The following is a 72,089-nucleotide window of genomic DNA, read 5'->3' on the forward strand; positions in this document are numbered from 1 at the left end:
GAGCAGCTCCTGTGGCAGGTTGAATTTCCTCAGCTGACGCAGGAAGTACAGTCTCTGTTGGGCTTTCTTCACAATAGAGTCTATGTGAGTGTCCCACTTCAGATCCTGAGAGATGGTGGTGCCCAGGAACCTGAATGACTCTACTGCAGTCACAGTGCTGTCCATGATGGTGAGTGAAGGGAGTGCAGGGGGGTTTCTCCTGAAGTCCACGATCATCTCCACTGTTTTGAGCGTGTTCAGCTCCAGGTTGTTATAACTGCACCAAAGAGCCAGCTGCTCCACCTCCTGTCTGTACGCAGACTCGTCACCGTTCCGGATGAGTCCGATAACAGTAGTGTCGTCCGCAAACTTCAGGAGCTTGACAGAGGTGTCTTTAGAGGTGCAGTCATTTGTGTACAGGGAGAAGAGCAGTGGTGAGAGAACACATCCCTGTGGAGCACCGGTGCTGATGGTGCGGCTGTCGGACGTGATTTTGCCCATTCTGACTAGCTGTTGTCTGTCTGTCAGAAAGCTGGTGATCCATTGACAGATGGAGCTAGGGACAGAGAGCTGGGTCAGTTTGGTCTGGAGCAGTGATGGGACGATGGTGTTGAAGGCAGAACTAAAGTCCACGAACAGAATCCTTGCATAGGTCCCTGGTTTGTCCAGATGTTGTAGGGTGTAATGCAGTCCCATATTGACCACATCATCCACAGACCGGTTTGCTCTGTAGGCAAACTGCAGGGGGTCCAGAGAGGGTCCAGTGATGTCCTTCAGATATGCTAACACCAGTCTTTCGAATGACTTCATGGCCACAGATGTTAAGGCAACAGGTCTGTAGTCATTGAGTCCTGTGATCTTTGGTTTCTTCGGGATTGGGATGATGGTGGAGCGTTTAAAGCAGAAAGGGACTTTGCACTGCTCCAGTGATCTGTTGAAGATCAGTGAGAAGATAGAGGCCAGCTGGTCAGCGCAGGTTTTCAGACAGGCTGGTGAAACACCGTCTGGGCCTGGTGCTTTCCTTCTCTTCTGTTTCCTGAAGATCTGACGCACATTATCCTCACTGATCTGAAGTGCAGGGGGGGAGGGGAGGGGGATGGCTGGAGGTGTTGATGGCTGTGTAGAGAGATGGTCAGGGCGGGTATGGGGTGTCTGATCAGGGGTCTCAAATCTACAGTAAAAGACATTCAGCTCGTTCGCAAGATGCTTGTTGCTGTCGATGCTGGGGGATGGTGTCTTGTAGTTGGTAATGTCTTTCAGGCCTTTCCACACTGATGCAGGGTCGTTGGAGGAAAACTGGTTTTCCAGCTTTTTGGCATAGCTCTTCTTAGCCACTTCAATCTCCTTTGTCAATGTGTTCCTGGCCTGATTATACAAGATCCTATCCCCACTCCTGTAGGCATCTTCTTTGACCTGACGAAGCTGTCTGAGTTTTGGTGTGAACCATGGTTTATCATTGTTGAATGATAAGTAAGTCCTGGTAGGGATGCATAAATCCTCACAGAAACTGATGTATGATGTTACAGTCTCTGTGAGCTCGTCCAGATCGCTGGCAGCAGCTTCAAAAACACTCCAGTCAGTGCATTCAAAACAGGCTTGTAAGACCTGCTCTGTGTCGTTGGTCCATCTCTTTACAGTCCTTATTACTGGCTTAGCAGTTTTAAGTTTTTGCCTGTAAGTTGGTAGAAGATGAACCAGGCAGTGATCGGAAAGTCCTAGAGCTGCTCTGGCGACGGAGCGATATGCATCCTTTGTTGTGGTGTAGCAATGGTCCAAAATATTATTGTCTCTGGTGGGGCATGTAATGTGCTGTTTGAATTTAGGCAGTTCACGTGTGAGTTTTGCCTGATTAAAGTCTCCGAGAATGATAAGAACAGAGTCCGGGTGTTGTTGTTCTGTTTCTGTGATCAGATCAGCCAGCTGTTGCAGCGCCGTACTCACGTGTGCTTGCGGTGGAATGTAAACACTGATGAGAACGAGCGAGGAAAACTCCCGCGGCGAGTAGAACGGCTTACAGTTAATGAAAAGCACTTCCACATCAGGACAGCACATCTTCCTTAACACAGTTACATCAGTACACCACCTTCTGTTGATGTAAAAGCATGTCCCACCACCGCGCGTTTTCCCCGTTGACTCCATATCGCGATCCGCTCTGAACAGCTGAAAGTCCGGTAGATGTAACGCGCTGTCCGGAATGGCTTCGTTCAGCCAGGTTTCCGTGAAACACAGAGCAGCAGAGTTGGTAAAGTCCTTGTTTTTGCGTGAGAGCAGAAGTAGTTCGTCCATTTTGTTAGGGAGAGAGCGGACATTCGCCAGATGGATGCTAGGCAGCGCCGTTCTGAATCCACGCTGCCTGAGCTTAACGAGTGTGCCGGCTCGCTTCCCACGCCTGCGCGTCTTATACTGTTTCCACAGTGCAGCGGCGCAACCGACGACAATGTTCCGCAAAACGCCAGAAGAATCAAAAACTGGTTGGTGATCAGTTGGTGTGCACTGCCGAATGTTCAGCAGTTCGTCCCTGGTATAACTGATAGCGAATGACAAACATAAAACAGGACAAACTAACAAAAACAGTGTAACAACTGGAGAGCTCAACACCGAGGCAGCCATCCGCGGCGCCATCTTGGATAGTAGCCTTAGTGAGCATAAGAGACTAATTTCAAAAGACTTAATTATTTCAGACCTTTGGTAGTGTATACAGTATATGTTTGTGTATGTTTATGTATTACAAAGAAACATCAACAAAGGCAAGATTTTCAGTAGCAATGCAGCGCTGACACAAATGGGTAAGTGGCCATTCCACAACCGCCCTGGAATGCTTTCACACTGGCTTTCAGCCAGCAGACATCATTATTGATGAGTCCTAGACATGTGCTGTCATATTTACTTTTCTACAAACCAGAAATAAATGGTTTTCTCTGGAAATGTTGTCTTATAACAGGTTTGCATTGACAAAATACCTGCAGAATTGACCACATTTTGGTATGTGCCCAAATATGGCTGAGAGAACAGAAAATTTTTTACCTGTTATATAGTAATCAAGTCATTTGAGTTAGCTGATATATCACAGAACAGAAGGTCCCTGATTGTTGGACACTGAATCATTGAACGAAACAGTGGCCATGGTCGTAAAATGGTGTCTGGGCTGGTTTAGTGAAAGAGACAATTTCTATCATCCCTGTAGCAAGCAGTTAAAGATCAGGCAAGGCTGCCCAATCATTGCTCCAGATTGCCTATCAATTTTACTCAGTGTTAACTTTCCGTGTGGAGGTGTGGGGTTATTTTTACCAGTAGCCTGTAGTGAAAGACATACACGCACTAAAAGGATTACATTTAACTTGATTTTGCCATATGTGCAGTCAAACCTAAATGAAGCACTGGTTTAATCCTCCACATCCATGCACATAACATTTCAACCAATAAAAAGGCTTATGTTGAGCTTTAACCAGATGCTGTTTCCTGCACTTGGATAGTGAACAAGCTCTATATTGGACTTGCTTCTTTAAAAACACGGGAAGCAGAAAATGCAACCATTTATGATACTTGCTTAACATTTTCACTAGCATGACCTCATTTTGCATGGATGTTCCATTCAGCACGAGTGCTACCGTCAGAACCCATTTCTCAGTCCAATTTTTTTTCCCCCTGTAGACAAGAGGTTTGTGCGGTTGAGATGCTCAGGATGGTGTTTGAGGAAAAGTTAAAGTGGCATCTGATTGCAGTCCGTAAAGTACCTGTTAAATAGTGAATACTAATGAGGCAGCACTAAGTGTACCGAAGCAAGGACTCCTCTATATAAATGATGTTACAAGTTTGTGATGAATACTTTTGCAAAACAGGAGAGAAAACCAGAGCCATCCATTACTAATGCATCTACTGTGTGCTACACAAAGAGAATTTCTAACACCAGTCATGCAGCAAACCTTATGTCTAAAAACTTCTCTCTCAGTTAGTACAACAGCAGAAGTTCGCCACCTTTGCTCATTTTCATGTAGAGAAACAACCGGCAAGGAGGAAAAGTGCATGTACCTAATGACTATTTCACAATATAGATTCAAATAAATTCCTGTAAATATAGGATACAACAGGATACACAGAACTGGTTTATTAAAAAAGGTTAGTCTACTTTCAAAGCTTTGAATTCTTCTTTTTTTTCTTTCTTTTTTTATGACACCAGAGCAAACTGGAATAACAGAAACACAAAACTATTTTTTGAAATGGCATGACAGCTGTAATGACCCTCTGAAAGATTCTGTCCTGATGCCTTTAGCAACCAGTGTTTGGGGACGTGCAGTTTCCTTTCTGATGAATGCAGGGTCAGAGCACAAGAGTCTTTGCTTAGTTTAAAAAAAAAGCAAAAAAACAGTAAACCTCCACCTAGACTGTGATCACCCCAGTAGAAGAACCAAGATGTAACCATTGAAGGAAATCACAGCAGCATCCTCTGCTGAAATAATCAATCTTCCTCAACCACGACACAATCCTAACTGCCCCACTTACTCCCGTAAATGTCCTTCTCGGCTTTATAACCCTTCTATCTAGAGCACCAAATGCTGTCAATGTGTAGAACAGTCTTAGACATGGTCTGGCAGGTTGTACTGTGTCTTCCAACTGTTGTATTTTCTTTCTTATAGGATATTAAAATAACAAAAAAAAAAAAAAAACTTTTTAGGTTGCACTGGCATCACTTTAGACTACTGACACTTACTTCTGTGGATACAGCTTTGCACAAGACAATGACATTTTTGGGCTGAAAATATGCACCATGATTCATTTATTCTATGAATAAAAGCTTTTATGTTGTCTACGTATATGATTGGAGTCTTCAGTTCATATGTTGAATATGTACTGTCCATTTCTTTGTGTGTGAAACCTAAAATTACAGAATGCACATTTAAATTTAGAAACATCTCAATACTGCAAACATTGTGGCCATTACAGTATCTCGCTTTTGAAGTTCCTCATTTGTAAGTCACTTTGGATAAAAGTGTCTACAAAAAGAATGAAAATGCAGAATATTTGGTCATATAAGAGATCTAAATATTTTGATACCGGTGAATGTACTTTTTCCAAAAGTTGATATTTATTGTCTCTTTTTCCATTCAATATTTTGCTTCATAATATTAAAATAGTCTATAATGTAAATGATTTATAAATAATCAAGATTACAATTACACCTGCCACATTTAACTTATAGTGAAATGTTTCGATTACAGACTCCCATTCAGGTCTATCTATTGTATAACATTTCTTTTAATGTAAATGTAGCATAAAAAAAATAAAAAAAAAAATAAAAACAAACAAACAAAAACACCTTTGTGTGGCCCTGGCCTGTCCTTCATTGTCTCTCAGGCTACGTTCACACTGCAGGGCTTAATGCTCAATTCCGATTTTTTGAAAAAATTCGATTTTTTTGCAAGGCCGTTCACATTTCCAATTAAATGCGACCTTTTGTGATCTCCTGTGTGAACGTGAAATGACCCAGAAGTGACCCGCAAAAGATCGGATATGTATCGGATTTGGGACCACATACCCAAGTGGCCTGGGTCGCATTTGAAAAGATCGGATCTGTGTCGTTCAGACTGTCATGAAAAGATCAGATACAGGTCGCATAGGGGCAAAAAAATCGGAATTGGGTCGTTTCAGCCTGCAGTGTGAACGTAGCCTCAGAGGCGGATCTACCGGGGATCCAACTGCCACCCTAAGAAAAAGCTTTGCCACCACATCTGCCATCCCACAATTATCCCAGTATAAAATAAAAATGTAAGCAGTGCTTCCTGTACAAAAGAGGCGCTACCAAGCATACCACAAAATAATGGCAAAAACACGTCTTTCTAATTGTCCCATAGTGGTTTGCAAATGAACCGGTCCTTTGTGAGTCAAAATTGATTGTTTGTGAATCTGAAAATTACCTTTTCTTGGCTAACTCAGAGGTCCTCTGAGAAATCTAATCCAATCTGGATAGGATATGTCCACTTTGCTATTTGCTGTCCGACGAAAAAATTAAATTAATAAGATTACGAAAACTAACAGCAGAGTTAGGTTAGAATCTAATATTAATTAACAAGATTGAAAAAAAAAAATTAACTGGCTTGTCTTAAAGCCAAAATGTAAAATAGTTTGATGTCGTTAGGTCAGAATATGTTCTGGGTGTTTGCTTAAGTGTTGCTGGGTGCTTGCTAGTCTCTTGCTATGCAGTTGTTGAGGTGTTACTACAGTATATGGTTGCTAGGGGCCATTTCTCAATATGCATTCTTAAGCGATCTTGTTCTCGTACTACGTCATCATCAACCGTCGGAGTTCAAGTTAGCATGGAAACGAGTTAGCATTTTAGCACTTCTGGTTTAATTGTCCTGAAGTCAACAGGTTTTTTAATTGGGATTTTGGTTAAATGGCTTAAATAAGTTCTGTGGTGTACACAAGCTCAAGACACTTTCATGTTTTATTCTACAATCCCACTCGTGATTTTTTTAAGCTGTTACATGTCTTGAAAAAGGCAGTTGCTAACAGAGGCTGTCGAGAAGATTAAATGTCATCACGAAGAACAGGTATGCTCTGTCAGCTTTTATAGCCTTGTTATGCTTAATTGTGCTCTTATAAACTATTCTAACTCAAGCATTCTGGGAAAATGTTTTTAGGTAAAAACTGAAAGAGTTGTTAGACACTGAAGCCGTGGGACCATGGTGTAGTTTGTTTATAGCCTACCTTTAGCTTTTTACTTCGGGCAACTGCATTTAGGCTTCAAAATTCATAAATGTTGTGTATAGTCTGAGAAAATTATTTTGATGGACAAAATGTGTAAGTATAATAAACTTTTGTTGATCAAAGTGCTTGTTTTTTGCAATAATCCAAAAGCCTATGGAAAAATTGTATTGGGTTTTTGTCGAGGGAACCAGTGTGATGCTAACTGTCAGTTGGCCTACAAAGTGACGTCATACATGCACCACTCTATTCCAATACTCAAGAACGCAAGTACAGAGGACGCATTAAAGTACCCAGATGTGTTCTTGATATTGAGGATCCATCGAATGCAGACTTGAGGGAATCGAACCATTAGAACTCCCAGAAGACGATGCGGGTGGGCAGACAACGTACGGAAGCCTGTAAGCTTTAAACTTACAAAAAAACCTTTAAAATTCTCAGTTCAGAGATTTCTGCTGCAAGCTCGCAAATACTTGTGAAAGTAAACATTTGTCCGTTTGTTTTGCTTAATTGTAATAAAATGATAACCTGAAGAAAGCCTGCAGTATTTTTGCAGGCATATTAAAAATAATCTTAACAATGACAAAGCATAGGTAAGACATATAGGCTACTCATTTTCATAAATAAAAATATTTAAAATTAACAATATAAAATAAATATTTTAATAGGTTGTGACATTTGTTCGTGACGTTATGTTGGATGTCCCTATGCTGGGATGATCAGTTGAGCAACAAGATTGCAGCACATCTCAATTCTCACAAGGATGCGTTCTGTGTCCTCTCATCCTTCCGAGTTCGTTCTTTCAAGGTCGCCTGGCAAGACCGGTCTCCACGAGAATGCAAGTAAGTTCTTTGCATTCTTGGAGTTGAGAAACAGCCAGGGTGTTCTGGATGATCTTCCATTACATCCATAGGTATTTCCACCTCTGTTAATAACAGACACTTAAACAGCATTTGCTAAATTGATCCAGTCTCAGTGCTTTGATATTTTGGTAAGCTATTTATTTCTAATGTTAGCAAATTTAAAAGTTTGCAAAATGTAAAATTTGCTCTTAAACTTGTGATTTATATCATCCAAGTAGCCTATGTAATATTACAACGCATTCTCATCCCAAGGCGTCATATACTGACGCTTTTGACATTTCGTCTACATCCGACGCACATGGCACCCTTTAGCGTCAATATGAGACGCAGATTATGGGTAGGTTTAGGTCTGGGGTAGGGTTAGGGTTAGACCGCTAGGAGGCGCCTTCTGGACCATATTTATCTGCGTCTCATATTGACGCTAAAGGGTGACATGTGCGTCGGATGTAGACGAAATGTCAAAAGCGTCAGTATATGACGCCTTGGGATGAGAACGGGCTGAATATTAATACAACAATTTGTCTTCTAGTACACTGGCCAGAAATATACAGAATTAAAGAGTTATTATTTTACAATAAATTACTGTAGTCAGAAATTTACTGTGAAATCAGTGCCTAACTCTGTTCCTTTCATGTACACAAACACGTACACACATCTTTCTTAGATGTTTGGACAGAGCAAGAACACCCAATATCTAAGTCATCTGTATTTAGACAGGCTAATTTCACAGCAGATTTGAGGTGGATAGTAGATTAGCATGGAAAAGCAGAGAGGTTAAAGTGACCCAAATGCCTGTTCTTGGGCAACCAGCTCTAGCGTTCATGAAATGGATGAGAGACTGGCTGTAAACCCATTTTCATGGCCAAATTTAACAGCCTTCCCGAGTCTCATAAACATACACACACACACACACACAAACCGTCAAACGTATATCTTTATTTTCTATAAAGTTTCACTTAAGATGAAACTGCTTCTGCATGAAATTGAACATCAAGACACATCATTTCATATACCAAACAAGAACCAAGAATTTGTCTATATGAGACTATATGTGACTATCAAAGCCAATGATATTTTATTGGTTTCACCAAATATCCTTTAGATCATAAACAAAAAGCGAAGCTATTTCATAGATCCATTTGCGATGCTACACTGTCACGAAATTGCTATATGCCCATTTTATAAGAGAAGAGCTACCTTGAAGGCAATCATAGAGAAAACCACCCAAAAAGTCTGTTCAATTATTCAGCTGTTACCTTATAATCTCACCTTGAAGATATTGTGTGGGTGGATGAACCTTTTTTTGTGATGCTATCATAATTTTCAAATAAAATACATAGTTGTACTTTAGTTGCTCTGAATACAAAGCCTGAACTCATATAGGAATTTACATATCTAACATTAAAAATGTGGACATAAGCCCAAAATGTACAGTATCTACAATGTAGATTTACTTTTGTATGATTTAAGACCATTAAAAATATGAACGCTTTTATTATATTCTAAATATATTGGTATTCTATTTTTAGTATTACATGTGACCCGTGCTGGCAAAATGAGATAGAATGAGCTTTTTTTTCTCTCTTTTTTTTAAACAAGTTCTCTATTAACAAAACCTTCAAAACGATATGATTTGTTGGAATCAGACAACAAAAATGAATGAGCTAAAAATGTTTGAAGTCGATGAAGTTAGATTTAGGTTCCACAACAAAATCACCTAGCAACCATCCCTTAAAATCCCTGGTAATAACACCAAATTTGGTAACTCTTTATTTTACAGTGTCCTTGTTACACGTTACATGTAGTTTCTATAGTAATTACTATAAATTATGCATAATTACACGCAACTAACCCTAAACCAAACCTAATCCTAACCCTATAGTAAGTACATGTAGTTAATTAATATTACTCAGTACTTAAATGTATAAATACACTGTAACAAAGACACCTTAAAATAAAATGTAACCAACTATTATAAAGAATATTGTATAATAATAACTGATTTGTCTGCTTAGCAAGTCAGTTTGAGAAGCGTGTCACTGGTTAAGGGCTATCCATGTAGCAACAAAATATCAATAACAGCATTAAATAACAAATTGCCCATCTCATGTTAACAAGTTTATAAAAAAAAGACTAAATTCTGGGAAATAATTTTCATGATTTTTCCTGCATTTATGTGTGGCAAGATTAATAGTGATCAACAGTGAGCAAAGTTCATTTTATTACAGTCATCACAGTTTCATATTGTGTCCATGCCCAACCATTGTTCAAGATTTGCTTACATTAATGTCCATAATCATCCTGTTGAGGTGGTGGCTCATTATCACAGAAGTAGTCATTAATAAGTGTAGCAAAATGTTCCATGTCAGTTGCTCTGAAAAGATTCACAGACCTTATAGTGCATTTAAAGCATTAGCCACCGACTGAGCACTCTCACTATCTTCCATATCCATTAATTAAAAGTTTACTTTTCGTGTCTTCAGAGGATGAACGCTTCCATGACACCACAATGCACCGCATGGTGTGTTTTGATTAATCACCGAAGGCGTTATTACGACTGGTTAGCAACGAGCTGGTTTTGTTTACATCAGCATGGGTTTGAAAATCACATTTCATTTGTTCAGACTCATGCCATCGAGAATTCGCTATAAATATTCACAAAGACCTGTGCAACCCCAAACTTTATGCTGAGATGACGCACCAGTCGTCGAGAAGCCAGCAGAGAAAAACTGAAAGGAAAGATTTAAGAAAGTACACCTCACAGAAAAGGTACAATTAAATTATTTTAGATGTTTGTTTGCTATTTGGAGCATCGGGATTACTAGATGAGGGCTTAATGAACAAATTATTTGTGAAAACCTCAAATTCGACAAAAAATGACATTTCACTTGTTTTGCTTGTAGCTCATAATTAGCCTGTGCACATTCCTACTCATTTTGACAGCATGGGTATTATATTATATTATATTATATTATATTATATTATATTATATTATATTATATTATATTATATTAATGAGTTGGTGTAGTAAGCAACACACACGAACAAGAAATACAAAAGTCTTTAAAGGGGACATAATATGAAAATCTGACTTGTTTAAGTGCTATAATCGGGTCCCCGGTGCATCTACCAACCCAGAAAACGTGAAAAGTGACAACCCAGTAACTTTGTTTTGGTAAGACTTTCTCTGCAAGCATGTCAAAAAATAGGTCGATCAGATTTCGCTCCCCTTCTGACGTAGGAAGGGGATCTTATTATAATATTACCGTCCCTTAATATGCACGTTTCCACCCACAGCGCTGCCATTTGTTTTTGCAAGCGACAACAGTGTAACCAGTTCTAACGCAATGGAAAAGGGCGATTCTAAGGGCCCACGCACTTTTGGGGCCCCCAGAGATCGATTTTATTAATGGAATGGGTGCGGTAAGGGGCCCAACCTCATATTCTTTCATAGGGCCCAAAATTGCAAGCGGCTCCCCCAGAGTATCCGAAGCTCGTGTAAAGGATTGGCCATCTTTTGAACTGAGGCGGGGAGCAGCAGCTCATTTGCATTTAAAGGGACACATACAAAAGTTGTTGCTCACACCCAAAAAGGGGCAAATTTGACAATCTATAACAAATGATCTGGGTGTTATTTTGAGCTGAAATTTCAAAGACACATTCTGGGGACACCATAGATTTATATTACATCTTGTGAAAAGGGGCATAATATGTCACATTTAATTATAAATGCAGGAGATCATTAGAAGAACACAGGAGTAAATAACACATTACACATTAGACAACTGAACATGGACAGTGTTTCCCCTACCATTATATAAGGGGGGCGCCCCGCCCTCCTAACGGCTCGCCCCGCCCCCCTTGAAGGTCAAGTAAATTTGATTTGATTTTCTTTATAGCGCTAGATTACAATTTGTTCCCTTTCAAGGCGGTCACTTCGACATTATGTCACTGACGTATATGGGAACTCCCTTCCTCCTCATTTTCACTGAAATCTTATTGGCTAACGCCAGCTGGAGACAGCTGGCCAATTGACGCGAAACATGCAAATGCTGACCGGTCCGCGGGCAGTATAAATAGCATGGGCGCGACAATTACGTCAGAATCTCTTTCTTTACGCTAGAAGTCTTATCTGAAGTCATCGTGGAAGTTGCAATAGAGGTTACTCACCATGTTTCCTCCCCGCATCCGATGGCTGCTAACTTACATGCCAGATATGTGCGGGTCCTATCGACTCGCTCTACCCTAACAAGGGTCAACCGAGGCCGCACTCACGACGACGGGCATGTGCCGGACAGTGCGCGCCCTCAGGGGAATAACCCGGGCATCAGCGGGGATGAGGCCCACTGCCGCCAGCAGGCCGCTGGTGGGCCCTCTCCCGCCCTAAGACGAGTTGACGCTGCCCGTCGCCACTCCGGTCCTCTTCGCGGGCTAGCTAGAAGGACTCGACGCGATAGGCTCTGTTGATAAGGATACTTTAGCCCGGTATCTCAGCCAGGCTGCTTCAAGAAAGACTCCCGCCTTCCTCGGCGTCCTTTGGTAGTCGTGCGCAAGACGCGCGTCTAGAGAGACGAGGCAAAGGCCATGGCTCCGTGTCTAAAAGGAAAAGTACCATGCTATGAGTCTCTAGCATAGAGGTCTCTAGCCGCCCCGCTCTGACAATGGAAAGTGCCGCAATCCGGTGAGTGGTGTTTACCCCCCTTTCTAGTCAGTCTTGACTACGGGGTTGCGCAGTTGTTACCGCTTAAGCTGTCGACGCTGGGCCTACGTAACATTACATTTGATGTGCACAGCTTATGTTGTCAGGCTGCCCTGTATCCTTCAGTGCAACTGGCCATGCTGATTTAACTACGTATTCACAGTTGTTGTCGCTACGCCACTGACGCTGTGTTTATGTACACACTGCACTCTAATATGTGCTATGATTTGTCCCGTTGTATATTGCCCTGTATCCTTCAGTGCAACTGGCCATGCTGATTAACTACGTATTCACAGTTGTTGTCGCTACGCCACTGACGCTGTGTTTATGTACACACTGCACTCTAATATGTGCTATGATTTGTGCCTTTGTATATTGCCCTGTATCCTTCAGTGCAACTGGCCAGGCTGATTTAACTACGTATTCACAGTTGTTGTCGCTACGCCACTGACGCTGTGTTTATGTACACACTGCACACTATATGTGCTATGATCTGTGCCGTTATATATTGCCCTGTATCCTTCAGTGCATATGGCTATTCTGATTACAACATATTCACAGTTGTTGTGCAACACAAATGATGCTGTGTTTACGTACACACCGCACTCTAAATGTGTTCATGATTTTTGTCGCTATAAATTGCCCTGTATCCTTCAGTGCAATGGCTATTCTGATTACTACACCGTACGTATTCGCAGTTGTTGCGCGATGCAACTGACGCTGTGTTTACGTACACACTACACACTGCGATGCCACTGACGCTGTGTTTATGTACACCGATATGTGTGTGTTATGCTTATGCCAAGATATTGCCCTGTATCCTTCAGTGCAACTGGCTATTCTGATTACTACGTAGTCACAGTTGTTGTGTGATGCAACTGACTCTGTGTTACGTACACACTACACACTGTTATGTGTTAGGATTTATGCCACTATATATTGCCCTGTATTTTTCAGTGCAAATGGCCATTCTGATTACTACACAGTACGTATTCACAGTTGTTGCGCGATGCATCTGACGCTATGTTTATGTACACACTACACACTGATATGTGTTATGAATTTTGCCGTTGTATATTGCCCTGTATCCTTCAGTGCAATGGCTATTCTGATTACTACGCAGTGCGTATTCACAGTTGTTGCGCGATGCAACTGACGCTGTGTTTATGTACACACTACACACTGATATGTGTTAGGAATTTTGCCGTTGTATATTGCCCTGTATCCTTCAGTGCAATGGCTATTCTGATTACTACGCAGTGCGTATTCACAGTTGTTGCGCGATGCAACTGACGCTGTGTTTATGTACACACTACACACTGATATGTGTTATAATTTTGCCGTTGTATATTGCCCTGTATCCTTCAGTGCAATGGCTATTCTGATTACTACACAGTACGTATTCGCAGTTGTTGCGCGATGCAACTGACGCTGTGTTTACGTACACACTACACACTGATATGTGTTATGAATTTTGCCGTTGTTTCACGAGTTCACATCTACATATAATTAGTACAATAAGTTTATGCGTATTTGGCGTGCTGTCCGGGGGGAGGGCTCCGAGCTCGGAGTTAGGCCCGAACCCAGAGTACTCCCCCCAGTTGGTAAGTGTAGATGGAACTGGAAGTGAGGAGATGGGGTGGAGGAGGGATGCTGACAAACTTTCAATGAACAGAGATAGGTCTGCTGTGAATTTATACTCTGTCATTGAGTTGATTACTGATTAATCTCCAGCTGTGCATAATTTGGTTAATTATCTGAACCTGCTCCTCCCGAACTTTGTTAATAAAACATCATATATTGCCCTGTATCCTTCAGTGCAATGGCTATTCTGATTACTACGCAGTGCGTATTCACAGTTGTTGCGCGATGCAACTGACGCTGTGTTTATGTACACACTACACACTGATATGTGTTATGAATTTTGCCGTTGTATATTGCCTTGTATCCTTCAGTGCAAATGGCTATTCTGACTACTACGTATTCAGTTGTTGCGCGATGCAACTGACGCTGTGTTATGTACACACCGCACTCTGTTATGTGTAATGATTTATGCCATTATATATTGCCCTGTATCATTCAGTGCAATGGCTATTCTGATTACTACGCAGTGCGTATTCAGTTGTTGCGCGATGCAACTGACGCTGTTTACGTACACACTACGCACTGATATGTGTTATGATTTTTGCCGTTATGTATTGCCCTGTATCCTTCAGTGCAAATGGCTATTCTGATTACTACGTATTCACAGTTGTTGTGCGATGCAACTGACGCTGTGTACACACTACGCACTGATATGTTACGACACTGATATGTGTCTATGATTTATGCCGTTATATATTGCCCTGTATCCTCAGTGCAACCGGCTATTCTGATTAACTACGTATTCACAGTCGATGTCGCTATGCCTCTGACGCTGTGTTTTTGTACACATTAATGTAACTATGCTATCACATTGCCCTGTATCCTTCAGTGCAACTAGCTATCATATCTAACTGTGCATTGTCACAGTCGTCGCTACGGCGACTTGCGCTGCATCTGTGTACACACTGAAGCGTTACGCTGTTATGTTGCCCTCAACGTAACTGACCATTATGTTTGAACTGCGCATATTCATGCAGTTTCGGTCGCTTCGACGACTAGCGCTGCATTGTACACACAGACGTTTTAAATGTGCACACTGATGTGTTATGCTGTTATGTTGCCCTCTATCCTTCAGTGCAACAACCAGCTGTCCTATCTAACGGTGCATATTCACAGTTCTGTCGCTACGGCGACTACACTGCACTTATGTGTACAAGGATGTGTTTTTGCTATTTTGTTGCCCTGTTCCTTCAGTGCAAAACTAGCTATCCTAATCTAACCATGCATATTCACAGTTTCTGGATGTATGTACGTGCACGGATGTGTTATGCTGTAATGCTGCCCTGTTTCCTTCAGTGCAGCTAGCCATCCTGATCTAACTGTGCATCTCAGCTATGGTGACTTACGCTGCGTTTATGTACATACATGGATTCGCTATTCTTATGCGCTTGTGTTATGCTGTCATGTTGCCCTGTATCTAGTGCAACTAGCTATCCCAGTCGAACTGTGCATATTCACAGTCTCTGTCGATACGGCGACCTGCGCTGCATTTATTTGCACATGGATGTGTTCATGCTGCGGTGTTGCCCCGTATCCTTCAGTGCCTATACTGAGCTACTGCGTATAGTTGGCACTACAGCGAGCGATGCTGTTACGTACATGTGCTACGCTGTTATGTTGCCCCGTTTCCTTCAGTGCAACTGGCTATTCTGTACTAACTCGTATACTCACAGTTCTAGCTACGGCTACGACTGTGTTTGTGTACTTCTGAGGTGCTATGCTATAATGGGGCTATTATCTAACTGCGTATATTCACAGTTGTTGTCGCTACGGCCACTGGCACTGTGTTTATGTACATTCAGCTACTGTATGTGTTAATTTGCACTTCTGTAAATCGGCTATAGAACATCGGACTATGTTCTACAAGGGAGTGTCAGTTTCCTCGTGACCCCCTTACTGGCCTATCATCCCCGGTTCACGGACCTGAGAGAGTTATGGGGCTCCCCCATGACAATCCCCCTCAGGAAGGTCCTGCTTCTACAGACGATTGGCCCCCAGCCCCAGGCTGTGGAACCTTCTTGTGTGTCCGCTGCTGGGTCCTGAGTTGAGCAAGACACTTCACACTAATAAGTGCTGAGAGCTCTCTTTGAGATGCCCTTTCCACCTGCTCTCGCCCCAGCAAGCACTTGGAGACCTACGCTCATTCTACGTGAATGATGTTGCATTGTCTCGGACCTAGTTACTGCAGCGTCACTCTCCGTCCGATACCAAGCTGCGTTCCGAAGTCGCTTACACTGTTCAGAGCACAGATTGATCCCTGCCCGCCTTATCTGCTGAGCCGTCAGCCTCGCATGATGCCGATGCTCAGAGTGCTGTTGGCCCTGTAAGGGCTTTGCGGATGTACGTGGATCACTAGGCAGCAGTCTGACTAGCTGTTTGTGTGCTTGGTGGATGGTACTAGGGACGTGCTGTTTTATAGCTGAGACTTCTCACTGAATTCGACGCTTTTCAATGTGGTTTAATGCCTACGGGATTAGGTATGCTGGCTGTCTTCTCAGAACACGTTTGCCAGGGTTTCAAGTTTTATGCACTGCCTATAGTGTCGTGGGTTCGGTGAGTTTTATTTATGTACTGCATGAACTGTTACCACCAGCTGCGCAGTAGGCCTAGTCTGCATTATGCAGAGTTACCATTGCTGCTAACTCTGTGTTATGACTATAATGTTACATAGCGGTTTCCGCATTACGCAGTAGTTTTCAATGTGCTGTTAACTCTGTGTATGGCTATAGGTTATGCAGCTGTCACCGCTATTGCCGTCGACACTGTGTTAACTCTTGTGCTTGAGTGTTTATGGTGTTGTGCTGCCCTCCAGTGCAGCCTTCGCTTCATTGCATTGGATATGCAACTTGGTAAGGTTGGAACAGACGTTTCTTGGTCAAGTTTCGCCTATCGGTTCGAGTGCTTCTAGCGGCGCTGCCGGCTTAGAACTGTTGTCTCTCATGGGAGTGTAGCTTGACCCCGTTCAGGGCTTATCTTCACTGCGCTCACGGCGGGATTCTATACAGTTCCCATATACGTCAGTGACGTAATGTCGAAGTGACCGCCTTGAAAGGGAACGTCTCCGGTTACTATCGTAACCTCGGTTCCCTGAGAGGCGGGAACGAGACATTACGTCAGCCGCCGTGCTCGCCGTTTGATCAGCTGTGCTAGCGTTCAGTCTTGATTCTGACGTAATTGTCGCGCCCATGCTATTTATACTGCCCGCGGACCGGTCAGCATTTGCATGTTTCGCGTCAATTGGCCAGCTGTCTCCAGCTGGCGTTAGCCAATAAGATTTCAGTGAAAATGAGGAGGAAGGGAGTTCCCATATACGTCAGTGACGTAATGTCTCGTTCCCGCCTCTCAGGGAACGAGGTTACGATAGTAACCGGAGACGTTATTTTATTAAACAAACTAAATAGCCCTTAAGTAATATGTTATTTATCTTATTTAATTTCCACGATGGCATGTCTTTTCTGTCTGTGTTTGCGCGTTTACAATTATCCCAATGAGTGCGCACGCGCACACACTCACACACAAACAAACACTTGCGTCACATACAGATGAGCACTAGCGGACAGAGCGCGCGGCGGGAAATATGTCGCGTCAACCAGATGAAAACCAGACAAAAATATTTGCGTTTTTTAAACACTCACATGGAACTGAAGATGGCAACACTCGCTCTACTGCGAGTAGCAGCCGGAGTAGCTCTGTCCGTTTACACGTTCTTTCAACTCTGACCCATATCCGATTCATGTGTTTACACTTGCCATACTATCTGAAACATCGCGCATGCTTAAAGGGTTAAATTCTCTTTCACAGATGGGCGGACGCGAAATATGATTGATGCTAGCTCTGCGATATATGCGAAATTCGCCAAACATCACCATGATTTTGAGGCGAAGGAGGACGAAAAGTGCTCAAAAGTAAAGATATTTAATACGCTATGCAGGCCGCTCTGTGTTGTATGGGAATGTCCTGCGCACGTGATGACGTTCAGAACAGCGCGCGTTCACAGCAGTGCTGCGTCTGACAGGATTATTCTCTCCAATAAATGCATCATAGAAAAAAAAAAAACTTCTCACAAAAAAAGCCCATTTAAAATTTGTTTATCATATAAATGTATTAACTAACATTAACAAACAATGAATGAGCAATATATTTGTTAGTATTTATAAATCTTTTTTTAGTTGTTAGTTAAAAAATAAAACTATTTAAGCTCTGGTCCATTAATATTAACAGATACTTCTATACATTTAACAAAGGTTATTTGCAAAAGTCAATTTTAAAAAGAAAAAAAAATCAAATAAATTGTTCAGTTAATATATTCACTGCTGCCATTAAAAGAAACAAATGAACACCATGACTCCTTTAAGTGTTTGTGTCTGTGTCACCCCCCGCAAGTTGAACTTGCAAGACCTACAATCAAATCTGAGATTTCTTAACGGCAATCGGGTGAAAGAGACAAATTTAGCCGTCTAGCCCCATAGACTCCCATTCATTTTGCACTCATGGGCAATCGCCCCCAGTGGAACTCTGGTGGAACTACAACCAAAATTCGGTACAAAAGGACTTAATAGGGAGTGGGCAGGCTCTCCGTAGACGGGCTCTGCCGAAACTAAACAGATCAGGGAAACAGGAAGTAAGGGAAAATAAGCATGTCAAAATAAGAGTCCAGAACTAAACATAAGGTGACAATTCTATTCTATTCTATTCTATTCTATTCTATTCTATTATTGTCACAGTATCCACAGGCTCTCTAGTTACACACACACAGTGCTCACTCTCTCCCGAGTTCTGTTCAATAAACAACTGTTTGGATTGGTTTATATCTGTCTTTGAGTGAGGTTTACCCTGAAAATGATATAATATAATACTTCATAATAAGAGTCCATAACTTCACCCATAATACAAATATAACCACTTGTTAATAAGCAACAATGTATGCCGCAGAGTCTATGCAAATGTGGGTAAATGTATGTGTTACAACCACCAACAGCAATGAATACTAATGAGATCATGTTGGAATACACCTTTCTTCTGAGTCAGTGGATAATATTTTTTTCACCAATATTACATTGTGCAGCACCCTACGCAGCATTTTGATCCAATGTTTCAGTTCACCAGATCAGAGAGAAGATGGTGTAATGTCGCTTGCATTTAAGTCTTAACATTTGTAGCTCAAGACCACAGCAATCCTTCAAAACAGAAAGCGTTGTTTCTTTCACTTCAGTTTTAGATAGACGACGCAAGCGAGACAGAGCTGTTATATGAAACATAATAATACAAGCCTATTCAGTTTTGACCGTAATGGACACAATGAATGCAGAGACAGGAGAAGACATTGCATAAACATGATTAAAAATCCAGCAAATTCTTAAAAAAAATAAATAAATAAAAAACACACGAGAAAAGGAGAAAGAAAATAGAGAACAAGATTAATCAAGATGGGGGGGGGGGGGGGGGGGGGGGCATAAAAGGGGATATATGAAATGCTGTCCAACATTGCACAGAAATATCATTCTGAGAAAGGTCATTAGGCAGCAACTTGGGCAAATTGAAAGCGCAAAGATTGCCGTGTCGTAAATAAAGGCTTGTCATTTCACCTGCCACCGTGCATGCAGAAAATTCCACCCTGACATTATCTGTGTCACTTGGTCATTACTCTTAATACCAATGGCTGCTCTGCAATACAAACACAATCCCATGACACAAAAAAACCAATACCCACGTTTCCTGAAGGCCCTCGCCACAACTGTCAAAAATGATATGATATATTAAGATTCGTTCCTGAGACTGCAAAATGGCCCCCTCCCCCAACGCCCTTAGAGAAAATCCAAATCAATGTAACCTTTTCAGTGTTGAATAATGAAGCTGAGGTAAAAGCCACCAAAACACTGACTGGATGTCACCAAGCAAACAGCGATAATTACATGATTAATGCCACATGCCGAATAGCAATGGCAGGAAAGAGATGGAAGCAGCCACCTCAACAAGATATTAAATATTAAATAATTTACATGATAATGGCATATATAATCCAATTGTATCTATACAAACCATCTATGTTGGACCAGCTGTTCTACAAATCACAAAAACTGTGGAGTATAAATAAGAATTCGGTTTTGTTTTACAAAAAGATATATATTTTTCATCAGATGTATATTAAAATAGCCCATTAAATAGCAAGCGCAATTTCCTCTTCTAATGTGTTTCCTATTTTTTCCTTTTAAAAATAGCCAAACGGCTTTAGTTATGCCACAGGCATTGATTTGTTGCTTTCTATTCAGTTGAGGTGTTATTAGTGGGGGAACATTCTCAATGTAGAGCACATTTGATTGGGTATAATGAGCAAATGCAGAAAAAGTCATCAACATTTCATACTCAAAATATTAGGGGTGTAACGATACACAAAACTGACGGTTCGGTACGTCCCACGGTTTTGACGTCTCGGTTCGGTTCGGTTCGGTTCATTTAGGTGGAGTGGGGGGTTTAGAAAACTAAAATTGCTTGTTTTTTTGTTAAACAGTGCTTTAATGAACAAATTGTGTCCTTGTCTTTAAATTAATTCAATTACAAGTAAACGTTTCGCAAGGATAAAAAAAATCATCTGCTAATGCTGTAAACTATATAGGAGCCCTTACTTGCACATTACTATAACATTAAAGCGTAACAACAGAGCCTAGACTTTTAGCCTAAATTCAGTTGCTATTTATTTTTAGATATAATAATAATCAACACTCAAGTAACAAATTGTATGAAAACATGTAAACTGCACATAAGGCAGTTTTTACATTAACATTTTTACTCTAATTTATTATTGAAATATAATAATTTACACAGTTGCTGTCATTTTCATGACAGATATTTTAAACATACATTAAATAATCAAGATGTCATTAACAGGTTAAGTAAAATATAATATATAGGCTAATATAGTGCATTTATTTAGTGAAAGAGTTCATTTCCTTAGCAAACCAACAAGCTGTGGACACTGAATGACTTGCCTGAGGTAAATAAAGCTATGTGAAAAACTAAGCGTTTTATTGACGTATTTCCGCTGTTGAAACACTGACTGAGCGATTACACGAGTTATGATGCCTTTCAGTAAGTATACTGTATCTTTCAACATACCTTCAGGTGTCCATTCATGTTTATTCTGTAACTGAGGAAGAGAATCGCGTTTACTCGCGCTCCGCGCTGCCGCTTTAAATGAGGAGTCACGCCACATCAAAGAGCGCCAAAACGACATTTAATGTTTGAATTTCGTGATCAAATAGACAGAATTTGAAAGATTACACCTGGCTTATTATCGAATGTAACAAAACACTGAGCTTATTGCGATTAAATGTGGTTAATGGTGGTTAGGCAACGCTGTATTCGTTGTGTACACATAAGACATGAGGTGAGGTCCAATGAGCCGGGACAGCAGGGGGCGGGGCGGGCGTGTTCGGTACGCCATGAGAGTATCGCGATTCGTATCGTGGGTGGTGTATCGCGGTTTTTCGGTTCGGTTCGAATATCGTTACACCCCTACAAAATATTATGTTATTATGTTAATATTATGTTATGAATTAAACGGCAAATTATAAAAGTTTTAAGACGGGATTTAAAAGCTGAAAGTGATTGGGCCTGTCTAACATATAGGGTACGTAACATATAGATATGATATGACGTATAAACTTAAAGGGATGGTTTGGAGTAATTTACACCATGACCTCGAGCCAAACACCCCCCCAGAAGCTTTTTTTCCCTTGGTCGAAAATTATTAAAGTTAGAGCTTATTTAGAGATATCAGCCGAATGGCTAAGTGAAGGCGGTAATGGATCCAAGGTTGTATCTCGTAAATTACCCCACTAATAATGCCCGGAATGGTACCAACCCGAACTCTCTCGTGGCATGAAGTTTGAAAACCCCTGCATTAGCATATAAATGTCTTCAAAACTAGCAGATACAGTATGAATTAAATGCCACAAAACTCCAATTTTGATTCCATGGGGTATTTAATATGACAAGTATACATAAAATAAAATACAACACAGTAAAATAATAATAACAATTAAAATGTTTCTGATGTTCACCTTAATACATTAGCAACCTCTAGCCTTATTTCATGAAGAAGGATTTTTTACATCAAGTTTGCATCAGATTCATATCATATTGTGCACAGGGACAGAATTTCAATCAAAATTTTATTATACAATTGATGTAAGACAGAGGTGCCTTTGGTTTTGCAGTCTGAGGTCTGAGGCAAGGCTGTATGAAAGCAGATGGTCAAGGCTGTTCTTCTGTAATTAAGCTCTCAGGCCTTTCAGGAGGAGAGGAGCATTCGAAATTAAATCTCTTGGTTAATAATGCAGCAAACACATAAAACATGGTCCTATAATCACTGTCTGCTTCATCTATCTCCCTCAGAGTCCTGTATTGATTTGGCTGACACGCTTCATGCTGAAAGGACACCAATAAGGAAAAGAACCGATGAAGGAGCAGGCCTCCGCTTTCAAAATATCCCGCCCTCAATGCAGGGCAAAGTCAAGTAATTTCCATGTCTGGAAAGCCAAACAGGTAAGACACAGGCAAGATAACAGCTTCCTTTCCAGTAGCAAGCTCTTTGTGGGTCAGGGAGTGTTACAGTAAAAAAAAAAAAAAAAACCTCGGCAGTGAGTAATTGGCTGCCTAATGAATTGTATTGGCAGACCTTGTTCTGTGGAGGGTTGAGTGTGTCACAGGGCGTTTGGCTCACACTCAAGGGCGGCACTTTATTGGCTTCCTCTCCGCTTCTGCGGCCAGTCATTCACCTTTACAGCTGCTGCAGTGCAATCATATGAACCTATGGAAACTATACGGATGGAATCATTAAAGAACCCCGATACTTGTATGTTTTCTAGGAAAGTATAATGAGGGTACCGGGATACTGACCACAAACTCAACCTTCAAATTTAAATGAAAGTTTTACATTCAAAATATGCCAGAAGTCATGGAAATTTAAATTGACTTGTTTATATTTCTCTTTTTTCATTAGAAGACTAAGTAGGCAGGACTGAAGCAAATTGCATGTGAAACCTTCCGTTGACCGTTGATGCACGTTATAGTTACAGCATAATTAACTGGTCACATAAACCTAATTTAAAAAGTGACAGCATCTGCCACTTTCTTTACAGGAAATGTATCTACCATCTGACATTACATTACACTATTATTTGTTATAATAACAAATATTATTTATTTAATATTTCAGGCAAATTTTAATTAGTGATTAACCATAGAGCACAATTTTACATTGTATAACAGAAAGAACAATTATAACATTTTTAATGTGAAACAATCCATGAGTGTCTTACACATAACTAAGGCAAATGTATTTTGTTTAGGATGCACAAAATTAAAGATTTGACCAATACCGATAAGTCAATGACTATTTTATCGTGTTATTGGCCAATAACCAATAAATGGCCATTATTAAAGATAACACTTTTTTTATTTTTTATTTTTTTTATATATAAGATGAATTTAGGCATTACAACATTACAGTATGTACTATAGTGAAAATTCGTTAGATGATGACAATAAGGTAATCTAAATGTAAAAATAGGGGAAATGATCATGCATTTGTAACCCAATATCAGCAAAAATATATCCAATATTGATTCATATTTAAAAAATTCTAATATAATATATGGTTCTGATATATTAAGATTCCCCATATTTTGTGTAAGTACTACTATATGGGTATCAAGGCCTTTCTTTGTCACAAACTAAACTGAATTGAGAACCCCCTAAGGCTCAAAGTTGAACAGTAGAGTCATTTGTCATTTTTATCTCAGTACAATTTAATCAGGTGCCGCTGAACAAAAGTTTTTGGCATAGTGGCCATGTGAACATAGCACAGAAGGGTGATAACTATATTGTGAACGCAGGATTTTGGATCCATCTCAGAGGCAATCTAAGATTGCAAAGTATGTTATGGTCCAATTAACGATTCACATAAAATGTTTTACAATATAATTTTAGGTCTGACACTGAAAAAATATTCAGAGAATGAAGTAATTACTGCTAGATCATTTTCTGCTGTCAGAATGCTGATTGTGTCTAAGGGATAAATTATTTAAATTTGAATGTGATGGCATTTAGCATGCATTTAGTGCATTGTTGACCCAGAGCACAGTTTGACAGCTGAAGAATGATAGGACAGCTCGTCTACAGAGCGCTGAGAAACAATGTACACACAGTCATTACAGAAGGCATGAAAAACCATGCCTAATTGTCTCTCCTGGGGTGAAACCATTGGGCTTCAGATGCACAGAGGCTTGTTCTCTCCATTCTAGGGTATAAACATCATCTTGAATGCACCAGAAGACAAAAACAGCTAATTATAGCAAACATTTATGGTCAGGGAATGATTAGCATGATTAATATGAACCCAGGATGCATGTTTTCATTTTAAGCAATGCAAAATAACCCAAACAGACTGATGTGGATCAGGAGTGATGCTGACTGGCTTTTTCCCCATTTTTGTTTTCAGCGAGGTCTGGTGTTGAGTAGATTGGATCAGGTTGAGTTATGCCCTTAGCAAATAAGTTAGAATAGAATCCAGACTTCTAGAGTACAATAACAATCCATCAGGCAACCAGCAATGGTGAATGTGAAGAATGCGAAATAAAAAAAACATTACTAAAGACAAGAATGTGATATGACAATGTATTATGTAGAGGTCTAAGAGATGCATGTGCTAAATTCTATAACAGACTGGATGTGAAATGTTGCCTATTCTGTCAAAACAGAGGGCAACTGTAAGTTGTTTTGGAGGTGAAAGCATTGTTATTGTTATTTTTTTTCTGAAATGTATGCAATTAAATTCAGGTGTGCCGTTTAATGAGATATTTATGTTAGCTGTCAATTAAGGAAGTTTCACAAATTGGCCCCTTTACTACACACTAAACTTTAATTGACATTGCCTAAAGAGAGATGCCACATATCTGAAGTAAATTTGATTTCAAACACTCTAGAGCAAAGTAAAACCCTTGAACTTTGTTGTCGATTACCATGAACTTGGTAGCTCCTAAAAGTAGATGTTGTAACTACAATGTGTGGTTCTAAAAATCATATTTCTCTATTGACAGCCATTTAAAATGAGCTGTGTGTGTGTGTGTGTAGCCTACACTACATTTACATAAACATGAATTATACAAGGGTGACATGTTACTGAAATACTAAGTAAATCTGACTACAAAGCTCATTTTAAATGGCTGTCGATAGAGAAATATGTTTTCTGGAACCATGTTGAACCAACAGTTTACAACAGTTACTTAACATTACAGTTTATTTGTATTACTGCATTAATTAATGTTAACTAATGGACCTTATTGTAAAGTGTTACCACTTTATGTATGTAAAAGTTTATTTAATCAGGAATGATAATGCAAGCTTTCTCTTTGGTTGTCATAGTTATTGTACTGTGGGTTGCAACTGCTATGATAATGCAAACTGGTTTCATTAATCAATGAACGGAATCAATGAACCATTCAACAATCCAAACCTATATGACAGTGATCCAAATCATTCAGCATCCATAATCATCATAATCATAAACATCATAATTAGCACCATCTAGGTAATTTCAGTGTAGAAAATGATTCAAGGTTGTTGTTTTTTTATGTTTTATCTTTACAATGCAAATAAGGCAGGAAGTCTCCTGATACAACCTCATCTGTGTACTAAGGCAAACAACTCCTTCTGAGCAGAATAAAATATTATGTGATGACTTAGAAGGGATTTAGTCACCAAACACCCTGAACTTTTAGGAATTTATAACACATGGACACAATTAAATGCTTTTGCTACAGAAAGTCAGAAGGTTTAATTGAGTCCCGTGTGGATACGGACTCCCCGAGCATTGCTTTCTTTGGGTTAAACACACTTAAGAAAGGATCAACAAAAGCAGTGCTCAAAGAAATTGGTGTTGTTAACTTTTTTATGGTTCAAGGGAAGTTAAAAAATGTTTATGATGTTTGTATTTTTGTAAGGAAGGCAGTAATGACCACAATATAAGTCTGTTTGAAAAAAACAAAAACAAAAAAACAACACAGCATACACATCTTTTCTCTACCAGAATAGATCCATATAATGAATAGTATATGTTGGTGAATTGTGTTAAATGTGACACTACTGCACACCTCAGGAGGGTTGAAGTTTTTAATAATGAAAAAAGACTGCAGCCTCAAAAACAGCATTCACATCATGCTTATTTTACCAACAAAATTGCTTTGTAATAGTATATTTGGAGCCAATATTCCAGAGGGGGCAATTTAGCCCTTCAGGCGAATGAACTGCGGTAAAATGAGAGCCTGAAATGTGGGAGGAGACCACTGGGCTCATTTCAGAGGAGATGAAGGTATGCCTTTGCTTCTGATGTATTGATGTTGAAGTATATTGCTTTCTCAAGCTGTTCTTGGAGAGCTCTGGATGTGAAGAGTGATTTCTTCATTCTTATTTATATGTCCACAGGTCCATAAAAATACATAAAAAAGAAAGATGCACATGGTTCAAAACTAAGTTCAGACTCTCAGCATGTAGTACAAGTAATTTAACACAAAGAGCAATTTGGAAAGATTTTTTTGTTCATTTCTGTTTAATACTGAAGCATGTAATTTATTCCTGTCTCAAAGGGAAGATTCATCATCAGCTATAATGCAATAATGCTTCTTTCAAATGTAATACTGTCCTGTGGTTTATCCTCTGAAACTTATTAATAAAAGCAAGGGCAAGCTAAAAATGTATGGTTGTGTTTATGTTCCCGGGTGAATAGAGCAAAAGATGGGAATATTTTGGTTTTACTCATCTGTCAAAATCTCAGTGACAGTGACTATAAATCAAATGCAAATCTGCCTGACATTGGACTGGGCCTGAAACGTTCTTAAAATTCATAGGGAGAAAAACTGCCTCCAGAGACATCTTATATCCTCATTAAACTCTCCAACATTGATCTTTTTCATTTCCCCTTTTGAGAGCATAGCTGCTCACTAGAAAGAAAAAAAACGGTAGCACTTAATTTTACAGTCCTGTTCCCCATGTACACTTTGTACTTATTATAGTAATTGCAATAACTGGGTAATACCTAGGTTCTAACCCTGAACCTACCTCTAAACATAACTTTGTAGTTACCTTATATTACCCAGTACTTTGCACACTGTAAATACACGTAAGTGCGCATACTGCAAAATAAAATGAAACCAAAAAAACACACGTTGAATAGCTCTGCATTATACAAGTGCTTTTATTTTCTGACACGTGCTCAACTCTCTAAACTTGAAACCTAAGCCCCTTTCACACAGAGATTCCGGAAAATACACGGATAAAGTGACCCGGGATTTGACCCGGGTTCGTTTGATTTTGGTTCATTCACACTGCCAGTGATTTTCCGGAATCAGAGAGTGCGTTCACACACAACCCGTAAAAATGCCGTAAAGACACGTGACATCGATGTGACTTGTAATCTCAGCAGCGTCTTAAGTTTGCTTATGAGCTGCGATCTCTCTCTCGAGAAACCACGCTTGTGCATTGTTTTCTTTGATTCGATCATAAAATTGCGCTTTACGTACCGTTTCACAGCTGGCGAACGATCCCGCGCTTCAGCGTCATCACTACGACACGGCATTATTACGGCTTTTGTTCACACAGCGCGCGTTCCGGGACTGAACACGGCAATGTTACTAGGTCCCGACCCGGCATCGATCCCGGCATAAATCCCGGGTCGAGTTTGCGTTCACACAGAAGGCGCTCTGGCAATTTGCCGGCAATTTGCCGGGTTCAAAGCGCTGTGTGAAAGGGGCTCTAGTAAGTTCAGTTGAAAGTAGTACAGTTAATGTGTAGCTGATTTATGCAGTAAAAGAAAAAAAGAAAGGAAGCATTTAATTGATCAACAGTAACAGTTAAAGGTTTACATTCTAACAAAAAAAATCTAATTTCAAATAAATGTTGTTCTTTGTAACTTTCTAAAGATCAGGAAAAAATATTGCAGTTTCCACTTTTGCACTTTCCATAGGCAAAATGGTTTTTATACTGTACAAACTGTATATTATATCCCCTAACCCTAACCCTAACCACAGCCCTCACAGAAAGCGTTCTGTATTTTAACATTTTCAAAAAACATCACTTAGTATGATTTATAAGCCATTTTTCATATGGGGAATAAAAATGTCAAGATGGTCAAGATCAAGATGGATGCTTTCTGACATCTCTTTATCTAACTATTTTTCTTCATGTCTTTCTTCTTTCCCATTACAACCACTGTGGCATGTTGATGCATCATGGCATCATAAAGGATGCAAGCACATAGAAATGTACATTTTACACAAGCACATAGACACGGAGTACAGTTGAATAACCCTCAAATACTGCATGCAAAGTAAAATTGAATAATACATATTCAAAAGATTCTTGCACACCTAACATTTTTGTGTAATTATGTGTAAATGGTGTAAGTGTGAAAGCTAAAGGATGTCCAAGAAATTCTGAAAAATATGAGGAATTGTAAATGCAAAAAAAGTTGGCCTGGTGAGCTAAGAAACCTATGGAATCCACTGAGTAATGATTTGATAAATTCAAGATGTTGTTTAGCACAGTTCTTCATTCAGCTTGGCCCTGGGGTTTTGTGAATGTAGAGTAAATACATTTTAAGAGTTTTTTTGTTTGTTTTGTTTTTTAATCAATAGCAATTAAATGATTCAAAATCCTTCCACAAGCAGGTCTGAAACTTACCTCACTTCTTACATTGCTCACTTTCACTTGTCTCTCTCTCTCTCTCTCTCTCTCTCTTTCTCTCTCTCAGAGAGAGAGAGAGAGAGAGAGAGAGAGAGAGAGAGAGAGAGAGAGAGAGAGAGAGAGAGAGAGAGAGAGAGAGAGAGAGAGGATTGGCCTGAAAGTGTAGAAAGAGGTTGTCAATGACAGAAGCAGACTTGTTGTATCACTCATGTCACATTGGCCTCTTGTTCAACATAACATTGTACACATTCATGCACTGACCACAGAACATAGTGTACAATTAATTTATATAAAATGTAATAACATGCTAATTTTATAATTATGAATTGCACCATAAATGATAAATGGCATGATTTGTTGTATATGTACATAATGAAATTCATTATCTTGAACTCTGATGACACGTGTATTAAAATTGTACATGTATACAGTAGTATAATGTAAGTATAAGGTCCGAAAGTTTGTGGTGAAAATTGTCATAATTTGTACTATTTTATCATTTATTAATTTTTATTTAATACCAAGTATTTCTTTACAAATTATATTTACATTAATCATTTGAGTTAAAAGTTTAACAAAAAAAAAACAAAACAAAAAAAGGAACTGTACAGGTCCTTTTTTTTCTTTTTCTTTTTTTACAGTAGATCAAAAAAGCAACATGTTCTTGAATCACTCTTTGATCATATAAAATGTTTTCATTTTTAGTTTATTATTAGTTTTTAAAAAATGGCACTACAGTATGCATGTATGCGTGTATTGTTACGCACAAGAATACAAATTCCCTTCCTTACTGTTTGATGCATTTAACTAATATATCATGAATAATGCTTTATTATTATTTTGTTTATTTCCTGGAAAAGCCTTGGGGGCAATGATGTAACTGTTACATTAGGTATTTTATTTATAATATTTATAATATAACATTTGTATGATGTGTTATTCAGCCAGTAGTACTATAAGTGTTAGGTTGGAGAGCACTGCAGAGTTATATGTGTGTGTGTAGAAGCGGCATACAGAGTTAAATTTGAGGTCAAACAACTAAGGATGAGACTCTACACTCTAAATCACTCTACAGATGACTCAGAAGAAAACATGTATTAGAGCAACTTTATAACTATTATGTGTTAAGTATGTTGCCGTGAATAAAATAAAAAAAGTGATGCAGACAAGAGGAGAGGAGCTCGCCAAATGCGAAGAAGAACACATAAAACAGGCCTTTTTAAAGGTGGTGTTCCCAGTCTGGATGACTTCATTTGGGGAGGTCACTAAATTATCTTTAAATATTCGTGACGACAACAGTGACATCAGATGAAGAGCGTCTCCGGCACCAGAATAATTGCTGAAATTGCCTTGTTTTTTGTTTTTTTTGCCATTTTAACTTTTAGAGTATTTGTAGAAAACTTGTACCGCTAGAGAAATTAATTGCAATAAATAAATAAATATTTTGAGGGGGTTGTCCTCAAAATGATAAGAGTGCACATATACCTTTTATGGGGAGTATTTTAACTTAAGTGCTGCAAGCACTTTTTCTCTTGTCAGTCTTTGGCATAAAATGCAAGGCATATGGCACCACATACGGGCAGCCTTTTCAGAATTGCTGGTGCTCAAATCACATACTTTCCAAGAATTTCTTTAGTTCATTGCTGTTGTAAGTGGCAATACATATATACAGTATGTGTATGTATATATATGAAGAGTTCAGATGCAAAAGCCTCTAAGTGCCATCTGACATTTTCTTCTAGAATGATCATTTTTATAAAGCTTGTATATTTAAGTAAAGCAATATCACTTAAATGACAATTAATAGGTAATTTGCATTGCCATTTAAGTGAAATTATTGAACGTAAATATACGAGCTTGATAAAAATTATCATTCTAGAAGAAATTTTCAGATGGCACTTAAGAGGCTTTTGCATCTGAACTCTTCATATATATATATATATATATATATATATATATATATATATATATACACACACACAAACACACACACTTTTTTTTAAATGAAAAAAGGGCAAGAGACGTCTGACAATAGAACATCAGTTTTCTGAGCTGAAATATGTATTTGAGTTAAAGTGAGATTGAGACAGTGAAGGAGAGAAAGTCGGGCAGACACAATGAGTTAGGGAGGGAAGTAAGAAAGAGATGTTGCACATCAAGGCAAGAGAAGGTGAATGTGCATTGTCCTACCAGACGACAGCTAAAGGAGCTTTAATTGCACTTGTCAAAATCCAGTTCTGGATAAAAAGCAGATTGTATCGCACTGTCACTTATTCTGTGCCAATATCACCGACCGACATGTGAAGCGAGACCAAGAGAGGTTATGAAAGTTAAAGTCATTACAGAGTGCTTCTCCCTCAGAAGGAGTGAAATGATTATTGTAAAAGTTCTGAAAGCCTTGAGCAAAAAAAAAAAAAGAAAAGAAAAAAAAAAAAGAAAAGAAAATGGGGCATGGGGCAGGGAAATTATTGGATACAATCATAAATAACTGTACTAGTTCCCCATTAATAGTAATTTCATAATTTGTGCAATTCATAATTTCTCAGTGTAGCGGCTGGACCAATCAGACACACAATTATTTGTTATATTTAATGAATAATCCAACAGACCCCTTACCCAGAGAACCTGTTGCAACTTCACTACCATCGAACTACTGAACCATCAAGACTTTCTTCTGAGACTGCATATACAGGACACTCATTCAATTGCTTAGGAATTTCGCAAGTATCGTACATTTAACTAACTAGTAGGAGGTTTAGTATAAGCTGTAGAACCCTTGTTAGCAAGGTGCTTTGAATTAAGAAACGGATGGTTGTTCAGGAGGTTAACTGACTCTTATGTTTCCATAGCTTCATTCGGTTTTTGTTTCGGTTTCATTAATTCACTTTTTTACCCATGTATGCATGGTCTGTGTGTATGTGTTTGTTTAGTCTAGTTCATTTTAGTTAAATAAAAGTTTTGTGCACATTCACGAGAGTGTTGATTCTGTGGTCACTGCTTGCAAGACAAATTGCCTTTAACAATGTGATCACAGCTACATGTTCTGTAGTACTGTGCTCAGTAAGAAAGAATTCATTTTCTGTGGCCACGAAAATAGAAACGTTATAATGAGTGTTCGCTGGACGAACATGTTCATTGATTTTAATATTAATTCTGCTACATCAAGGTAATCCCATTATCTGATCCAAATATTTATAATTAATTATTCATATTATAGTTGAAAACACACCATTCCAAATGCATTATTCATCAGTTAGGGGGAAAAAATATTTCAGATGACTTATTTTGGATGAGCTTTACACTAGCTGACATTTATACTAGAGGGAACATGAGTCAATGACAATGTATTTTTAAAGTCCGTCAGCTTGCTGATCAAATGACTAATACACATGAATATTGCATTACCTTATATCCATGTTGGACCTTTCTGGTCTTAATCAAAGAGTGATGTGCACACTGAGCACATTCACAGAAGGCTGGTTGGTGTGGCCACGCCGGTCACATGAAAGATTTATAAATGTGTTGGTGTTCAGTAATGAAAAGTCTGGGGCCGTTCATCTCTGTGGTTGCAGCACTGCGGCAGGTGGCCGATCTTATCAATAACAGCACAGTCTTTCCAAGACTCTCAAATCAAATGCTCTATTACACTGACACTGAGAGAGGGGGCGAGATAGAGAATGAGGATGACAAAATAGAGAGAACATGGATGTGATGTCACCTTCGTATAACAAAATTATGAGTAGAATAGAATTTTATATGACTACAGTAAATCACTCGGCTGGTTGGCGTCTTTGTTGAAGTGCACAGCTCTGGATTTTAGTCTAGGTTGTTTCTTCATTTGTACATCCAAAGTCCATCCTTAAAGGATCTAGCAACAAAGTCAGCACCAAATAAAATAATGGGAAATTGTCAACATTTACAAAAACATATTTGCCGTATGTTTTCCTTGAAACATGAAAAGGAGGTTTTTTTTTATGAAAGTAAATGGCTCCAATAAATGAAAGTAGTTTGCTCAAAATTCCATTACTGACATACAACAAAAATCTTTTAAATCTCACCCATGTTCTCGTATACTTCACGCATCTTCAAAGCAAATTACATTTGACAGCTAGAGCAGAGGGCAATATTTCCATTTAATAACAACGTAAAGGGGTCATGAAATGGAAAATCGTAATGTCTTTGATATTTACATATGAGTTTACTCTAATAAAAACACTGCACGTTTCATACCTCAAAGCTTGCTCCCTAGTTTCTGAGTTTTTATTTTCCTCCCTCCAGAAATGCCAGTATTTGAACTTGTGACATCACAATTTTCCTCTAGATGCCCATTAACATGTGTCTGTAAATCAAGGATGTGTGCTCTTCATGTCTGTCATCTGTGATATTGCTGTCGAGTAAAACTGTCTGATGCTATTCTGTCCCTGGACGTAGATATATAAAGTTCAGAAAATGCAATTCATGACCCCTTTACCTTTCATTCTGTTCCTCACATAAAATTACTATCTGTTTTTAGAAGACTTCCAACATAATGCACAAGCTGTATGGACTGCTTTTATATACCTTATGCACCAGAGAAACAAGCGCGCATCTTCTTTGAACTTCCGTTTTTGTGTTAGCTCTGTATATTTCTATGGCATCACTGTCGAAGAGTAATTAGCTGGTGAAATGGATTTACTTATTGTAGTTAACGAAAGGTATCATAAGCATAAATCCCTAAGATCTTACTTCCATATTGTGGAAATACAAACCGTGAGACAGAACACAACAAGCACAGAGCTAAAAGGGGCGTGGCTAAATAAGGTATTTTGTGTGTTTTTGTCCTTTTAGATCTTGACACAATACACTGTAATTGAAAGGCTAAAGTGTGAACCTTCTTCTTAAAGGTGCTCTAAGTAACTTTTTTACCTTAACTGAACAGCTTCGGAGTCATTGGAATGGTTATATTACTTATTTCGGGTTGAATGGTGGTCGTTTCGCACCCCCCTGGTGCCCGTGAGCGGAAAATCCGCACTTGCAACTTTGAGCCGGCGGGCCGCCGGCCGCCGCGTCAGGAAGTATCGCGTGATATCAGGTCTCGCGATGTAAACAATTGCTTTACGGCCAAAAGAAATCTGCTAAAATGCTGTCATTATTGCGCTCCCTCACGCTGTTTGAACCCGAATGAAGAAGACGTTTTAAAGAATGTCCCGTCTGCTTTGATGTCGTTGATCTACTAGCCTCTGGTGTCTGAGAATCGCCAACGAGTTTTTACAACAGTGTTGTCAAATACCTATTCCGAAGCTGTGGGGGGAGCTCTAGAGAGAAACCTGCGAGCAAAAAGCGAGAATACAGCGAAGAAATCCCGAAACTACTGAGCCCTGCTTTAACTGTGTGTGTGTGTGTGTGTGTGTGTGTGTGTGTGTGTGTGTGTGTGTGTGTGTGTGTGTGTGTGTGTGTGTGTGTGTGTGTGTGTGTGTGTGTGTGTGTGTGTGTGTGTGTGTGTGTGTGTGTGTGTGTGTGTGAACCATCCTTTTTAAGCAACTCAAGGACTGTCGAGTACAGTTATAAGAGTTCTTGGTAACTCTGAAAACTAAGTTGATAAATTATTAAATTCTGAATGCCAGTCAGTGAGCCAACGTAGTGGATAAAAAGCTGATGACACTTAACCTGTAATTTATATATATACAGTGTATATACACACACACTCACCTAAAGGATTATTAGGAACACCATACTAATTCTGTGTTTGACCCCCTTTCGCCTTCAGAACTGCCTTAATTCTACGTGGCATTGATTCAACAAGGTGCTGAAAGCATTCTTTAGAAATGTTGGCCCATATTGATAGGATAGCATCTTGCAGTTGATGGAGATTTGTGGGATGCACATCCAGGGCATGAAGCTCCCGTTCCACCACATCCCAAAGATGCTCTATTGGGTTGAGATCTGGTGACTATGGGGGCTATTTTAGTACAGTGAACTCATTGTCATGTTCAAGAAACCAATTTGAAATGATTCGAGCTTTGTGACATGGTGCATTATCCTGCTGGAAGTAGCCATCAGAGGATGGGTACATGGTGGTCATAAAGGGATGGACATGGTCAGAAACAATGCTCAGGTAGGCCGTGGCATTTAAACGATGCCCAGTTGGCACTAAGGGGCCTAAAGTGTGCCAAGAAAACATCCCCCACACCATTACACCACCACCAGCAGCCTGCACAGTGGTAACAAGGCATGATGGATCCATGTTCTCATTCTGTTTACGCCAAATTCTGACTCTACCATCTGAATGTCTCAGCAGAAATCGAGACTCATCAGACCAGGCAACATTTTTCCAGTCTTCAACTGTCCAATTTTGGTGAGCTCGTGCAAATTGTAGCCTCTTTTTCCTATTTGTAGTGGAGATGAGTGGTACCCGGTGGGGTCTTCTGCTGTTGTAGCCCATCCGCCTCAAGGTTGTGCGTGTTGTGGCTTCACAAATGCTTTGCTGCATACCTCGGTTGTAACGAGTGGTTATTTCAGTCAAAGTTGCTCTTCTATCGGCTTGAATCAGTCGGCCCATTTTCCTCTGACCTCTAGCATCAACAAGGCATTTTCGCCCACAGGACTGCCGCATACTGGATGTTTTTCCCTTTTCACACCATTCTTTGTAAACCCTATAAATGGTTGTGCGTGAAAATCCCAGTAACTGAGCAGATTGTGAAATACTCAGACCGGCCCGTCTGGCACCAACAACCATGCCACGCTCAAAATTGCTTAAATCACCTTTCTTTCCCATTCTGACATTCAGTTTAGAGTTCAGGAGATTGTCTTGACCAGGACCACACCCCTAAATGCATTGAAGCAACTGCCATGTGATTGGTTGATTAGATAATTGCATTAATGAGAAATTGAACAGGTGTTCCTAATAATCCTTTAGGTGAGTGTATACAGTATATATATATATATATATATATATATATATATATATATATATATCATTTCCTTATTTTTCAGTTGAATGCAAAAGGATACAGAAAAACATGTGTAAATGCGCAGAAAAATTACACGTGTACACTCTAGTGTTTGTGTCAATATTAAATAAAACTGTGTTGTAAGAATTCACCCATTTTAGTTTTAAAATGAACAACCTGTGAATTTGTTCACAGCATTCAACACTATACGTGTAAGACTGATCTGTTTTACACATAAGAATTCTGTGTCAGTGACAAAAAGTAAGCGCACGGTCATGAAAAAAAAAAATTTTGGGGTTTGTAATGACAAAATTTAAATGATAACAGAACGTACATTTTTAGCTGACCTTTACCGTTAGATTTTGAGGACAGACCAGCCATATCAATACAAAGGTTGCAGAGTTGTAGCTTAAGAGTTATTATAATTTACTGTAAAATAAAGCATTTGATCTATTTGCAAATAATATTCTTAATTGAATAGGCTAAATGACTGTCCTAACCACAGCCTATATATAAATGCGCTTGTCAAAGCCACATGTTTAACCATTTTCTAGTGTAGGTCTGAGTTAATTTACAGCAAGGCTATCAGGGAAAATTTTCTGCTAAAAAATGCATTCAAGCTATGCACACATTCTTTCTTAGGCCACATCCACACGAAGCCAGAGCTTTCCCTATCCGATATTTTTTTTTACCGTTCAAAAAAAAAATTCCGTAAACACGGCGTCGTCTCAAGAAATATCTGCGTACACACGAAACCACTGAAACCGACTCAAAACGATGTAGTATACATGCCAGACCAGTATGTGGCGCTGTAATTCTGCCTCAGACATACACTAAAAACGGAGAAGAAGACTTGGAGCTCGCGCATAAACCTTGCGCGCTGTATACAACAATAATATTAGGCACAGCAGCTTCTTTTTTTCTTTTTTAATCAAGAACTTTGTTGAACAATATGAAAAACCATAAATGTAGTTGCTGTGACTTAACGGTGTCTGACTAGTTGACACTTGGTGTGATGACATCATCGTTTCGCAAAATGTACGGATTGGCCGTACACACGAAAACGCAAGGGCGGCGTTTTCAGATTTATCCACCTTGGGACCCGGTTTAAAAAAATAGCGGTTTCAGTCTCCGAAAACGCCGGATCCGTGTGGACGAAACACCAATACGATAAAAAATGTATACGTATACAGCGAAACGCGTCTCCGTGTGGACAGGGCCTTAATCTCATGCTAATATGGCTGAGTTTACATCCCTGGATATAACTGTCAGCAATTTAACATTTCTACCATGATAAAGTTGTCAAGTATTAAATGTTTAGCTACTTACATCTTAAATCTCACTTTTTGACTGTTAAAACTTAAGCAGTGTGCTAAAATGTACTCTCGGCTCCTCTAAAGTTGACCTTTGATTTGATTGGCCATTATTTTTATGTTGACAAGTGAATACCTCTCGCCTCAAAGCCACTTGTCAAAAGCGCAAGGGAGGACAGAGACAATTTGCGCTGATGAATGCTAACAAGACTATTTAACGACATTTTTTACTCACAATCATGCCATTCTAAAACTGTAAAATATTAGGTTTATTAAGTTAAAAATAAATAAAAGTTTAGCAGAATTTTATAAAGGTAGTTCACCTAAAAATTAACATTCTGACAATTTACACACCCTCATGTCATTCTAAACATGTATGACTGACTTTCTTCTGTGAAACACAAAAGTAGATATTTGTAAATAATTTTTTGGTTACCATTGACTTCTTGTAAGGAGAAAAAACAGAGACATTTCTCAAAATATGTTTTCTTTATGGTCCCCATGAAGAAGTAAGAATTCCAAATCAGTTCGGAACTTTAAGTTTAAATTCTTTTTTGGGTGAACTGTATCCCTTTAAGGCTGAGCTTTGCCATACAACAACAAAAGATACTGACAAATCCAAATCCAACTTTCAAACTCAAAAAAAGGCCCCAAAAAAGTGGCATAGTTTATAACGCTTGTTTTAGAAATTCTTTTAGCATTCAAAATTTTTGGAAAACGTGTGAAAAGAGTGGCCGGCATATTGGAGCGAACATAAGAGTTATCTGCCAATAATTCTCCCACTTTGATATGCATTCAGATATTTCAAATACAAATTTGGATTTCATTTGGCTCCTGCTAATAGAATACACACAATGATATTATTCACATACTCACACCTACACACAGGACTTCAGGGGGAAAGATATAGACTTGTAATATTCACAGCTCTTCAAATCTCCCTGTTCTTACTGGCTTAAGTGAGAGAGAGTTTAGTGAAGCGAGAAGATTGAGAATCAGGCAGCACAGTACGTGAGAGAGATCCAGCCTCTCTGCAGAGAGAAATGACGTCTGTGACCCCTGAACACAGTATGTGATGGCCTCATTATCACACTGAGAGCAGGACAGCTACGGAACGAATAAAATGCAGCTCTCCCCTGATCACGTCACAGAGTCCCACTGAGGGATGAAGTCCAGACTAATGAAGAGTAATGAACAAGGCCAAGCTTCTCACCTGGACCACCGCTTTACCAGGGGGAGGATATGTCTGCAGCGACATCTCCACAGGAATCCCATATGATCAGGTTAACAGCAATCATGGCTGCACACATTATCTCTCTTTGTGGCACATGCTAATGAGTAAAATATATTATTAATAGGATAGTTCACCCAAAAATGAAAATTGTCATTCACCTTCCCGAACGTGTATGACTTTCTTTTTGCTGTGGGGAAATTTTGAAGACTTTTTTTTTCCCATGCAATTACAATTGATTTAATTACGTCTTCAAAATGGAAGCTGTTCCAAAAAAAAAAAAAAAAAACTGCTATCTCATATAATATGAGTGTCAAATTGTACGAATACAGGGACTTGTCACAAGATCACTTTTTTTAACAGTTCACCTTTTGCCAAAATTATGAAAAAAAGATCAGTCAAAAATAGAAAAATATTAAAATCAGGAATGTCAGAATCGGAATGCATAGTTCATGCATAAAAAAATGTCTGTCAAAACCAACACATGAACAATGTTCAGTAACCCGGCAAATTTTTTCAATTGGATTGGTGTTTATTCCCTTTAGCATACAGTGCAAAGTATTTCATTCGGTTCCATGGTCATTCAGATTTAATTTCTGTAAGTGAATAACAAATTTACAGTCACATGCATTATCGTCTCTAACAAATATGCTAGCGACCTGAGCACCTTCGACATGCTAGCATTTTTGTTAGAGACGATAATGCATGTGACTGTAAATTTGTTATTCACTTACAGAAATTCAATCTGAATGACCATGGAATCGAATGAAATCCCCTTCTCGGAAAAGCGATGATGCATTCAAAACATCCAGTAGAGTGGGTTTTCCAGAAAATGTGTGTAATCCCTGGACCTCTGCTTCTCATAAATACTATAGTATTTTGTAAACTATGGTTTATTGTGCATGTTATTTTTTGACAGACATCGATGTCATGATATTTAAATAATGTGGACTTGAAAACAGATGGATTGTAAGGTAATAATCAAATATGTTTTTAGCCAGCAAGTATTCAGTGAAATGATTGATGTCCATGATTGTGTAATGTCGATGTTTTTAGTTCAAATAGTTCTAATATTCCAACCGACAGCCAGCCTAATTTTGGCACAGACTTGGTGAAATTTGGGTAATAATAAAATGTGCTGGAGATGTTTAAAGTGCTTTTTGCATAGTTCATTGTACTTATTTTACAGAATGATGTTTATTTTATAAATTGCATGTTACTCAGAGTCTGACATGTTGGGCTTGTCTAAAAATGTACATTCAGCTGTCCAAATTCGTTGACTTTTGAAAATCAAGTTAAAAAAAATACAAAGTTGTTTTTTATTGTCTCTTATAACTCAAATATTTTATTTAAACCCATGAAAATGCAGATGCTGTTGTAAATAATAGTGATTATTTTAAATACTTTTTTTACATTAAAACTCCTTTTTGACTCGTTCACTAAAAATGTAGTTTTAAAATGTAAAAATGTTGACATCCAACTTTTGCTCTCCTTGGTGCATTCATTGAAGTTCATAAATTAAGCAGTTGTGTGTGATTTCTAAACAAATCAATCATTCAAAGTATCATAATGTGGTACACCTAAGCAGTCTGAATGATTAGTTCTTAAACTAGACTAATCTAGTTCGCGTGTTCAACTCACCGAATCAATGATCCAGTCAAAGCAGTTATAAACTGACTAGAAATTAAGATTAGCAGGAAATAACTTTTATTTTAGTCTGTTTCTCATGACTTCAGAAGACTCATAGAGATCTCATTCTGTCATCCTTTACTCACCCTCACTAAACCAGAATACAAAATATTTTATACTTTTGGTGACCACTGATTTCCATTGTATGGACAGTTTCCGTGACTGTCTAAAGCAAGTGAATATGAGTCACGCAATTGACTGTCAGTTGGTAAACATCAAGCCATAACATTCTAACACCGCATCGTTCCACACTGTACAAGTTTGGAACCGCAAGGCAGAGTTAAAGGGATAGTTCACTTTGAAATACAATTTTGGTATGTTTTAGCTTACCTCAAGGGCACCCAAGATGTAGGTGTCTTTTTTTCCGCAGTAGTTTCAATTTTGATATTTTTAGGTCAAACCGTTCTTGTCTGTCAGTCATATAATGCAGGTCGATGGTCACTGTCTCAAAGAGCATGCACAGAGTCCAAATTAAAACAATTCCCCATCGTAAGTACACATTGATGGCCTAAGACACAAAACGAGCGGTTTGTGTGAGAAAACGAACAGTATTTATATCGTTTTTACCTCTTGAACACAGCCACGTCCAAATGATCTGAGAGCGCGGGCGGGTATAGATATATACACTAGATGTCACATTGGCTATGGTTTCGCAGTAGCCAATGCGACATCTAGTTCATGCTCTTTGAGACAGTGACCATCGACCTGCCTTATATGACTGACAGACAAGAACGGTTTGACCTAAAAATATCAAAATTGAAACTACTGCGGAAAAAAAGACACCTACATCTTGGATGCCCTTGAGGTAAGCTAAAACATACCAAAATTTTATTTCAAAGTGAACTATCCCTTTAAAAGCAGTTAACGCTGCTCTGAAGCTAACCCCACTTTTAAATTACAAGTGTGAAACGTAACTGGGGGTTAACCACAATGTCAAAAGCATTAAACAGTTCAGTTACAGTACCCAGCTGAAAATGATCTTAAAAGCAAGTAAAAGAAATAAAAAAAACAAAAGATTCTTTCAAAAGGCGTTTTCAATAGCCATCCCACGCCAGTTTCGCATACCTGTGAAACAGTTTTCTCCATTACATTACCGTGAATGGTTTAACAACACTTTCTGCACTCAAGCAAACCGTGTAAAACTCGAGTGCGTTTTTATGTTAATGGCCCAAATATTGCTTGTCTTTATTGAGCCTGCATCACTCAATATTGACGCATGAAGTAATGCAGTTCCCTCCTCCAGAACGCCACACCCAGCTTGGAAATGTCTACATCCCATCTCTTTTAGTACCTCATAATCAAGGCAGCTGACACTGTCATTACTCAATTTAATGTGTCTGTCATCAAGATCCCAAATGCAGCATTGTGAATCTAAGCCCTTGTCATAACAGAGGGAGGAAGTTAAATCAGCAATGTTTGACACATTGATAACATGTTAATATAAAAAACTCATCATACGATTTTTTTTTCCTCCTCTCATGACAGAAAAAGAATATTTCATACCAGTGCTTATGGAGATTAGCGAAAGGGACTGTGTACAGTATGCAGTAATTTTTTCCCTAAATCATAACACTTAAGTGATGTCGAAATTCACTGCAGATGAGTGCACTTCACACGACCTCGATGCAAAATGTTAAACTAATGCAAAAACTTTATCTTTGAAGATAAACATGGTTTCAAGGACATTCGGAACCTCTATGGCTGTAAATAAAGCGGGGCCTGCATCTGTTAATTAATACTCTTTACCCTTGAAATGATTAGACAAGATCAAGCATGAGAATGCAAAACACTGCAGCAGAATTTGAATATGTATAAGCTTCTATATCCACCTACATGTGCATCCTCTCATTCTGTGGGTCTGGCTTTATGTCATCATTTTTTTAAGTCACCTGAATATTTATTCTCTGTTCATTATCATATAATAAAATGTCAGCGTTATCAGTGAAGCGAGAAAACATATTCCTTGTTCTTTGACCTTGTCACATTTTAAGACTTCACTTAAATCCACAGTAATAAAAGCAAAATAGTTCACATTGGGTTTTGGAGTATGACTTATAAATCATTTCATGGATTTACTATTATTTCAGCACCTGGACTATAAGTGAGACGCGTGAGGGGTTCACATTCAGTTTCAAATCTAGGCCCATCACGCTGAATAACTCACATGTCTATATCTGATTATGTGCTGGGAGATGTCGGCAGGTCTACTTTGAAGTTTAAGAGCATTGATTGGCTGTGCTGTAAAACTCAGTTAGGAGATGTAATTTCGATTTGAGATGAACCTGGGAGTTCTTTTCCAGCAGGCTCTTGAGGATCCGCATGCTATCCTCTCTTATCTATGCACATGCAGAAGGCTGCGGCATCGATTCAGGCAGCAATACTGCATGGGTTAATCTACAGCTTTCATCTCCTGCAGTGGACCCTCCGTTCAAAACTGTCTTGAGAGTGGCAACATCTAAAGCTGGACTTGACTGAATGACAGACAGGCATCATTCTCTAAATCATATTTGATTAGGCAGAGGGCAGAGTGAATGTGATTTTACCAAGTACAACATGTTCCTGGATCAACATCATTGTTGATCCTGGAACAACATTCCAGTCAACCAATCAGATTTGAGGGATCATTTTACGGTTTATGTCAAGTTTAGGCTTACAACAATTGTTAGGTTCTTCTACATCAGTGTTATTTACCTATAATTTCACCCTGAATTTAGGGATAAGTTATGGGTATATGATTAGAATTAGGTTTAGGATTAGGGATAGGGATGACACTAAATTTTCAGACAGGAATGTTGTTCCAGGTTCAACAAAATATGTCTTACTTGACAAAATCACGATGACCGAGGGCAGTATGGTCATGGAGTCAAGAGTATCCTGGAAAAGAAATTAACTGACATCAACTTCTTGTCCTCCCATAACCTCATATTCTTCCAGCTGAACGCGAACATAACATATTTTGCAATTAGCTTGAGGCTTGGCATTTAGCTCACGGCATTGTACGTACAGTAACTAATTAAGCCAGTCTGAAATGTCCTCTATACCCTGTTATGTAAACCATTCTAGAGAATTATGCATCAAAAACTAAATAGGGTTGACAATTTTATGGAGTGGAAGGCCATGTGTTTTGTTCACTTATCAATACATGACAGAAGTAGCAGATATAAACGAATAATTTACCATCACAAAAATATGTATAGGGATTTCCATGCTCTAATCTGGTAAGTCTGTGCATGTAGAACTCCATAAGCGTATTATACCCCTAAACACAGTTTAACTTTCAATAAATAGCCCAACTGACCCAAACCTCAATTAAGGGGCTTGTCAGCTTATCATAATCATGATACATTCCACCTGACCCAAACTGCCTCTCTGAATTAATTTCCATCTCATTAACAAAGGCTAATTGTGGACCCAAATATCATATAAACAGAAACATGTGGCCACTGATAAACTCAACACCATGCTCTCACATACTCAGGGTCTGGAGTCGGCAAGAAAACCGAGGTCTTTTAAAGGTTGTGCTGAAGACCATACAGCCCCATGGGCATGATTAATACTGCATGCTGAGAACCAAGCAAGGCTGCTTAGAGACTCAACCAGTCATAACAGGTAATGATATCTATGTGCTGACAGGAGACTGGGTAGAGAAAAGGGAATATTTTGGACAGGTGACCTTTTCTCTGGCAGGACCTGGCCTAACCTCTGCTTCGATATCTGTCGACTGTAATAAGCCAGTATAGGAGACCATAACATGATGCTATTTCGAAGTACAGCTAAAAACTAAAGGAGCGTTCAGGGAGGTTTCATTGTTCACCCATTCAATCACAATGAGTTTCCATGGCAAAATGTGGTTTGGGGGCTCTCTCTGCTAAATAACATCTGGCCACATTGATTTCAGTTAACCTACTGTCTACACTTAAATAAGGGATAAAAGAGCATTCTGAGGTGGTTTAAAACACAACTGGGAATGTGCATGTATCATCATCCTAGCCAACACTAAGAATGGCATTTAATAAACACTTTCCAAGAGTGGTTCATAATCATGTTAATTGAGGGCATAGACTGAACATTTATTACAAGGTGTACAGCCCTGAAACAGTTATTAACTCGCAGTATGGGCAAAGCCAATAGTGGCAGTGACGCGGACCATAGCTCTTTAACGGAGTCTAATGTATTGAGGCACCTCAGGTGGCGGCCTCTTTTCTTTGATGAGGATGTTTACTTTTAATATCTTCTTTGCTGGCGAGCTGCAGGGCATTATTAAAGCAATTTTCTGACTTCAGAGAGCCAATTACATCGACTATTTGGGGTAAACAATACCCCTGGTATGGCACCTTCTCAATGGGCAAATCCTCCAGATAGAGGTAATGAAAATTACAGAAATAAATAAATAAAGCTTATTTCATTCTCTCGGGTTAGTTTTTGTGAGTCTATAAATAATCCAGTAATGCTGACTTATTAAAATATGTCTGAAACTCGGCAATTATTTTTGTTGGTTAAATTAAGAATGTACAGGGAAGAAACAGTAAATTAAGGCATAAAATTGGATGGATATTCACAGCTTTCCAGTTTTAGCATTTTTATGCTGTAGCAGTGATGAAAAGGATGCTGTGTAATTTTACAAAGAGTAGAGAGGCTCTCTTTATTTCACAGGTCAATTACATGTGGTGTAACCATCATGTAAAAGGTCATTTTCCTCACACCTTGAACAAAAGCTTCTTTCTTTTTTTTTTATCATGAATTAATTCATATTTTCTTATGGTTTTAGGGAGTTGCACCGCATGACATGTATGAACTAAATGAACCCCTAAATGAATAAGAGTTATTTAAAATACTCAAAGGTTTTCTTCAAGAAATTTTCTTTTAATTAGGCTTTTTTCCCCCTCTCTTCATTGATTTCAGGACAATTATATCACCCTGATATTTTTGACTTCATGTGCTCAAACAATATCAAAACGAATTTCAATGGCAAAACTGCATTGCATTTTTTACATATTTTTTTAATAAACTGACTAGTAAAAAATGACATACTACAGCTGTGTTAAATTACACAAACTCTACCATGCATGTGACACATATAGCTCATGAAATAGTGTGCATTTTACACGGCAGTTAATTTGTCATAAAATCAAACTGTAATTGCTTTTACTTTCTCAATCAGTGGGACTCCGTTGTGCAATCATGCAGATATTCTACACGTTTTCAGCTTGGAAGGATGATAAATCATGTTTTTCGTTCCTTCAATTTTTTTTCAATATTTATTTTCCCTCCCTGTTAAATTGACTTTAGATGAGCTTACTGTTCTCTGTCATATCAAATATGCTCTCATCAGCTACTTGATGGATATGCAGGCCTGGTCTAATTACAATATGAGGGAGTCTGTGCCAGGTTAGGTAGAAGGACTAAGCCATTTTGCCAGGTATTTTTAGAAGCACGGGCTTCCAATAAGATATACATTAGCTTGAGAACAGATGAGGGCTGTTTTGAACAGATGGTGCTCTCATTAGAAAACCTATTGAGTTCCAAAGGCTAAAACCGCCCAGCATCACAGCAGAAAAAGTCTCTGGCTCCTAGGGGAGGAAGCCACCTGTAGATATAACAGGCTGAACCTGAATTAGCACAGATACACAGGCTTTGGTCCCTGCGGGTAAAAGGCAGGTGCTGAAAGCAGTTTGGGAGGTGAATGTTAATCATTTTCATCAAAAAACATTCACGGACTCAGACTGCTTATATTAGGATAAATATTACATTTATTTTAAACTCTCTATAGTGGTATATTTTCTCAGCATCCTCATCATTTTGAACGGATTACATGGTTTTGATTGTGATGCCGATAATCATGTTTGATTGGGTGTTTGCCTGCCACCCAATTCAGGACGAAATGATTTCTCAGCTATATTCTATCAAAATGGAGGTATGAAAAGCAGTCGAGAGCAGACTGAAAGATTATATTCCTGAATGACAGAACTGCAGGCTTTCAATCTCAGGCAATTGGGGTGCAATTGGTTATATTACCGGTTGGACATTGTTCCGCCTTGATTGTTCTATTTCGTGTTTTATGCCTCAGAGACACGAGGAGCGGGTCTGACAGATTTACTGCTGTCTCATAAGGCAGCTTTGACCGACTCCTCAACCTAAGTGTCTGGGACTGGGAGACCGATGGCTCTTGTATTTATGGCTCCTTTCTTCAGAGCATGTGTAGATTTACAGCATTTAAATCTACTGCGTGAGGTCACATTTGTCACGGGTGAAACATAACCACGGTAAAGTTGGTAATCAATGCAACTGACAGTGATTGTGGTTGGCTTATGGGATTATGAGAAAATAAGACATTAACAATCTGCTGCATATACAGTAATTTTCAGTCAAACGTGCATGGGTCCCTGAGGACTTTTAGAAAGTAAACGCTCTCAAAACAGAAGGGTCATCCAAAGACAAGCTCCTCTCTCTTCAGGCTGCTGCTAGTCTTCTTTTCTGTGATTTATGATATCACACAAACTTATAAAGCCCATTATAATTACACTTTACTGTTGCAATTAATGTGGAAGACAGCCAAAGTCATCTGCCAGCTTCTAACTCTCATCCATGATTACTGGCAGATAGGGAAACAGTTTTAGCTTTTCCATGCATTATTTGGGCATATTTACACTTGGCCACATGAATTTGTCTCTGCAAAATAAATAAAAATCACTTCACCATTTAAAAAGGTTCACTTGTGTTATAATGATAATGCACCAGGCTTAAATACATGGTTGTTTTCAATGCAATTTAAAAGGAGTAGTTCACCCAAAAATGAAAATCCATACGCATATTTTTTTTTTTCTGTGGATCACAAAAGAAGACATTTTAAATATTGTCATTTTATGAAAGTCAATGAGGTCCAATATCTTTCCCTTTTCATTTTTGGTAGAATAATCCCTTTAAAAGTGGCATTAAAAAAAAAAAAAAAAAAAAACTTTTAATGAACATGTTACAACAGGTGTCATTTGTTAGTAGGTTGCACACCTCTAGAGAAGCAGTGATGGAGAGCTGCTGATTTTCTCTGTGCATCTGTTTGGGTTAAAAATGTACTTTCATTTTCATGTTTGTGCAGCTCTCATATAGATAAGTCTCCCCATCAGCTTCATTTATTAAGATTTAGCACTAGTGTTTGTCCTCTAGCACACAGATTAAAAATGTAATTACCGATTAGAAGTGACATTCTTGTCATTTTGGTCAAAAATGAACAAACTCAAGTTTTCCAGTAGGCTTTCGCTCAAAGGCAAAAGTGGCATGCATTTCTGCCATAACTAACCCAATGTCATAACTACACACATGAATTTTAAAAATATGTTCTCCACAAATACATGCAAAAGTACAACTATTCCTTCACTGTTAAAAAGCGAATTCACCCGAAAATCATTCTCCTACTCATAAGAACCTTGACTAGATCTACTGGCCTATTTCTTGTTCTTTGTTGCACACTCGCCAACAGGCATATCATTCTAGGTGAGGATCACAATACCTCTGACAAATACACCTGTCTAGATGCCTGTAAGGTCATATCCTGAAGTGCTGATATGGCCCAGCTCAGTCAAGAGCAGTGAATTCATAAGGTTAATAAACAGATTCTTACTTCAAGTGCCTGAGGTAGCTTATTTAAAAAAAAAAAAAAAAAAAACATCATTATCTGTCAGCCAAACAGAACACTGAACTTAACTCTTTCTCCGTCATTGACTGAAATATCCGCCATTTCTGAGAAAACGCTTCCCCGCCATTGACGAAATTTTCTGGCTTTCCATGTTTTCACTGTTATACGGTAGGGGGCGCTATTACACATCTTCTGAAAGAGTACAGAATCTCCTGATCAAAACATACAGCAGAAACAAGCGATAGCATAAGTAGATGCATATGTAATCTAACATCAACATTAAACAGCATATAAATTTGGGGGTGTTGATGGACTCGATCTACTCCAGATGCTTTTATCATCGTTCTGAATCGCATCCAGATGTAGTCAAAAACAGTATTTTCTCCGCTTTTTGCTCAAAATGTTGCTTTTTAAGGAAACTTACCCACCCATTACCCATACCTTACCCAACACCCATTTAAGTGTTGATAAAAACAATGCATTAAGCTAGAATCAAACTTTTGTATTTATTTTTAAAGCAGGACTGTTCTTTCTTTTGATATATTTTCTGTTCAGATATTCATCCAACAGAATACATACATTTTGGGTGAAATTATCAAAAGCGCTGGCTATAGCCCGCAACATTAAAAAAAAAATGCTGTCGGGGAAAGAGTTAACATTGTTTACAACCCTAAACACTTTGAGCAAAGATTTATGGACCACCACTAAAGAAAGCCAAGACTCATAATTTTTCTGCAGCTCCGGAGTGATTAGTTACATGGCATTTACTGCAAAGATGTTTAGACCATAAAGAGATTTCATTGACTGAGACAACTTTTTACTTTACTCGGTGCCTGATTAGAAATTATATGGCCCAGCATCCATTTCTGCTGATCTGCAAAAAGGCCTAATATGACCTAATTTGATGATGCTGAATACAAAGACTTTCCATCCCTTTCCAGAAAAATTTGTATATACATGTATCAGCTTTAATGCAAAATAGCTAAAGTATTAACAAAAAGAAGTATGTAAAACATATTTTACTTACAATCTGCAAAGGATTGGAAAAATATGTTGAAAAACTCAATTTAATGTCAACGAACTTCACCTAAAAACAAGTTTATAAAAAAGTTTTTTTTTATTTATTTTTTTTATCTGTCATTTTCTGTCACTGTTTGGATGTAAAAAAAAAGAAGAAGAAGAAGAAGAAGAAGAAGAAGAAGAAGAAGAAGAAGAAAGAAATCTAGTTCTTGGTTTTTATTTTCTTCTGTCACTGTCAACTCTAATCTTGAAATTAGGATTAGACACAAATCACCAAAACACTTCTTTTTTTTCAGTTGATGAATGATAAAGCATTGACAGCCAATCAAACCTGACTTAAAAGAGCTCAAGCATTTAAAGAGGCAGACAACATAATTGCAGCACACGCTTATAATAAACATTTATTGTGCATTGGTTTGGATGCTAATATAGTTATTTTTACACCATTACTGTAGTTTTGCGATTATCATTCCATAAATTAGCATGCTTGCATAGACGTTGAAAGTTCTCCAATACCACTTATTTTTTCTACAGTATAAAGATTTTAAGCTTAACATTTTAGCTACATCAGAATCTGAAACAAAGACCATTTCAGAAGGCATCCTTTTTTTGACCAAGGAACACTTTCAGCAATTAAAACCAAAGGGAACCAAGGGGCAGAATGCAGTCCACTATAATTACAAGAGAGCTGACTAGCACTCAGATCCCAGATGCTGTAGAGCTTGAAGCCAAACTAGTTGGAACAGCAAGGAGCTCTTGAGAAACTGAAAAATCTTATAAAAAGAAAAGACAGCTAATGAAAAGAAGCTGAGCACAGCGTGTTTAAATGCATTAGGAAAAGCCGTGCAACTCATGTTCACGTTTAGTGGCTGATTAGAATTTCTGAGAGCAGATTGAAATAAACTGCAATTTGGTCAAGGCCACTTACGGTGCCTCTAATTGTTATTTCTACATACACATGCAGCTGTCTATGTGCTAAGCCTGTCAGAAAGCCAGCCTGCATGTGATTTATAAAAAAGTAGAAAGATTTCAAGCTAAAAAGCTTGTAGAATGGTTTTCCTGCAAGGTCCTGTAGTTACAATTTATTTACTGTACTTTAAATATTTAAATTAACTAAAAAAGAACCAGATTATTAGCATACTTGTAATAATAAAAAAATATATATATCATTATAGTATCATTATTCAGTTGAATTCAGCTTGAGTGAGTATAATAACAGTGTCGATTTTGCACAATTCGTCGATTTATGAAACAAAGTCGAAACAGCTATAAAGCAGCTCTGCAAGCTCTGAGAGGCAAGTTGGCCAAAAGGATTTAGTTGTACAAGGTACTATAGAAATCCATTAGAGGAGGGAAAGAGAACTCAGGAGAACACAGACATCTGGAGTTTCTAATTTCATGAGGATGATCCCGGGTAAATGAGTCCTGCCCAAATGAATAGTCATAAAAAATAAAGTTTAAAAGCCCTGGAAGTAATCAAGTTACAGACATGCTGTGACCATCAGGAATGTTTCAGAAATTGAATAATGTAAACTGTGTGTGTGTGTGTGTGTGTGTGTGTGTGTGTGTGTGTGTGTGTGTGTGTGTGTGTGTGTGTGTGTGTGTGTGTGTGTGTGTGTGTGTGTGTGTGTGTGTGTGTGTGTGTGTGTGTGTGTGTGTGTGAGTGTGTGTGTGAGAGAGAGATAATCACAGTGGCTACCTCTCTGCTCTCCTGTAATTTCAGCAGATGTTTAATCTCTCTCCAGAGGAGGTGAATGTTGCTCATGCTGAACAATTTTAGATCTGGAGTCCCTCTCCCCATACAAGCCAATGGAGGTAAATGTAAATATCTAAACTAAATATCAAAAATTATCTTTTGACATGTAAGAGCCTGGTCATTGTACTAAAACAACATCCTGTAATTTTCAGAACTCCTTGTTAGTCCAAAAACATATTTTAACTCTTTACCCGTCAGTTGGCAGCCACAATTTTTTCAGCCACAAAATTTTCATGAATCCCAGAATATTTTGTTTTATAAATATCTGAACATGCAATATATCAAAAGAAAGAACAGAGCCTCTGCTTTTAAACAAAAAAACTGTTTTATTCTAGCTTAATGCATTCATTTTTAATAACACTTGAATGTGGGTACGTTTTATAAAAAGAAGAAACATTTTGAGCAAAAAGCTGAGAAAATCGCATTTTTATCAAAGACTACATCCAGATGGGATTCAGAACGATGATCAAAACAGATGGAGTAGATCGAGTCCATCAACAAAGCTTGCACAGTCCTATAGCTCATCCAATTCATTCAATAACATTAGGCAGTTTGGATTTATATACAGCTGTTTAATGTTATTATTTTAAATATGCATCTGCTTACTTAAGCTAACGCTTGTTTCTGCTTCTTTTCTGCCCGTTTTGATCCGTAGATTCTGTACTCTTTCAGAAGATGCCTAATAGCGCCCTCATCGTATAATAGTGAAAACACAGAAAGCCGGAAATTTCCATTTAAGTCCAACTGAAATCAAAATTGACCCTATTTACTTTGTTAGCGCATATTACTAGTCTTCAGAGGTGTAAAATACTTGAGTAATTTTACTTGATTACTGTACTTAAGTATTATTTTGGGGGATTTTTACTTTACTTGAGTAGACTTAAAAATCAATACTTTACTTAATTACATTTTTTAAGAAAAAAAAGTACTTTTTACTCCTTACAATTTTATTTATAGTCAAAAAGTACTTATTTTTTGGAGATCACTTCATTCTATTTTTCCTTGCTATTACCAAACCAATTGAATTGCGCTCATGCCCAGTTTAATTTAAATGTCATTTATTCTGCCAATGAGATTCGTTTTCACATTCCATGAAATTGGTCAGACATGTTCATTGGTCCTTTGGTAGTGACTTCATGTCGCATCTATAGAGAGCCTAAGTCCCTCCCCTTCCGGTTGACCACCATGGGACCTTATTTCGGAAAAATATTGTATGGTAGTCAATGGCGAGAGACAACAAATATTTTGATCTCGTTTGAATTGTGCCCTGAATTACACATATGATGTTTGTCAATTTAAAAGATACATTTTAAAGTCAAGAAAGTCGCAGTTTGATGTAAAACTGTTGAGGTATAAGAAAATACGTAATTACAAAGACTATAAACCCAAAAGGCGCACATGTGACGTCGTACCTTTTCTCTCAATGAATGAAGCTAACTTTACTGAAGCTAACGTCTGTCATTTTTTCTATAGTCTTACGTTATAATCGTAACGTTACGCCATCATGCCTGAGTGTTTTGTACCAGACTGCACACATACGTACATAGTGCGAGACGAGAGATGTAGTTCATTGAACGATTTCACATAAAACTAAATGTTACTCTTCTGTTTTATGACAAACTGCAACTTTCTTCACTTTCATAATTATCTTTTAAATTGACAAACATTATGTGTAATTCAGGGCACAGTTCAGATGGAATAAAAAGATAAGTTGTCTCTCGCCATTGACTACCATAAATATTTTTTTCGAAATAAGGTCCCATGAGCCGGAGGCGGAGGGGAGGGACTTAGGCCCTCAATGCACAGCACCTTAACCTGGAAATTAGAGAAATTATAACAGTCAATCAGTGGAAGAAAATGATTGGAAGAACGTGATTCAGCTACGAACCCGTGGCCGTACCGTAGCGAATTATTTTCTTTTAGTGGTAAAAGTATGTTTAGTGGATTGTTTAAAGTATGTTGCATACTGGCATTAGATAGTAGTCTTATAGTTTGATAATTAAATACAATTAAATACAAACAGTTCTAAAGCAGGATAAAACCTTGTATGTGGTTCATTCATTTAATGTTTTTAGAGATTAAAAGCTTAAACAAGAATCTCTAGTTTTCATTCTTGCTTTTACTTTTACTTCTTTAATACTCAAGTACAATTTTAATTTGGTACTTTTTTACTTTTACTCAAGTACGATTCTGGCCAGATACTTTTACTTTTAATTGAGTAAAATTTTCCCTCAGTACTTGTACTTTCACTTGAGTAACATTTTTCAGTACTTTTTACACCTCTGCTAGTCTTGTGGTGAAAAATAAGTTAATACACAAAAAAAAAAAAATTGTTTCCCGTGGTAATCTGTAATCAAAGTCTGAAAAGTTACTTCCGGTCTGGAATGGCGTTCCTTCTCTGATGATGTAGGTTTGACTCAAACCATTAGTCTGCTATGAGCAGAGATGGAGAGGAGGAGCGCTAGAGTAAAACCCTGCCCTCTGTTCAATATTCCTTTTCACTGGGAAATACGTCACAACACTGGAGAAAAGTCGTTTGCAACTTCCGGTTAACGCGGACTTTAATGGCAGGGAAACGTTGTCTCATAAATTACGGAAATTTACCTCAATGGAAAGGAAAGAGAATGAATCCAAGTAAAGAAATTGACTCGTTTGAAATTGTGTCACCTTATGAAGTCTCTGCAGATTCAAATCAATGCTCTACATCACTGCATCTTTGGCCCCGCCCACTGGCACGTTAGTAAGATGAGAAGAAGAGAAGAGCGATACAGGATTACTGGACTACAAAAAACATTACCTTCCAAAGGAGCCTAATGCTTGGGAAGTGCTTATTTATTTGAAACTTTGTGAATCTCAGTAGAGCATTATTTGTTTGTTTGATACTTTTCAAGGTGGATTCTTTGGAAAATCAGTCGCAATTTCGCAATTAAATTTACTTTTATTCATTTTAAATGGATACTTCACCGTTTTTTCATATTAAACTCTGTTATTCCCTTAACTAAGACGAGTTGATACATACCTCTCTCATCTCAGTGTGTGCACTCAATCGCTCTGGCGCGCGGCGACAATTTGATAGCCCAGTTCATTCATTCATTAGGGACCAAACAGAGATGAAGAGAAATGACCAAACACCTCCACGTTTCCCCTATTTAAATACAGTTACACGAGTAGTTACACAACCAAGTATGGTGACACAAAATAAAACGTGGCGCTTTTCTAAGCGGGTAAAAAGGATAACTATAATTTATGGCGGAATAGCACTTGGAACGGAGAAGCACTTCGACTCGGCGCAGTAAAAAGTCACGTTGGTTCTAATGACAGAAGTGAGAGGGAGAGAGGATTTTTCAGGAGTGACTTTTTACTGCGCCGAGTCGAAGTGCTTCCAAGTGCTATTCCGTATATCGTTACTTTTGCAACGACTCTATTATTTTTCCAGTCATAGACCAGCGCTCAAGCACTGACTGGAATCCAGCGCTGATAAGAATCAGCATTCACGTGCTCAAAAATGTGACTAGAATCATGCAGCGGAGGAATGGAAAGTTGACAAGCTATTAAAAAGTATTGACTTAAGAAACACTTATATAAATCATGTTCCCATTCACTCCGGTGACGAATTTTCAAATTAAACTAAATTCTATTAATAAGGTAAAACTTTTACATTTTTAGGCATTAACTAATTCCAATCCCTAATGCCAAAATGTTTTCTTTGTCCACCAAGTAATTTACTGGTCAGGCATTATTGTTAACTCAATTTGAAAATGACAAGCTGATGGATAATTTAAATATATTCTGCAATCACATTTTGGTAATGTATTCATTCCGCCATCACATCTGAGCGGGAAACGCTGCTTGGGTAGTTTCAAGATTAATAATAATAATAATAATAATAATAATATAATAATCATTTAATTGTCAATATGTGTTTATTCTTGTTAGAATATATATATATTTTTTTTTTACTGATTATTAACACAAACTAATCACGACAAACCAAATTAATTGTAATTGTATTAATTATACCATTGATGAAAACAAGCTGATACCAAGATATTTTAGGCCTACAATTCTAAAATAATTTTTCATGAAAAATTATGATTGTATTTTTTTTTTTTTCGAAAGTAAGGTTAATGTAATCAGCTTCTTGCAATACTCTCCTAAATGCGTACTAAAACCTAAGTGCAAACATTACCGCTTTAATGACCGTCCTTTACTTTTCAGTGCATTTGTTTTACAATATATGGCTATTACGGTCATGGGATTAATATTATAATAATTATTATGTAGTAGTGTAATGTAGACAGACACAACTAAAAGAGGTTTGAATTTTTCTTTGTTTAATTTGCACACTGAATATGGGATGGAGCTTTTAATTTTTAACCCTCAAAGTGCACCAGATTGATGAATTTAACATTAAAATGCACAAAATTTTCTTACGGGGGGGCATGCCCCCGGACACCCTTAGAAGGCCCGAGGTCCGAGGTCCACTCACCACAGATGTACCAAAAATCCTGTGAGAAACACTGGTATTGCTATGCCAATGCAGTTTATAGCTTTTTAAAAAAAAAAAAGTATCACTGTGGAGTATAGTTCGATTGTATTAATAAATGACAATTTTGTACTTATTTCATCTGTTAACTCTCACTCGTTCCTGCTCGCTCATTAGTTTGGGGGTGGGGGGCGGTCAGGGACCTGGATATTGGATAGGGGGTGCTGGCCCAAAAAAGGTTGAGAACCACTGAAATAATCTGTTATTTAATTTGTGATTAAATTATATACAGAAAGCTATCCAAAAAGCCTCCCTTTTATAATCGCTGGAGCTGTCAATCACACAGCACCAGTTTATCAGTGACTGAGTTCTGAACTCTTGCCAAAACTCCCGTTACAATTAATGAAGCTGTCTACACTGCTAAATGAATCTCTTTTTTATATTGTGTCTGAAATGTTAATTATGATGAAAGCATTCGTGAGGGTGAGGGCAGAAATCAATGTCTGTCATCGGCTACAATGCTCATCGCTGCAACCTTTCATGCGACCGGAGTAGATCTAAATAGAATGCTATAATCAACACTTTTTATGATTATTTAATCTCGACAGCTGTTATAGTAAAAACATAGTAACTGATTTCGAGAGAGTTTCACATGTAATTCTTATTTCATATGCAAGGATGTTAGCCAATCATAGCAGTGGGCGTTTACTTTGAGTCTCACAGCAGACACGCCCCTTTAAACAGTGTTCATGTTAGAGGGCTAAAATCAGGGCAGAAAATGGCCTTATATTTCTAAATTATGACATTTTTTGACATAAAAATCATACTAACATTATAAGTGCACCTCAGGAAACATTACAAAAGAATAAAAAAATGCAGTCCATTGCCCCATTAAAAGAGGTAACTCAAAGGCTCACATTTATCCTTTAGAGATAATGCAATCCCACAACAATACATTGTGACATTCACTGTAAAACGATTCTGGAACAAACTTACAGACAAACACACACTTGGTGTTTACACAAATACTGGTAGTTCGATAAGTTGATGATGAAATCTCAAAAATTTTACAATAACAGCTATTCTGCAGAACAGAGTACCAGCTTAATTTGATACTGATAGGCGGCTGCTTTTGAACATTCCTGTGCATATTCATGTGAGCGACTAACAACAACATGACATATGCAAGGCCTAGATACTGTCAATTGTTATAAACAGAGGCCAATAGTATGTTCTATTTGTCTCCCCAACTTTATTTCCTCACAACAAAATAGTGCCAGAGGATAAACTCCCCAGCTTTTTATCCGATCTTTTCATCATCTTTTGTATCTCATTCTTCCCTCTGGATATTGGAAACAACATGGTTTTGTCTTCAATTAAGGATGGTGCACTGATAACCGACACACAGTGCTGAGACTTGCAAAAGCACTGCTCTGCTGAAAGCTAACAAAAATCCTCAAAAGACATCGAACCTGGAAGGGAGACATGTAACACGCGCCACTGATGAATAATGAGATTACAGCAGCACACAAAACATCCCTCCCAGAAAAAACAACAATGATCTAATCGAGTATTTTGTGCTCATACTTGTGCAGAGAAGAATGCCCCATTTACGAGAATATACTGTGGCCAGTGGTTATCTCCTCAGTACACTGAACCATGTGTGCTGTATAAAATCAATATTATGAATGCAAATAATCTACCCCAAATCCTAAAGCACAGACATACACACACACAAAACTGGAGAGTGAAATGAGAAAATCCCCCATATTTTTTTAGTGATCTAACCCTTTAAAATTCATAGTTACACACATAACCTAAGCTCTATCCATATCCTGTCTCAAATATATTGCTGGTATATATTTGCTGGTACTGGGTTGGACCCCATTTTACCTTCAGAACTTTCAGAAGATTTTGGTCCATATTGACATGATAGCATCCCGCAGTTGCTGCAGACTTGTCGGCTGAACATCCAGGATGTGAATGGCGCAGTATTCTGCTGGATGTAACTATAAGAAGATGGGTACAATGTGGTCATAAAGGGATATAGATGGTCAGCAACATTACTCAGGTAGGCTGTGGTGTTTAAACAACGCTCAATTGGTACTAAGGGCCCCAAAGAGTGCCAAGAAAGTATCCTCCATACATACCCATTACACCATCACCACCAGCCTGAACCATTGATACAAGGCAGGATGGATCCATGATTTCATTTTGTTTACACCAAATTCTGACCCTACCATCTGACCGGGCATCGTTTTTCCAACATTCTAATGTCTAATTTTGGTGAGCCTGTGCTAATTGTAGCCTCAGTTTCCAGTTCTTTCTTGGTTGTGCGTGAAAATCCCAGTAGATCAGTAGATAGTTTCTGAAATACTCAGACCACCAATCTGGCACCAACAACCATGCCATGTTCAAAGTCACTTAAATCACCTTTCTTCCCTATGCTGATGCTCAGTTCAACTTCAGCAGATCATTTTGACCATGTCTACATGCCTAAATGCATTGATTTGCTGCCATGTGATTGGCTGAGCAGATATTTGCGTTAATAAGCAGTTGAACAGTTGTACCTAATAAATTATTTGTTTCCCTTAAGACCACTCATGTTATTTATTTTAAATATACTTAATTTATCCTCTTTTTCCAGAAGAGATATGCATGCAACAGTTAGACTAGGGTACCTGAAGCAAAATTAGGAGCTCTTCATGGAACCACAAGATGGCAATTTTCATATTTTTCTCCTCAAAACACATGTACCCCCTATGCAGATCCCTTACCATTACAGCATAAAAGAAACCACCCACGCAAGGTGGGAACAAATGATGATGACAACGTTCTTTAATTGTCTCACTTATGTAGGGCAATAGTTTACTGTTCCTGCCAGAGAGTAAATGTAAGTCAGCAGGCTAAAGGGGGTTTTATTGATCTGGTTGAATTTACACTGCGTTAATAATGTTAAGACTTTCTGTATGCATCACATGCCCAAAGCCTCTGACAAGAAATGTCCTTGATGATGCTTTTTAAACATCACATTATGGTGTGTGAGAGGGCTTGTTAACGTAATGTTAACAAAACCCTTTGATTGTGTGATTAAATGTGCATTTTGATGGGTCATAAAAAGAAACACTTACCTCACCCTGCATCTTCATTAATACATCTCTCACAGTCAATGATTCACACTCGTAATTTACAGTTTAACCACAGAATCTATTGAGACACTTTGTTTAGTGTTAATTAAATCCAATATGCATGCATGCATGTGATATTGCTTGGTCACTGGCTGAAATGTAAGGTAATCTACATATATTATATACACAAGTAAATTTACAGTTAAACACTTTGAGACATTGTATCAGATAATCCTACACTGTAATTAAAGAGACAAGTTCAAGAGAATTAAAGAGACAGGTTCATTAAAACAGTAAAACAAAAAGACATAGAAAGTTATTGATTCTCGTCAAGGTTAATTTATTTAAACATATAGCCTATACGTCTCACATTCACAGCTTTATTCGAATGTATTTAACTCCTCAGACTGAATCAAAGGGCACATTAGAATTTAATATATCTTTAACAGGTACATCACCTGTTCATCAGCCGTATACTACTCACTGCTCTGATGCTGCTCCTTGATTAACAGCAGTTATTAATAAAATAAATATGAATTATCTTTTTGCATGTGAGTATTAATACAGTCACGTTTGACAGTAAGTGGTCAAGAAATTGAACTGAATTGCTTTCCATAATTATGCCTCCACTGCAAAAACTCTCGTCTATAGCAAACTGATTTCATGCCCTAAGAACTGTGCTTTATATATTTCTGAAAATGTTTCTTATTGACCTCCCCATGAGTGATTAATACAATGTATTTTCTCTTGTATTCCATCTACATTCTCTGTAATCATTACTATACCAAGCTGTCTCAAATTTGACTCCAAAAGGAGGAAGTGTGAAGCATTAATACTAAACAATAACATGTGGGCGTTCTGGAAAGATCAAGAATTGTTTTTGAATGCAATTCATGTTCTGCTTCAATTTTAAAGGGCTGTTGGTGGCCTGTGTGGGCGTTCCCTCTGAGTAATTATGAACATAGGAAAATGTTATTTTCTTGTACTATAACCATGAACTGAACATGAACTCTATATATCATTGTAACAACACTGTGCATTATGTTAAATAATGTAGATTATACAGGCTAGATATGTATTACCATTTTTTAAGGCAAATACTCTACTGGGATAAAACATGTCTGATTAAACTGCAACAGCTTGCACAGTGCAAAGTACTGATGCTCTGTGTTTGGTGGTGGTGATATAAAAGCCTTGTGTGTTTGTCTACCTGCTGTTATCAATAAAAAAAGACTGCTCACTGTCCCACAGACACACCGCCACGTCACCTTATGAGGGAAGCATAGTAATGGATGCCATGTGATGGGCCTGATGTGGGCTGTTTATTTATGTGCTGTGTAAGAGCCTGTAGTTCTCAGCGTGGGATAGGCTATGTAACACTGCTTACAAGCAGTATGAATAAATGTCTCAGCATGGTTTGCACCTGCTGCTACAACACTTTTGGAGAATTACCATAGAATTGTTAAACAATGATGAGGAATAAAAAATCCAGTAGAAGAATTAATAAATACGTCATCAACAGTGGGGCTTCTCTAAAATGTTTTCGCTGTGATGCAGAATTCGTTGCATGATCATCCATCATTTTTGTTTTAAACAAAGGTGAAGTAGAAGACAGCGATGAAGACAAAAAAGATGAAGACAATGAAAAAAAAAGAAGGAAACGAAGAACAATAACAAGACAAAGATGATGAGGATGACAATGAAGAAAAAGATGAGGAAAATGTAGACAAATTAGACGATGAAGACGACAACTAAGACGACAAGAAAGAACAAGAAAATGAAGATGATGATGACAAAGGAAGAAGAAAATGAAGAACAAGAAGACTAAGAGTAAGATGAAGAATAAGATGACGATGATGAAGACGACGACAAAAACAACTACGACAAAGATGAAGACAACAACGAAGAAGACCAGCATAATCAAGACGAAGAATAAGACGAAGAGTAAGAGAAAGATGAAGAATAAGACCACAACAACGAAGAAAACAATGAAGAATAATAAGAATAAGATCAGGGCTTGACATTAACATCGCCAACCTGCCAAATGCAGGTGGATTTCAGCAGTGGTACGTAACACAGTCACTTAGGCGGGTTGAATTTTACATATAATAAATAGGCCTATATACATTTTTCAATTGTAGTCTTTTAAAAAGGCATATGAAATAATAAACTAACTAAGTGTAATGTAGTGTTGATTTTTCTTTACATATTGCTACTGAAATATTTGAAACGCTTCCAATAGTAATTTTGCTCAGAATAGATACACAAAACCAGCTTTTTTTATCTCTCGGAAAGCAAAGTTGACACACAAACCCGTCTCCCCTCAATCACTCGTTTCATTTGATCCGGATGAATATTGTTGCTGTTACAAGGCTTGAATTTTGGCATTGCATTTCGGAATTGTGCATAATTTTACTAAATCCTGCAGATTTTGTGCTCACACCCCAAGTGCGCACACATACATTTCTAAATTCTCATAAACTTCATTCTTTTTCGCTGCATATTGCGCTTAAACAGTCAAATACACACAAAATAATGTCAAAATGCAGGTCTTGGCGAGTATTCATGTATACACAGTCAGTTATGTGAACGTAAACAGTTGAGAAAAAAAACGTGTTACAGAATAAGAGATCCATGTGTCAGGTCTTAAAGTGACAGCAGCCTAACCTGCTGCCAGATTATGAGATAACATTAAAAATATCTATGGCAGATTTCCCCCCATGGTATCGATGTCAAAATTGTGGCCAGTGAAAACGCTGAGTGGCTAGTAACTTTGGAAAACCACTAGCCACAGTGGCTGGTGAGCAAAAAAGTTAATGTCAAGCCCTGAATAAGATGAAGAATAAGATGACTGTGACGAATATGAAGAAGAATAAGATGACTATGACAAAGAATAAGAAGATGATAAGGAAGAAGACCTGACTGTGCAGAGCTCATTAACTACATTCAAAAATTTGGAATCACTATGAAAGGTAACGTTGAAAGAAACTGATACTTTGAATCACCAAGAAGGTTTTAAATTAATTCTAGCAGTCAGTTTAAGAAGATATTCAGACGTTTTATCTCAAGCACCTCCCATTGATGTGACTGGCTTGCAGGATGCTTCCCAAGGACCTTCTGTTCCCACAACAGCTCAATACCTGAAACTTACATTCATCCAAACTTTATCCTTTTAATCAACCTAATCGTTTCCAATCCAATCTTTATGTTCTCTTGTACATCCAACTTTTTTCTGATTTGCCAGTGTCAGGATTTTTCTTTGAAACTCTACCCAAAGGCATCCAAGATTCTTTGCACTGTTGCAGACAAAGCTGGTGTATAGTGTGTCCATTTTCCGCCGTTTTGAATTTTCATCCTAGGCCATTGCTCCGATTTTCATGAAAGTGTAACCATTTTGCCTAAAATCATACTAAAATGCTTTTAATTGTTCATTGTTGCAGTTGGTCTGATACTCCCAGCCATACAGTCATGACTTGTTGTGTCTTCTTTGAGCTAGGCCCCTTAATGGCTGCTTGCAGCTATATTTTAAAATGTAATTATTCCAGTGATGGCAAAGCTGATTTTCCCGCCACCACCATTATTCCAGTTTTAGGGTCACATGATCCTTCAGAAATTGTTGTAATATGATGATTTGGTGCTCAATAAACATGTATTATTAGTATTAACAATGTTACAGTTACTGCTTAATAGTTTTGTGGGAACCAATACATTTTTCAGGATTCTTTGATGAATAGAAAATGTTTGAATAATTCATTTTAAAATTACAAATCTCTTTCTAAATTTCTTTACTGTCACTTTTGATCAATTTAATGCATCCTTGATCATTTATTTTTTATTTGTGACCCCAGAGCTTTGAATGGTTTAGTGTATTGTTATGTAAAATTTACACTATCCAATTATTCTCATTTTGATTGTCTGCTTGATTAAATACTACATTGGTAAACAGAAGCTTCAAATCCATAAAGTCTTCCAGACTTTTGAACAGTAGTGTAATCTTTAAAATCTTTAAAAATTCAGCAAATTTTAATACAGAATGATGAATCTTTATCGTATAGTTGCACACCAGCAACAATGACCTTTTGCCCTATTCTGTGGCCCATCACATTCCACATTATCACATGACTTAATCTAAAACATGTGCAAAACATATGTAGCTGTTTCAAATTCTCATGTGTGAGAGGCAAAAAAAAAATCCTCCTCCTCAGTTCAAGCATTTCAAATAGCCTCCAGATAACCACCCATGTACACAATGGCATGGTTCAGTTGGACATATGACATTATCTGACTATTACTATGCAAATAGTTGCCTCTTCTTCTCCTGAGCTGTATAACATATCGTAGTATTATCTGACAGGGCAGACGGAGCAGCACCCTGTTTTAAATGCGGGAAGAATTCATTTACACCACCAGTGATTCATGAGCACATCTCTCTGATTCACTTTAAATGTGCATAATCAAACATAGGCTCTATTCACATCTGTTAGTAAATGCCTACAGTATTTCCAAGCAGATGCGAATGTAGTCCATGTGTGATAAACACTATTGGTGTGACTCTCAATTTGCCCTTTTTACAGGTGTGGCTCAAATACATTCTGTATGAACCAATAACCTAAGTCAAGCGCCTTTTGTCACATTAGCCATGGATATGCATGCAACCATAGCGACAGTGACAAAAGTAAATATTAGAGATGCTGACTTCCAAAATTCCAGTCTTATCACAGATGATTCAACATTAAGTCCAAACGAAGCACAGGTTTATCTGTCAAATTGAATAATTAACTGACAGCAACATCAAATAAGTATTAACGCAACATTTAGATCACACACAAATCATAAAGAGACTGGACTGAAAAGCTTCAGAAAACATACAGCTCATATCACCATGTCTTTAATTGAGCAGAGGCCTATATGAAAAAAGAAAAGAAAAAACAGCACATGATACAAGTCAGGACAGGAGGGCAAAAAGTGTTTTGTTACCAGGTTTTGTTACCAAGTTCCCTTTCGATACAGTTCACTGGTACTGCATCGCTAGACGCAATGGGAAAAATCTTTTTTCTCTGAATACTGACAGACTGATCTCATGAAATGGCGTATGTATGACACGCCAATTCGATTTCCATTTTTGGCGTGCTATCAACACGCATAATCGCTTTTCAGCGTGTTTATCAACGCCGTTGACTTAACGTTACATTACTGTATAGATATGACCTACCCCAACTCCCTAAAAGTCCCTAAACCTACCCGTCACTGGGGTTAATCTTCTCCTACCATCCTAGGAAAAAAAATATCGATTCCCCGGTATCACGACAAGACGTGAAATAATCACGTTGGTCCCCTTTGGAAAACGTGTAGATGTCACATTTTAACGCCCATACACGTTTGCCATATCTTGAAGATATCTGTACAATTTCCTATACCATTGTATAGATTATAAATGTAAGATCCCTTAACTCTACTCCCACACCTAAACATACCCATTTTAAGGGACAATATTAAAATGATAAAACGTAATGGACAGATATGTAGGAAAATGGCATTTTTATGAACAATATGGCATTAAAAGATAGTTTGAGCCACGAATCCTACCCCTAAACCTAACCATAACCATTTCTTAAAACTACCTAGGCAACAATTATAAAGAAAAACAACAGACAGACAAGTATAATCACAATAATTTATTTATACTAACCTTACAACACAACATCGATTCACAAAATACACCAATTTTATTAGCTTGATGTAATCCAAACCTTCAGAATCCATATATTATTTGCAAGAAAAAGATCCAAACTCAGCCCTTTATCCAGTAATCGTCATCTTGACTGTAAACGTCAAACCCCGCGCTTGTTATGAATTCAAATTCAAAAATTGCGCCCTCAAGAAGCGACAGGTTACTATGGTTACGGCATTAATATCAAACGCTCATTGGCTCTCGCCTGCTTCGTCACAGATTGCGTCATGCACATTCACATTTGAATTGAAGCGCGCACTGTGTGCCGTGCAGCCCTCAGAGGGAGCGAACCGAACCGAAGACGGATTAACGTTTTCATGGATTTGAATTAATAACTTAAATTCTGCTCTGTCTGTTACCTCATACAAAACCACTGCCAGAGAGGACTGCGACACATCGTCACGTGAACAACTTTTGGTACCGATTTTGACATTTTCTCATTAAATAAATTATTGTGATTATACTTGTCTGTCTGTTGTTTTTCTTTATAATTGTAGCCTATAGTTTTAAGAAATGGTTATGATTAGATTTAGGGGTAGGATTAGCAAACGTCCGGATAATGGTACGTGTAAGATTCACGTCTGAGGCTGTTAAACTGTGACATCTACACGTTTTCCAAAGGGGACCAACATGATTATTTCACGTACATTTTGCTCCGTTTCGCTCGGACATTTAACGGCGTAGACATACACGCGGAAGATGACGGTTCGTTTCGGCGTGAACATACACGCGGATAGCTCAAAATGCGTATAGATAACACGCCACTTTTGACTTGAAAGTGGCGTGTATGTTTACGCAAAGTCATGATGTCATGTTGCTACTGAAAATAGAATAACCAAGCGGCAACCTCCCTGTCTCTCTCTTGAAACCAACACAGAAGTGAATTAAACTGCAATTCATTGACTGGCCGCTTGAGGCTGGATGCAAAAGTGAGTCAAATTTGTATCTCCCCAACATTAAAATGCCAAACTTTACAGCAGAAAAAAATGTGTTTACAGCCAGGTGCAAAAAGTGGTTTTGGTCTATATAGCTCATTTTGCCCTTCATGACAAATGTAAGGAGGGTGAATGTTTTTTACAACTCATACTTTTAAATTATATTAAGCCTAAGGTGAATGTTTTTTACAACTCATACTTTTAAATTATATTAAGCCTAGAAAGGTACATCTAGCGGTGAAATTGTATATGACTACCCAGTGAATATTAGTTTCTGTTCCTTTCAATTCCGTGGGCGTTTTAACTCCTACGGTGGCCGTATTATTCAAAGATTAACATGGCTTCCAGTTCGACTTCGTCCATGAGTGTTCCTTCAAGTGATGAGGTTACTTTAGAAAACTATTACAAAGTGCATTTAGTTATTTAGTCAGTTAACAGTCAGTTAGGTTATGACCTCTATGTAAAAAGAATAATAGTTTTATGTTTTCGTTATTTTGGTACCATTTCATTGCTAATATCAGTGTTCCCAAACGAATGCAAGCTAATGTTAGTCAAGTATCAGTGCTATCGTTATTCTGTATATTGAACGAGATTAATAGTGTAAGGCAATGTTTACAGCGTAGGCTACATAATTTTCTCCGTGAGCAGAGTCAGAGATCAGTTGATGCGACGGATGTGCGAGGGAAAGCTAAAGGTAGAGGGAAAGGCAAAGGAAAACTAAAAAACAAAGCCGGTGCAAGTGGATTGGTGAGACCTCCTCCTAGACAAAGTAAAATCTTTCCATCTTCAGCAATCTTTCTAATCTGCCGGCAGTCGCGAGTAATCTCCCCTTCGCATTCGTCACGGTGTCACTGAGTGTAAAACGCGAAAGGCGAAGCTTGAATTTCCAGGTATGTCCCTCTTTGGCAAATGTATTTTCAAGATGGAGGCAACATGGTCAGATTTTACGCTTACGAGAATACTTTATAAGTTGGTGGAAGTAATTACACATGAATGAGCACATATACTTTTGATAAAACAAAGTGTTTTTTGCAAAGAATCAACTTAACCCTCTGGGGTCTGAGGTGTTTTCTGGGCCCTGGAGGTGTTCTGACATGCTCTGACATTTGTGCTTATTTCTGTTACTTGTGACATTTTCATGGCCAAGGTCTGATCACACTGTATTTAGCACAAACTCTGCTACAATAATATGTCAGCAGCATGTATGTAAAAGTTTGTAGTTTTGAGATAATGACGTTTATGCATGGTTTGTAAAAAAATTTTTTATAATAATTACACTGAAATAAGGTCATGAAAGACTTTTGAAAATTGTATCATGTAGCCTAGAATATTTGCTCCAAAACTATGTGAAAATCATCCTGACAACTCATTCAGATAAAACAATATATCAATTTTAAATTTGTAAGACATATTTTGTGTAAGAAAGCTTTATGCGAGGAGGCGTGAACACATCATTGATATTGATGGATTTCACACCTGAGAAAGACAAAGACCCTCCCCTAATGGCCCTATCAGGTGCTATCAGGTCCTATCATTATGAGGAACCTTGCACAAAGAATGAGAAGATGTAAAAAAAGAATGGCTTTTTGATTGTCTGGATTTATTTACAACACAACAATCCAAAGATACACAACAAATGACAAAAAAAAAGCACATTATTGTACACACTGATCTGAAGACAGAGACTTGAACAGTCACACACCTTTGTGCCATTCCTGAAACATAGTACATACCTGTCATTTCCAAGGTGTTTGATTTTTCACTTTACCATGTTCATATACTCATGTGAATGTTGAAGTCAGCAGGACTCATCAGTGGGGCATCTGGTCCCAGTAAAAAAAAAAAAAAAAAACATGCTGTGAACATGCTGATATCAAGAGAAACTATAGGGCTGCACGATTTTGGTAATACATTTTAGATTTTTCTGGTTAAGATTGCTTTTTAAAATGTAAAAAATACACACACACACACACACACTATATATATATATATAATGAACACCTGGTTTGTTGTGCCTTGTAGGCATATATGTGCAGTGCTGCATAAAATAATAATAGCAATAACCTATAGGCTAGCAGGCGGCCTTTCAATCGTTAAAAAGGAACACTTCAGTAACACTGCACTAGAGAAAAATATACTGATTATCATATTTTAGTTCAAATGTTTACAATCGTTATGACGTTATGAAATGAGATTGTAGTAAAAACATGAAGCCTAATGTCTGTTTTAATTCAGAATCCATTTCTTACCTTAAAATCTTTCTTGTCTTCAAATCGCGTTCTTCTTCTTCTGAGGTAAATCCAATGTATGCTCACAGCGTGTCTTCCAAACTCGACGAAAAGCAGAGGACTGATGAAGTTTGATGCTTTGTTTTTGAGGTAATGAGCGCGTTCGCGTTCCTTAACGTGGAGATTTGCATGTAAATCTCTTTTGCGCGCATGGGCGTGGTCACATTATTAGTTTTTACACATTAAAACTTATGAGCAAGCGTTTGAGAAACTGGACATCTTGTTGGTTTTGTACAGATTACTTAAACAGAGAATATTTGTTTTCATTTTGAATCCGATCATTTAAAAGTGCACACTTAAAGGTGCTCTAAGTGATGCGACGCGTTTTTTAGGCCCAAACATTTTTTGTCACATACAGCAAACATCTCCTCACTATCCGCTAGCTGCCTGTCCCCTGAACACACTGTAAAAAAACGCGGTCTCTCTAGACACCACAGGCTCCACAAACGGCAACAAAAACAAACTGGGCTCACCCGCACCACGAAACATAACAAACAGTGCTCCAGCCAATGACCGACAAGAAGTATTGGAGGGTGGGGTTTGGGGGGTTAGTGCGCGTACACATGAAGGGGGTGTGGAGGAGAGAGAAGCATGAAGAGGGAAGTTTGAATTATGGTCGACACACGACCAAAGAGACGACTTTCGATGAACAAATTGCAAAGAAGAGGGACAAGGATAAGGAACGCGTGAAGTCCCGAATTTACATCGGAAAAACCTTCGAAAGGTGGCGAGAACTCCGCCGGCAGAAGGGCTTCCAATCCGACATAGTTGCTCTGTTTTTGCAGAACAGGTAAATCCATTTTTCTTTCTAAACTGACGTTCATGTTCGCCAAACCAACACAAGGATGTAATTAGTTAGAACTATGCAGTCAGCGTTAACTTTGGTGAATACAACATGTATGTTTCTAGCAGCGATCAATCTCTATTGTAAATGATCAAGCAAATTCACAGTAGGGCGACAATTTGTGTGAATGACTGTTTTCACCCACTGTTTGTTATGAATTTGAATGTCCATTTATAGGCTATTGACAACTTTGACTAAATTTGTTTACGACGCCGCCGTTGTTTATGCTCACTGGGAAACGCGAAGCTAACGTTATCTTGCTAATATTGCATCCTTCAATGGGAGCTATAGTTATAACCTCAGGTGGCGAAACGATTAAGATAATGTTTCTCTTTTTCTGCATTCTGTTCTGCAATATATAAAAGCATTTATCTAAATTGGCGACATTACACATTGAATGAAGTATCAGTAAAACTTAACTTTGTTTGTAGTGACTATTTTGACTTTCCTTTATGCCGGAAGGGAGGGGAGGAGGGAGGAGACGGGATGAGGAGGAGGGAGGGTCTAGCTAGCCTCCGTTTTGTTTGACAACAATTCGAATGTCAACAAGAAGTTACGACTCCCGGGATCGCTTAGAGCACCTTTAAATGTTTATAAAGATATATGGCTCATAAATGTGTGACAAGTATTTGCTGAGTTTTGTTTCAGTTTATAGACGTGCTCAAGAAAAAAAAGTTCACAGAGACGGAGAGGCAGAAAGCATACCCTGTTTATTTTCTTTATTTTACAAAAGCACAATGTTTTGTTTTGATAGTAAGTGGACACATAAAAAAGTAGATATCTCACAGATTATTATTTTTTTATATTTCTTTTTTCTGTATGACCATAAATGACAGAGTAATTTAAGTTTATTGTGCTACTATGTTAAGAAAATCCAGCAAAACGTGCTAAGGGTTAACGTGGGTCTCACGATCACAATCTCGCCAGCTTCGGTCACTAAACAGAGGTAATTGCTATTTACCTGAGATCGGTCGCATTCACGCTTACACAATCAAAGATACTTTAGTATAGCCCCCATGATTGCATACACTTGAAATTAAAGTAACGTTTACTTCAGTAGAGGTCACTAGCGGCGCCAGGATTTTGATTGTAGGTGGGCCTCCAGAAAACTGGATGGGCCAGTTAAAATAAGCCACAAAAAGCCAATAAGCCATCTCCGTTTTTCCAACATGACATCATGACTTTGCGTAAACATACACGCCACTTTCAAGTCAAGTGGCGTGTTATTTATACGCATTTTGAGCTATCCGCGTGTATGTCCACGCCGAAACGAACCGTCATCTTCCGCGTGTATGTCTACGCCGTTAAACGTCAGAGTGATTCCGCGTGTATGTGTACGCCGTTAAATGTCCGAGCGAAACTGAGCAAAATGTATATCTACATCTGGGGAGCAATATTTTTTTTCCTAGGATGGTAGGGGAACACTCATAAATGGTATTAACCCCAGTGACGGGTAGGTTTAGGGACGCGGTTGGGGTAGGTCATATATATTTATATATACAGTAATGTAACGTTAAGTCACCGGCGTTGATAAACACGCTGAAAATCGATTATGCGTGTTGATAACACGCCAAAAATGGAAATACGAATTGGCGTGTCATACATACGCCATTTCATGAGATCAGTCTGGTTTTTCTGCGGCACTGAAGACAGCGACTCAGTAATAATAATAATAATAAATTTAATTTTTATAGCGCTTTTCTCTAACTCAAAGTCGCTTTACAGGGCAAAAACAAAAAAATTGAGGGGGGGGGGGGGGGGGGGGATAGGCAGAGGTGAAGAGATGGGTCTTGAGGCGGGACTGAAAGATGGTAAGGGACTCAGAGGTGCGGATCTCAAGGGGAAGGGAGTTCCAGAGCCTTGGAGCTGCCCTCGAGAAAGCTCTGTCCCCAAAACTGGAGAGTTTGGACTTGGGGATGGATAGGAGACCGGCTGAGGTGGATCTGAAGGACCGTGAGGGTTGGTAGGGGGAGAGGAGGTCAGAGAGGTATGAAGGGGCCAGGTGGTGGATGGCTTTGTAGGTAAGAACCAGAATTTTGTATTTGATCCGGTGGGAAATGGGAAGCCAGTGCAGTTGTTTTAAAACTGGAGTGATGTGGTGCCAGGATTTGGAGCGGGTGATGAGTCGGGCGGCTGCGTTTTGGACCAGTTGTAGTCTTCTTATGTAAGTTGAGCTTATACCAAGGAGTAGTGAGTTGCAGTAGTCCAGTCGTGAGGAGATGAAGGCGTGAATGAGTCTTTCAGCAGCAGGGGGTGTGAGTGAGGGTCTGATTTTAGCCACATTGCGGAGGTGAAAGGATGTTTTAATGACCTGACGGATGTGGGGCTCAAGGGAGAGGGTTGAATCAAAAATCACGCCAAGGTTGCGTGCCTGGGGAGATGGGGAGCCAATGGTGCCGTCGATGGTGAGAGTGGGGTTATTGGTTTTGCCGAGTGTGGATTTGGAGCCAATGATGAGGAATTCTGTTTTATTGCTGTTGAGTTTGAGGAAGTTCTGTTGCATCCAGATTTTAGTAGCTGACAGACAGGAGTTGATGTGGGAGAGGGGAGGATTGTGGGGGGACTTTGTGCTGAGGTAGATCTGGGTGTCATCGGCATAACAGTGGTAATTCAGGTTGAAATGGCGAAATATCTGACCAAGGGGAAGGATGTAGATGATGAAGAGGAGGGGGCCGAGTACGGAGCCTTGAGGAACGCCTTGGGTGACTGAGGCTGTGGCAGAGGTGTGGTTATGGAGAGAGATGAAGTGGGATCTGTTGCAGAGGTAGGAACGTAGCCAGCTGAGTGCAGTACCTTCGATACCGAGGTTTTTAAGTCTGGTGAGCAGAGTGTTATGGCACACAGTATCGAAGGCTGCACTCAGGTCGAGAAGGATAAGAATGTTGAGGGAACCAGTGTCAGCAGAGGTGAGGAGGTCATTGAGGACTTTGAGGAGAGCAGTTTCTGTACTGTGGAGGGGACGAAAACCAGATTGGAGGGGTTCATATTGATTATTGGCATGAAGATGGGTTAGTAGTTGTGAGGCGACTATGCGTTCCAGGGTTTTAGACAGAAAGGGGAGGTTGGATATTGGGCGGTAGTTGTTGAGTGAAGAGGGATCCAGACCAGGTTTCTTGAGGATTGGGGTGACAGCAGCAGTTTTGAAAGCAGATGGGACAGATCCAAGGGACAGTGAGGAGTTGAAGAGGTTAGTGAGGTAAGGGCAGAGGACAGGGAGGCAGGACTTTAGGAGTGGAGTAGGGAGGTAGTCAAGTGAGCATGTAGTTGGTTTGGATAAGCTGATGAGTTTGTAGATTTCAGGAGTGGTGACCAAGTTAAACTGGGAGAGGAGGCAGTGTGGAGGAGGGTGAGTAAAGTCCGGAGGGAGGTGGGGAAGGGCGGCCATGTCCGATGCTGGAGTAGTTACTGGGATGTCGTTTGCAGAGGATAGAGACTGATAAATTATGTTGATTTTTTCAGTGAAGAAGTGAAGGAATGAGTTGCACAGATCAGGAGTAGAGGTAGGGAGGGTGATGGTCCGAGGCTTGATGAGGTTATTCAATATGGAGAAGAGGGTTCTAGGGTTTTGACAGGGGTTGGTGAGGATGCTGGAGAGGTAGGCAGATTTGGCAAGAATGAGGGCGTCTTTGTAGGAAGTGAGGTGGAGTTTATTGGCTTCGTGGTGTACTGTAAGAGCTGATTTTTTTGTCAAACGTTCGAGTTGGCGACCAGTTTGTTTCATTTTTCGGAGTGCAGGTGTGTACCAGGGTGACGAAGTGTTAAAAGTGACGGTTTTAGTTTTGAGGGGGGCCAGAGTGTTAAGGGAGGTACACAAAGCAGAGTTGAGGTGGTTTGTGAGATCATCAGGTGAGATGAGTGTTGGGTCCAGGTGGAGAGTGGTGGAGATCAAGTCAGAGAGATGATGGGAATCAATAGATTTAAGGTTACGGAAGGTGATTTCTCTGAGGAGGCGGGGGCGTGGAGTTGCAGAAGGAATAGTGAACCGTATCAGTTTATGATCAGAGAGGGGAAAGAGGCAAGGATGGAGGTCGAGCACTGGTTGGTTAGTGGAGCAGACCAGATCGAGGATGTGTCCTTTTTCATGGGTGGGGAATGTGACATGTTGAGTGAGAGTGAAGTTGTCCAGTAAAATGTTGAATTCCGATGACAGCTTGCAGATGGGAGAGTCTATGTGGATGTTTAAGTCACCGAGTAGCAGCAGACGTGGAGAGAGAGATGAGGCTAGTGTGAGGAGTTCAGTAAAATCAGAGAGGAAGGAGGGATTTGGTTTCGGTGGCCGGTAAATGAGGATAACTGTCATGGATGAAAGAGCTTTGAAGGCGAGATATTCAAATGATGATACTGAGGGGAGAGTGAGTTCAGTGATCCGGAAGTTCTGATTGAAAATAACAGCAAGACCACCTCCACGGCGGGAGGGGCGGGGTTTGCAGATGTAATTGTAGCCAGTGGGGGATGCTTGGTTGAGGGAGAAGTAGTCATTGGG

This window comes from Leuciscus leuciscus (genome assembly GCF_965113295.1).
Source record: "Leuciscus leuciscus genome assembly, chromosome: 3".
NCBI lineage: Eukaryota > Metazoa > Chordata > Actinopteri > Cypriniformes > Leuciscidae > Leuciscus > Leuciscus leuciscus.